General features: G+C 32.1%; 4 protein-coding genes across 7 annotated transcripts in view; 2 read left to right on the top strand and 2 right to left on the bottom strand.

Annotated features, from left to right (window-relative positions):
- LOC126726673 (uncharacterized) overlaps nucleotides 1-2,230 on the bottom strand; it is a 9,462-nt gene extending 7,232 nt beyond the window's left edge. Inside the window, exons 1-2 of the mRNA XM_050432002.1 lie at nucleotides 1,801-2,230; nucleotides 1,551-1,698 (exon numbers count right to left, since the gene is read on the bottom strand). Of these exons, the coding sequence (XP_050287959.1) occupies nucleotides 1,551-1,698; nucleotides 1,801-2,011 (359 nt within the window). The 5' untranslated portion in view covers nucleotides 2,012-2,230. The remainder of the gene's footprint in view (nucleotides 1-1,550; nucleotides 1,699-1,800) is intronic.
- A 40,705-nt stretch (nucleotides 2,231-42,935) lies between these two features.
- Nucleotides 42,936-46,491, top strand: LOC126726672 (probable receptor-like protein kinase At1g30570). The gene has a single exon (XM_050432001.1). It carries the CDS (start codon nucleotides 43,554-43,556, stop codon nucleotides 46,098-46,100), a length of 2,547 nt encoding a protein of 848 aa, XP_050287958.1. The 5' UTR covers nucleotides 42,936-43,553; the 3' UTR covers nucleotides 46,101-46,491.
- A 5,128-nt stretch (nucleotides 46,492-51,619) lies between these two features.
- LOC126726671 (uncharacterized) lies at nucleotides 51,620-52,557 on the top strand. The gene has a single exon (XM_050432000.1). The coding sequence runs from the start codon at nucleotides 51,841-51,843 to the stop codon at nucleotides 52,417-52,419; it is 579 nt and encodes a 192-aa protein (XP_050287957.1). The 5' UTR covers nucleotides 51,620-51,840; the 3' UTR covers nucleotides 52,420-52,557.
- Nucleotides 52,558-54,119: 1,562 nt separating this feature from the next.
- On the bottom strand, nucleotides 54,120-62,406 carry LOC126726670 (probable ADP-ribosylation factor GTPase-activating protein AGD13). 4 transcript variants are annotated; one of them, XM_050431996.1, is made up of 10 exons: nucleotides 62,204-62,406; nucleotides 61,169-61,261; nucleotides 58,975-59,056; nucleotides 58,660-58,735; nucleotides 57,755-57,918; nucleotides 57,308-57,443; nucleotides 56,960-57,076; nucleotides 56,413-56,508; nucleotides 54,832-55,113; nucleotides 54,120-54,394 (listed from the first exon to the last, which is right to left on the bottom strand). In XM_050431996.1, the coding sequence occupies exons 2-9, from the start codon at nucleotides 61,218-61,220 to the stop codon at nucleotides 54,832-54,834; spliced, it is 1,005 nt and encodes a 334-aa protein (XP_050287953.1). In that variant the 5' UTR covers nucleotides 61,221-61,261; nucleotides 62,204-62,406; the 3' UTR covers nucleotides 54,120-54,394. The 4 variants fall into 4 exon arrangements, with proteins under 4 accessions (XP_050287953.1, XP_050287955.1, XP_050287954.1 ...); XM_050431998.1 differs by lacking the exon at nucleotides 54,120-54,394 and adding an exon at nucleotides 54,425-54,440; XM_050431997.1 differs by lacking the exon at nucleotides 54,120-54,394 and adding an exon at nucleotides 54,521-54,636.
- Nucleotides 62,407-67,974: the final 5,568 nt, after the last annotated feature.

Below are 67,974 nucleotides of genomic sequence, written 5' to 3'. Positions count from 1 at the left end.
ATCCTAGACCAATGCTCAATATGTCCAATTTCAAAGAAAAGGGAGAGAAACAGAATGCAAATAGCTATTTAACATTTTCACCATCAAAATAAAGCTATACATGTTTATCTCATCAAACATTCAAGTACAGGAATCAGTCTCTCCAAATTTGGAGTTAAAGCTATCTACCAACCATGTGTCCTAGAGTCTACAAAAGAGGGAGCTTTGCGCACTGGATACAAACTTTTTTGTATTTATCCCTGTTGCAAGAAATAATAATATCTAATGACTAAACTTTATAAATTTCCAAAAATTAGTCAAACTTTCCTAGAAAAATTTTGAGTCCTTTTTCATTTATGATATCTCTCATTGTATGCTGTGCTGGTATTTACCCAACTTTTCATGGTTCCCTAACCCCTTTCCCTCCTCAGATTACAATGCTCTAGAATGGTCCTCCCCCTAGCCCTTCACTCTCTTTTCTCTCAAAAGAAGATAGAAATGAAGGTGAAAGGGAAAGGGAAAATATAATCCTGTAAAAACCTAAGTAGTGAAGGCTTTCTCAAAATGAGTTTAAGAGAAAGTGTGATTAAAAAGGAAAATCATTTCTAAGAACCCAAGAGAAGTAACACTTGCACAACCTTAGGGTCAAGTCAAAATAATAAACATTAGCAAAACTATAAATTTTTATTTCTGAAGTTTGAACCCTATAAGAGGAAGGTCCGAACGCATCTACAGAAAACAAGTTGAGTTGACTAACAATTCAATTAATATTTGAGATTTTTCTGTGAAAGATAATAGTGCTCCACCTTTCAAAATGTCACAACATCTCAAGGAAACCATATGAAAGCAGCAAAGGAATGCCAAATCAACCTTTTTACTTCAAATTTATACTTGCCCCCCACCCCCTTCAGCCAGTTTATCATCTATGTAAAAGGGATTTCTTGTTTTTGGTTTAGTGTGGACAAAAAAGGAATGAAGAAGCTGAGGAAGTAGAAGGCTGAAAAGCATAGGGCATTATACTATTAAAGCACTTGCCAACTCTCTATATATATATATTGGATTGTACTATTATAACCACATCAGCTCAAGCAAAACTTCCTATAAGCATTTAACAACCTACTCTTTTTTCTTTCTTTTTTTTTTTTTTTCTTTTCTATTTTACATATTCAATTTTCAAAATACACCACATCAAATTATCTATTTAACACTACATTTCATTATATAATTTTTTTTCTTAATTTTTTTTTAATTATTTCTCTTTCTTTAAGTACAACAATCATCATCTATTCTCTTCTTTCATCCTCGGGATACATAAAGAAATATAATTAAATAAAAAACTAAATGCAAAATGAATAGTGCCATTACACAGTTTCCATAACAACCATGTATTTTTTTTTTTTTTTTCACAACTTTGCATGACCTGATGTAGGCAAATACAAGCAATAGCTTAAACCATTGTCATTATAAAGTGAAGTTTTGAAGAAATTCTAAACATATGCAACAATAAATAATAGTATAGTAACTAGTAAGTCTGAAATTTACCATAAATTGTGAACAGGACAGCTCCATACCTTAACCAATGTATAATCCTATCCTGATCCGTTGGATGGTTAACACCAGAAACACCTAAACAAACAGCACGAACAGCCGACCAATTCGAGCCCGATTTCGAAAGGGCCTCAGACATAACCTTTTCCAATGTATCCTTCGAAGCACTCTCTGTTGTAATCACAATCACAATCACAATCAGAGAATATAAATATACATACAATAATTAACAAAAAAAATAAAAAAATAAAATAAAATGTTAATTTCGACAACCTCCGACGCTGTTGTGGTTGGAAGAACCGGCGACGGCACGTGCGAGAATGGGGAGAGGGTTTGGGAGGTTTTGGTTAGAAATTAAGGGAAGCAACGGCATGCAGACGCAAACGGTGGAGGTGGTTCCGCCATCGACGCCCAGAACGACGTCGTCGTCGTCGCAGCCACCATTTTCATGTACTTCGTCTCCGTTTAGGTGGCTGTTCTTCATGGGATTCGAATCTAACAAACAAATCGTTATTCTGTAAGAGAGAGAGAGAGAGAGAAATGTTGTTGACTGATTCGTTGGTCGGTAACTCAACAACAACGATCGAGAAATGAGAATTGATTTTTTTTTTTTTTTTTTTTTTTGGGTAGTTATTGCCAAAGAGAATTAATTATCATCTATGATCTATGATCATTTGTGTCTTTGGTTTTTTCTTTTTTCCTAACCCAATTTTGACCGGCATCTCAGCAGAGTTGACACAATCGGTTTTTATTCTATTCATTAAAAATAAATAAATTTTCCATAAAAAATAATAATAAATTTAAAAAAAAAAAAAAAAAAGGTTTTATTCTCATTTTTATTAAGTCTGGTAACTGATGCCTAAAAATAAAATAAAATACACATGATAAGTATTAATTTACTTACATATATAAATTTATTGCGGTTTTGTTTGTGTGCCTTTTCTGCATTTCTGTATTATATTAGTATAATTTGAGTAAAAATTAATAATAAAGCGTTAAATAAATTGCAATCATTGCCATTTAAAGTAAAAGCATTCGTTTAATCGGAATCGAGTTTGGAATCAAACCGTCACTCGAATCTGATTGCTTCTGGGAATAAACTCTTCCACTTGTTGCCGAACAAAAAAAAGGGATGGAATCATCCATAAATTACATCACATTTTTAGGTGAATGGTTAAACCTCATTCTGGTCATAGATTGATCAGCATAATAATTTAAACTTGAGGACAAATTAACCAAAATTTTTATTTTATAAAATCTGTAATTTTTGTTCATTTTATCATTGTGTTCTGCTTCATGCATACAACGGACCTGTGAATAAATCTGAAAAGGAATCAATCACCATGCGTACTAGATTATTGGCAACACCAACCTTTTACAATAAATATATTTATTTATCTATACTAATATTTAAGGAGTTTTTCTTGTTTGGATTGGATTTTTTTAGTCCAAAATACCCCTATTTTCCTAAATTTAAGTAGAAACAAATCTAAATGACAACAAAGTAAAAATACATTTTTCACTCCCACTAAAACATTACCTACAAAATAGAATTACTCTCCCACTAACCCACTTATTCAGAAACAAAATTCACGTTTAAACTTTTCTCTTTCTTTATTTTTTTAATTGGCCGAAAAATTTTCCTTTTTTTTTTTTTTTTTTTTTTGAAAAAGGGGTTATTCATTCTTTTAATCATAATAATAGAACATCCTGAATCAAGGCCTCTATAGCTGGTAGAGGAGAATCCTCCATCCAATACACATCATTATCTAGAGTATTCCTAGCATGTTGAGCAAGAATATGTGCAACCTTACTTCCACCCCTCCTAGTTATGCTAACTGTAGCCCACTCCAAACGATGAACCAAGTGACTAATATCATCCATTATATAGCCTAACAATGAGGAATTGATCTGTGATGAAGTAATGGCTTGCATCACGTTTACATTATCTCCCTCTATGATTAGCTTAGTGAAACCGACATCCACAACAAATTCAATTGATCATCTACATGCCAGTAGTTTTGCTTCCTCACTAGAGTTCACCTTCGGTCCACTTGCTGTCATTGCCACCATAACCTAACCTTGCTCATTACGAACAATTGCTCTAACTCCAGTCCTATCCAACTCTGAAAAAATAGTTGCATCAAAATTTAACTTGTAAGCAGATGGTGGTGGAGGATTCCAAGTTTCAATGCAAGGTTGCTCCGTCCATGTCACAGTCAATTGAGTCTAGGTTGTCTTATATTCTTCAAAATACTCTTCAGCTCTCTTGTTTGGGCTCCTCGGGTCCATCAAATTTCCTCCATTCACCACACGGTTGTGTTGGTTCCAAGTAAGCCAAGCTTGAATCCAGAATAGCTCCAACTCCTCTCTCGTCAACCTGTCAATCAAATGCTTCATAAGCTACATCACGTCCGTATGAGTTAAGCTTCACTTCTACAACTTCCAAATGCTTCCTGCCCATATATCTTGCACTGCAGCACACTCCCAAATTGCATGAATGGTAGACTCCGATTCCCTTATGCATATCGAACATTTCTCATCAGTTATTATTCTTCTCCTTGACAGATTAACTCTTGTAGGCAAAATATCATTACAGGCCCTCCACTCGAAGACTTTAATTTTATTGGAGATTTTGAGATTCCACAATGCAGTCCAAACCTTCTTTCCTGCGCTACCACCTATTGATTCTGCCCTATCTTCCCCTTGAATATTCCTTGCCACCTTGTAAGCCGACTTAACAAAAAAGCTTCCATTTTTATTGTAGCTCCAGATAATAGAATCAGCAACATGTCTTCGGCTAAGCTGAATCCTGCATATTGCTTCAGCATCATCCCGATGAAAGATTGAAGCAATCAGCTCACTCCTCCGAGTTAATCAACTCTGACACAACCATCTCATCCAATAATTCATGATTAGGATGCAAGACCTTATTTGTAAGATGATTAGGGATCCACCTATCTCCTATCACACTAATTGAGCTCCCATTGCCAACCCTTTAACAATACCCAACTTGAAGAATAGGTAAGGCAGCCACCAAGCTTCTCCAAACATAAGAGCATCCAGGTGATTCTTTAGCATCAAGAAAAGATGATTGGGGAACATATCGTGCTTTGAAACACTTATACAATAAAGAATCATTACCTTGAATCATCCTCCAACCTTGTTTAGCCAACATAGCTAAATTAAATGCTCTTAAATCCTAGAATCCCATACCACCCTCCATTTTTGAAGTTAATAATTTATCCCAACTTTTCCAATGAATTTTTCTTTCATTGCCTACTTGTCCCCACCAAAACTTAGCACACAAATTATTCAATTCATCACACAGTTTCAAAGGAAGTTGGAATACACTCTTCGTGTATGTGGGTATAGATTAAGCTACAGCCTTTATAAGAATCTCTTTGCCAGCTTTGGATAAAAGCATGCCTTTCCATCCTTGCAATATCTTCCATACTCTATCTTTCAAATAAGCAAATGTGTGATATTTAACCCTTCCAATCAAAGTTGGTAACCCTAAGTAAGATTCAAACTTCACCACCTCCTTGACCCCTAGAATCTGCAACATCTGTTGTTTCTAAATATCTGTAGTATTGCTACTAAAGTAAACTAAAGACTTCTCCAAATTTATACTTTGACCTAAAGCCCTTTCATAGGTTTGAAGAATTTCTGCTACCACTTCCCCTTCCTTTGGTGTTGCTTGACAGAACAACAAAGAATCATCTACAAACAATAAATTAGTAACTCTGGGTGCTCCTCTACAGATTGACACACCTCTAATCCTCCCTTCCAATTCAACTTTGGTCAACAGAGTAATGAAACCTTTTGCACATAAAAGAAACAGGTACGATGACAATGGATCTCCTTGACACATTCGTCTAGACAGATGTATCATGCCATGAGGTTTTCCGTTCACCAAAATAGAAAAAGATAGAGTAGTGACACAACTCATCACTCTTTCTATCCACCCCTCCGGGAAGCCCATCTTCTCCATAAATTTTTTGCAAGAATTGCCATTCTACCTGGTCATACACCTTGCTAATGTCTAACTTCAAAGCCATAGTCCCTTTCTTGCCCTTTTTCCTCGAATACATGGTATGTATAGTCTCATAAGCCACCAAAACATTATCTGTGATCAATATCTCCGGTACAAAAGCACTTTGGGTAGGAGAAATAATGTATGGGAGTACCTGTTTCAATCTGTTTGCCAACACTTTAGAAATAATTTTATAAATCACATTACATAAACTAATTGGTCTAAACTCAAACATTTTCTGTGGATTTTTCACTTTAGGAATAAGGACTATGTTTGTGTGATTTATCTCAAGTAACATATTACCATTATTTAAAAAAATCCAAAACAGTAGAAACTACATCATCACCCACTATGTGCTAGAATTTTTTATAAAATAGGGCATTCATACCATCAAGTCCTAGAGTCTTTGTAGGTCCCATTTGGAACAGAGCCACCTTGACTTCCTCAGTAGTAAACTCATAAGACAGGACTTCCTACATGTCATCAGTCACCTTGTTAGAAGCTGCATTCAGACATTCCTCCATCTGATCAGCTACACCTGCACTAAAAAGATTGTCAAAATAAGTTGAAGCTACTTCAACCACTTCCTCTAAATCCTCCACCTACTACCCTTGTGAATTTTGTATTGCACTTATATGATTTTTCTTCCTCCTTTGTGTTGCTTTAGAATGAAAAAACTTTGTGCTTCTTTCCCCATGCTTCAACCATGAAATTCTAGGCCTTTGCACCCAATAAATTTCTTTTACTCACATCCAAGTATTCAGCTATATTCTCTTCACTAGCCTCAGTTTCATTCAATCTGTCTAGCTGTTTTTGAAGCTCTTTAATGGCTGCCCCATCAGGTCTTGCCGATCCCCACCTTGATAATTCCAACCCACATGCATGAATTCTGTGTTAAATTGAGAGCAACCCGTATGATCCATCCTCATACTTACCCCATGCCTCCTTTACAGTCTCTTCACACTCATTAGATAGCAACCATGCTTCCTTGAATTTGAAAGCCTTCCCACACCGTTGCTTTTGTTGCTAAAATGATTGACCTTTCAACATAATTGGTAGGTGATCTGAAGCGTGTGTTAATAGATGAGTAATTGTGCTCATTTGAAATTTCACTCTCCAATCTCCACTTGCAACTCCTCTGTCTAGTCTGATTTTTGTATTTTCTTCACCCAATCTCTTATTGTTCCAAGTAAATAGATATCCCCTGTACCCAAGATCTTGAAGTTGACAAGAATCCAATGCTTCCCTAAAAGCTTCAACCTACGCATATCGAGGTGGTCTTGTACTTTTCTTCTCCGATGCATGTAGGAATGCATTAAAATCTCCAATGACCAACCACAAATGTCTTTAGATATTCTAGCAATCACCATGATTTTTCCTTTTGTTGTACCTCTGGCCACCTATATAAACTAGTCAGATACCATTTAAAACCATCTTCCTCCGTTACTAGAGCCAATACATGGTTTGCAGTGTAATTAATGATTTCCAGATTAATAGTTCCACAAGAAAGCTAACCCACCACCTACATTAGGATGTTTAACAATAACCTTGTTCTAAAAAGGTAAATTACTATATAAATTTTCAAAACCCTCCTTGTCCAGTCTAGTCTCCATAAGAAAACAGACCGTGGGATCTTTTTACCTCACAATCTTGCGAAGGCTTCGACCTATCCAAGGGTTCCCAAACCCTTGACAGTTCCAACTAATTAGCCTCATTGCTCCCGACAAGGGTGGCTGTCCACCCCCGCCAATATATCAACAAAATTTCCTTCCTCCTCAACAATTTTACTTCTTTCAATATTCTGTTCTTCATGCTACCTGACTTCACCATCCCTCAATTCACGTTTACCCAATCTTGGTAGTGCAATGCCCCTAGCTAGACCACCAAGCCCAAAATCCATTCTATTGATCCTAGTCCATGTGTTCTTGGGCTTAATAGAAGATGGCCCAGATTCCACCATAGTCTTGGTATTATTAATATGCACGTGTCTTTGAACTTCATCTGTCATGCTATTTGTTCTCCCCTCATCTGTAGAAGAATAGGATATGTCATCACCAAAATTCTTGTGCAAGTCATCAACCTCATTATTTGTTAGCATGATTTTTGGCCTTGCCCTTGCTTCACTAGAATTGTCTTCCTCCACGTTAGCTTGTTGAATAAAATTTACATTATCCATGCGCAAAATTTCCTCACCTAGAATCACAAAATCATCCACATCCACACTCTTAGGGTTTTTTTGGACCTACCTTCGTCACTACCACCGTCTTTAATAGGTCAGCTACCTTCGGATCTAGAGTATTTACTGAATCATTGCCTATACCCTCCTCCAGATTGGATTTGGGACTGGTATGTTGACTTGCAACGACCCTTGCATGACCCCCTACTGCCTTAAGAAAATCTCTATATTGATACTCCATACTTCCACCATTTTTCTCTGTTGCATAATGCGCTGCACAGTGCTTAAGATCATGTCCTAATATCCCACAAAAATGGCAGAACATAGGAAGCCTTTCATATTTAAATGACACCCAATGACGCTCTCCTTCTGAACTAGCAATAAACCCACCTCTTCTTAGGGGCTTTGCTATTGGTAAGGTCACTCTTACTCTCATAAAAATTTGATATCATCAATCCTTTTTTTCCATTCCACCTCCTCAACCTCTCCCAATCTGCTTCAACTTCCTTTGCAACCTGGGAGAAATCATATCAAACGGAGCCCCCCAAATTTGAACCCAAAGCGAGGCTTTGTCCATATGAATCTTTCCTACATTCATTCCTTTCTTCCATTGTTGTAGCATGAGAAATTGGTTATCAAACAACCAAGGACCTCCTCTCAGAACCCTATTCATCTCAAATTCATATTGAAACTTGAATTGGAACAAATTCGGCCCCACTTCTAAAAGCTGCAGAGACTCATCTAGACCCCCCACACCCTCCTTATTGTATTCTTTGTAGCCAATTTGTTAAAAGATTTGCATGTTAAAAATTTCCCTATCAGACTCAGGTGACAACTCTCAATGGCTTCCAATCTTCCTTCATCAAATATTGCTATGATTTCTTCTTCCTCTGATGTTAGCTTCATTTTATCCATACTGTCAGCCACATCGTCTACCATGTTTATTGTAAAAAAAACAACACAATACCCTTCTCTCAAGGCCAAGGGAGGGAGGAACTCATGTGTAAGCACAAGAGAGAGAGCTCCACTTAGGGAGAAGAACTTTTTTAAACCCAAGTTAAAAAATTACTATTTTTTTAGGTAAAATTTAATAATTTGCATCAATTATAATTTGAGATTACTACATTTTCCAATCACAAAAAAAAAAAAAAAAAAAAAACCCTAGAGGTGCGATGAGTACTATGCGTTTGTACCAAATATTAAAATTATAATTGATGCAAATTATTAAACTTTACCCAAAAAATAGAAGAGCCTCTGAGCTCGCACGTGCTTAGAGGCTAGTGTATATATATATATATGTATGTATGTATATGCTTAGAGGCTAGTGTATATATATATATATATATATATGTATGTATGTATGTATGTATGTATGTATGTAAATAATAGAAGGGGACATGGTATTATAGTACTAGAATGTACTCCTCAAATAAAACTATTAGTGGGTTTTAATTACTAAATAAATTTCCATTTTATCTTTATATTAAAAAAAAATACAACTAATGAAGAATGCGGAGAACAACAAACATAAAAAATTCACAAAATGTCCCTCACAACTTCACCTTCTACATCTACATAAGAAATTACACATAGAACTATAAGTGGATTTTAATTACTAAATAAATTTTCACTTAATCTTTCTTTAAAGAAATACCATTCAATGAAGATTGTAGAAACAACAAACATAAAAAATTCACAAAATGTCCCCCACATAACCTCGCCAACTATGGCCTATTTTGGCATTTAGCATTATTTTTTAAAACATTTTAGTTTGTTTTCAAGTTTGAAAATCTATTTGGCAAACTAGTATCTTGAGGCTTTGAAACTTGAGTTTAATGTGGAACTCGAGTCTCTAACACTCAAGTTGCAATTGTTCCTGCGTTCTTCAGATCTTCTCTATTCCAAATCTTCTTCTTCTTCAGTCTTCTTCTCTTCCTGATCTACTTCTTCTCCTTTAAATCTACTCGAGTCTCAAAAGCTTGATTTTGTCACCAAACTCGAGTCTCACAAACATGAGATGTTAGTTTACAAAATAGTTTCAAAGACATGCTTACTAACGAAAATGATTCAAAAATCATGTTAAATGCCAAATTTCCTCCCAAGAAATTACACATAATGTCCCTTATGAAATTTCTCTTCGTTTGTTTCGATAAAAAATGTTGTGTGAAAATAGTTTTCCGTATTTTCCAGTGTTTGGTAACATAAGAAAAAATGATCTAAAGAAAAACTATATTTGGTTAACATAAAGAGTACGAATTATTTTTAGAGATTATTTTCAACTACGCTTTATTTGTTTCAACGATGATATTTTCTAGAAAATTAGTCATTTTCCAAAAAGCATTTTTCATAAAATTATCTCATTTTCCTATGTTTGGTAGTAAGCTTAAATGAGTTTTAAAAAAAAAAAAATCTAACTTTCCTTATTTAACTTGCTGTGAAATAAAGTTGTTTTCCAAAAATATTTAGTAGAAAACAATATGTAAAAATAAGTCATACTTTTCTACTTTGACCAAAGATAGTTTTCCCTTAACTCCTTTTTTTTTTTTTTTTTTAATGTTACCAAACATTGAAAAATACGGAAAACTATATTTACACAAGGTTTACCAAGGATACCTTTTTTTGCCTTTTTTTTTTTTCTTGAAAAATAACTTTATCTCATAACAAGCTAAATAAGAAAAGTTAGGAAATTGTTTTTCAACTTATTTAATTTTATAAAAAATATAGAAAAATGAGATAATTTTATATAAAAAATATTTTTTGAAAAATATATAACTCATTTTCTAAAAAAAAAAATATCATTGTCGAAACAAACAGATGTGCTCCTCAAATAGAACTATTTGTGGGTTTTAATTACTAAATAAATTTCCATTTTATCTTTCTATAAAAAAGAAAATACAACTCAGGAAGAATGCAGAGAACAACAAACATAATAAGTTCACAAAATGTCTCCCGTAACCTCACCAACTACATCTACATAGGAAATTACACCAAATGTCCTTTACGAAGTTTCTCTTTTTTTTTTTTTAACGAAGTTTCTCTTAATTTACTAGAATGTGCTCCTTTAATAGTACTATTAGTGGGTTTTAATTATTAAATAAATTGTCATTTTATCTATCTTTAAGAAAAATAAATACAATGAAAAATGCAGAGAACAACAAACAACAAAAACAACAACAACCCCAAAAAAAAAAAAAAAAAAAAAAAAATCACAAAATGTCCCTCACATCCTCACCAACTACATCCTACATAATAAATTACACAAAATATCCCTCACAAAATTTCTATTAAATTCAACAAAAATTTTTGGAACGTGGCTCTTCAATCTCACATGAAATTCCACAAAATACGTTACATTTTGACCCATGAAAACGAAATCATGTTAGGTTTCTTGATCAAATGTTGAAGAGTCCACAAAATATTTTTATTCAACCATTTGAAAGATTACATAAGATATGCTCAAGTACGTGAGGCATGTTAGAAAACTGGATGTTGTGGTCTTTGAAAATTTTTTGAGCAGAAGTATTAGAAACATGAATAGTTGGATAGGGACAGCATTTGAAATTTTTATCAGAGACTTATGGTAATGATCTTCCAGTCTTTTCACACCTGTCATCCAACTATTGGATTCTAAGCTTGGAATATATACTTTCTCCCTCACACCATGACAAGAAGTCATATGAAATTGAATCACATCCCCATTTTGTACCCGGAATCCAAACCTCCTCAATTTAAATTATGTTTTTACTAAATTTCTAATTTTCAAGAAATTATTTCATACATTTTGTGTCTATAACTCTCTAAGCATTCGCATTAGTTCATGTAAAAAAATTCTATCTATTTTATCATAAGAGCCTACTTTTTCTATTTTACATATTCACTTTTCAAAACACCTTACATTAGATTATTTATTTTACACTATATTTCATTAAAATATCAACTTTTTTTTAAAATATTATTTCTCTTTCTTCACACATAATAATCACAATCCACTCTCTTCTTTCATCATCGAGATATATAAAGAAAGAATAAACAACTAAATACAAAACAAATAGTGTCAGTGTAAATTTACATAGTTATTGTAGCAAACTTGTAAATTTACTCAATTATACACGAACTGATGTAGATCATTTTTAAACAAAATTGTGTAAATTCTACATATTTTTCTATTATACATAGACTAATGTGAATCTCATGTGTATTATTGATATATAAGACATGCTTTTATGTAAGAAATTACATATATAGTATATTGAGTGTATATGAATAATTTTTTGCGAATTATTTCGCTTAATTTGTTTCTATCATTCGTTGTGAATGCCAAAGTACTAGTTTCTAGAATTTTAGTTGGAAATAATTGAGGATTTGATTAAACAAATACAAAAAAGAAAGCGTGTATGGCTGGATCACGAGTCAGGAACTCGGATTAGATTGTTCTAACCAACTTTGTTCTTTAGCTACAAAATGGAAGGCTAAGTAATAATCAACAGCTAGATAAGATGTTAAAGAATTTTTTATGAGCAATGTTAGAGAGGTATAAAATTTTATTTTTCCATTTTACATAATTTTTTGATGCAATAAATTATGATTGATCTCACATCATTTTTAAGCAAAATTGTGTTAATTCTATTTATTTTTCTCTAATGTGAATCTCATGTGCATTACTGATATATAAGACATGCTTTCATGTAAGAAATTACATAGTATATTGAGTGTATAAGAATAATTTTGCAAATTATTTCACGTAGAGTCCATTTAGAAACAGTTTATTTAGCTGAAGCTAAAAACATTTTGCTAAAAATACTGTCGATAAAACTAAAAGATAATTGAAATAGTATAGTGAAACTCATAAATAGTACCAAAAAGTGCAATATGACCCACGAATAGTAACAAAAATAAGCTAAATAGTAAAAAAAAAAAAAAAAAAAAAAAGGCTTTTTCATTTTACATAATTTGTTGATGCAATAAATTATGATTGATCTAACATCAATTTCCATAGACTCATCATTAACAAAATTTTTATTATACACTAATCAAATCATAGAAATTCAATAATCTAATCTAATCTCATCCTTGTAACAATTCTTTTATTAATGTAACAAAACCTTTTGGGATATGATTACGTTAATATATTACTTTAACTTTATAAGGAGAATTAGGGTTCATCCCCCTCCCAAACGTGAAGCAAATAGGCATGCTCATAGGCTAGCTCATTTCGCTATATTTGTAGATGATAAAATAGTGTGGTTAGAGCATTAGCATCAGGTGTGCCAACTGCCAAATGCCAAATATTTGGCATTTGGCACATCAAATACCAAAAGACCTCTCACATAAAATGTTCTAAATGATAAAAAGTTTGGCATGAGTGAACAATACCATTCCAAATTTGGAACAGTATGGACACAAATGCTAAAAAAAAAAATTATTCCTTTTATCTTTCCTCTCACACACTTTTCATCTCAAATTTGTCTCATGCGTCTCTCTCACTCAACCTCTCATTCTCTTCCTCTCTCACTCACACTCTTAGATCTGTCCCGTGCGCCACGCCTCCACCCATCACGCCGGCAATCTCATAGGATCGGCCACCTTGTTGCACCTCCACCTTGCCCCGCCACCCATCTGCCAAGCCTCCATCTTGCCAAGCAACACCCATGATGCTAGATCTCTCTCTGTCTTCTCTAGCTCAAGGTAAGTCTTCTCTATCTCTTTTGTGTTCAAGTTAAATAATAAACAATTTAAATAGAATATTACAATTAATGGTGGTGCTATTTGTAGATGGTACTCATCTTTGGTGGCTTCTCAGAGCACTAGAATTTGCCTATACAAGCACAGGTTGTTGAATTGTCCCTATTGGGCTACTGGGGTGCTTGGAATTGGAGCTAAAAATCTGTTTGATGATAGTTCTTTGAAGGGCAGTGAAAATGTGTGGTGGTTGTGGTAGAGGCTATTGGTTGGTGGCCGCTGGTTGTGGCAGTGGGTGATGACCCTTGCTTGTGTTTTGTATTATATATGTAGTATATATTATTTTAATGTGTAGTATATATTATTTTGATGTATTGAATTGAAGAATTGAACATGTGATGTAGGGTGTACTGTAAAATGGTGTGTTAAATTAATAAAGTAGGTTTTTGATGTGTTAAAATGGCATAGTTTTGCAACAGCTGATGTTGATGCTCTTAGAGGAAGTTTCAAACAAAAATCGTAACAATGTCCACTATCCCGAATCCTCCAAAACCCCAACTCCCAAAACACCTTATCTTACTAGGTGGTTGTGCAAACAAGATGCAAACTTCGTAACTATATAGATACACCAGCTCTTTACAATGAAAATCTTGAAGACAGACGCTTTCAAGAAAAAGTTTTAAGGTGGATAGTGTTTGATTCATTTTATGTTATGTTTTCGAATTAAATTTTTTTTTTTTTTCTAATGGTAAAGCTAGAGGTGGGTTATAGTTGTTTAAGAGCATTCACATCAAACATGTCAAAAAATATAGCATTTAGCATCTCAAAACAATACTTTATCAATTTTAACACTCCATTTTATAATACACCCAACATCAAAGATTTTTTTTTCTTTTTACCACTTCATTAAAATATTATTTATTTATTATAATTCATTTTTATTCTCCATGCGACATATCTTTCTCTCTCTTTCTTTGTGTGTCTCTCTCTTCTCCAAGCAAAAACAACCAACCCACCCCTTATGGCCACCACCAGACACCACCCACTCAATGTCACCACCCTCACCACCCACAACAAACCCACAACCAACCATCGAATCAATCAACCCACACCCACCAAAGAAAGATTTCACTAGAGAGAGATCAAGAAGTGGAAGCGAGTGTAAACGCAATCCATGGCCTCAACACCTAGCAACCCATGGCCTCAACACATGACACAATCCATGGCCTCAACCCACAGCATAACCCACAAAAAACCATTGCAACCAACCACCAAATCAATCAACCCACACACACAACCCAAAGCCACCCCAATCAACTCATACCCAGACTAAGCAAAACTACCCAAGGCTGCCAAAACCCACCCACAACCTAGACCCGATTCTACAACCCAGACCCAATCAAATGGTAAAATGTCAACTTTTGAACCTCGGGTAGGCAACTTAAGATTGGGCCTAACCATAGGTGGGTAATCTATAATTAACCCAAATTCAAAAGTGCATGTGTTCATGCATATTCGAAGTAGATCTTGGTTTTATTTTCCACTCCTACTACAAAAAACTGGTTCTACAACTGTGTTTTTTTCCTAGTAGTTTTGAAAACTGCCACTATAGGAGACCTTAAATAGTGCTTTTAGAAACTGCCACAACAGGTTGACCTATTACGGCAGTTTAAGGCTAGCGCTTTTTAAACCGCTGCTATAGATACCCTACTACGACACTTTAAGAAACTGTCACAATAGGTTGAGCTATTATGATGCTTTAAAACTGTTGCTATAGGTTTGAAATTAGTATTTTAATTTTGTTTTTTGTTTTTTTGTATTTTAAATGACCTATTTTAAATTAGTATTTGCGAGTTGGACTTTTTTTAAAAAAATTATACTTATATCACCTTTAATTATGTTTTCCTCTTATTATAACCTTGTTGTTAGATTTCTTTTTTTTTTAAATGTTGCTAAAATTATGTTTATAACCTAAAAGGTCTCAATTATCTCTTTTATATATATATAATAGTACAAAAAAATGCACACAGTGGATGAATTAAAAAAATATGTTTAAAATAAATGTGTATGTTTACAAATATATTTATGTTAAACAAATTTGACAAATAATTGAATGCAAATTGATACAAAAGATTGTGTCTTAATTTATTGAGAGCCATAGCGTTTTTGTTTACGTTGGCAAATACTAAAGTTATCTTCTCAAATCAATCTCATAGTTTCAGTTTTTTGGCTTAATACTATTACAATTATGTTATAATATATGTACAACATTCTACAAAACTATATTGCATAAAAAACAACATTATTTATGCATCGCACAAGCTACTTACTAGTTTATTTTAAAAAAAGAATTTTCCATCTCCCACCTAATTGGTAATTAATCGATCAACAATATAATAATAATAAAAAAAACAACATGCAATTAAATATAGATTCATATTTAGTGGGAATAGGACTCTGTCTGAGCACACTTTGCTCGCCCCTCCTGATCTACAAGATGTCACCCACTATTATATTTACGACGATTATATCGGCTTCACTTATCAAGCTCGGCAGTGGTATCAACCATTATAAGTTTAGTAATATTGCTTATATACTCTCTTACTCTCTCCTTTCTTTCTTTTTTTCTTTTTTTCTTTTTAATGTAATTTAGTAAAAAAGAATTTAATCCCATGAGTGGTTTCTTTAGACCAAATGGAGGAAGATCATGCTTAGCATTATATGGCCGTTAATACCACGTTTGATGTTGCTGTTGTTCAGCTTCACACGAGAGGTCAGATATGAGCTTTCTTTTTAATTAAATGGTTTATAATGTATAGTTTTTGTTCTAAGTGGTAATAATAAAATTATAAAAGTATAGTAGATTATAAAATGTGTTTATATTGTATCTTTGTATATTAAAATTTTAAACTTGTACATAAACATAAACTTATTTCTTCAAGCATATGAAGGAAATAAATAATTCTTTACATTTATCCCATCTATGTGTATTTCTTGAATTGTGAAAGTTGCTACTTATAGTTACATAGTTATACGTTGAAAAACATTTTATAATATTTGTGTCAATTTTTAAAAAAGGTAGCCAATGATTTCTCTTTTTATTGAGACATTTTTTCTAATAAAGGGATGTATTATGAATTGAGGTATATTTGATGTGATTAGGGATAGTGTATAAATTCTTAGCCTGGTAAGATTTTCCCTTTTTAAATTTAACATTCTATTTTAGTGTTTTTTTTTTTTTTCTTGCGTTTATTTTCCTTTTATCCCCCTTTTTTATTTTTAAATTATGATTACTTTTTATTGAAGTCATAGTGAAGTATGTGTAAAGAAAAAAGTCACAGTGAATTAAAAATTGGGTTTTTACCTCAGGGTACAATCGCATCTTAAAGCAATGCTTACTACTTCCTCGAAAAAAAAAAAAAAAAAAAAAAAAAAGCAATGCTTACTCTACTTTAATCTATACTTAAATAGTTACCTCCCCAAAAACAAAACTCTGATTTATACTTACTTTCTTTCAACAAATATGCTCATATGTGGTGTGGATCTATGGTATGTTTTCCGCTTTCTTCTAATTTGCCATGATTTATGCTATGTTTCCTATAATTAGGTAATCCTCTCTCTCGAATGATTAACATCATTTGAATTTGTTGCATGCTTAAGAAGGAAGCAAGTCTTACCGGGAGACTCCTTGTTAGAAAATGGCTAGGTAGTTCAAGTGGAGGGTAATCAATTAAATTATGTGGATTTTGCCACTGAACACCTTCGTAAGCTCATACCTTAACTCCGAACCTAAAGTATGATTGAATTGGACATTTGCATATGATCCAAAAAGTAATTATTAGACCTAGACCAAATGAAAAATCTCATCTCCACTTTGACCAAAAGTTAGATGTTTCTTTCTTTCTATTTTTCTTAGATCATGGCATTGAATTTTTCATTTCTGAAGCAGTCTGTGTGTTGCTTTCATGAAGCTTTTTATTTATGGTCTTGATGGCAACAAATTTATCTATATCTATATAAATCTAAAAGCTGAAGAATCTACAATTAATTCTGCTTTTCTCTCAAGATGCCACATCAAATTCACACATTTCTTTCTTCTTTAATTTTTCTTTTTCCTTTTTTTTTATCCTTTCCTTTTGCAATCAGTGTTTTACTCTTCTTTCAACCTGTCATTTCCTATCACCTTCCATTAACCAAAAAAAATCCCCATTCACTTCAAACTTTTCCAATTCAATCTCTTCTCCCTCAATTAATTTTTCCATAACCTTTTTTTTACATGTTAAATTTCAAAAAATATTTTGTTGCTGAAATTTTGGTTATAGCAAAAAAAGTCTCATTTTAATACAAGTTTATGTTAAAAGTTGTTTGTTAAATCACTCTTATGAATATATGGCATCACACACTTGTATTTTAATCATAAGAGTAAAATCACTATTGGTTAATCACCGACAAAGGTATTTGATGTGTAACATTAGATCATGTTTATCATTGTGTAATTCACTAAGAAATTATGAACTCAATCCCAAGAAGAAGAGTAATGAGAAAGTTGTTCATATCAGTCATTAAGGTAAGCATTACAAAGGGCTTTTTGTTGAAAAAAAAAAAAAAAAAGGAGTTTTACCCATCTTGAAATTTAGGCTGTGTTTGGCAACATGTAAATTATTTTTCGAGTGTAAAATATTTTTAGGTGAAAATATTTTTAAGAAAGAAAAATATTTTCAACTGTTTTGTTGCTTCTTGAAAATCGTATTGGAAAATATTTTCAGGCGTTTGGTAACATTCTGAAAATGCTATTTTTCTACATTTTTCTCACATTTTCTCAGACATTTTCTCAACTTCCAAACAAATTTTATAATTGAAAAGTTCAATATATAAACTTAAAGAAACAAAAATCAAAATAAAACCAATCCTTAAACTCTCAAACTCGGTGAAATTGAGAGAGGGAGGAAGAAAGAGTGAGAGACTGAGGGAAAGAGAGAGGTAGATCGAGAAAGAAATAAAGATCCAATTAAGGGGGGTCGATCTAGAGGCGGTGGGGACAAGATCGAGAGGTGGAGGAGATGAGCAATAGGGTGGCGGCAAAACGAGCTTCGATCTAGAGCTTCGAATGACGACGAGCTTCAGGCAATATCGATCTAGAGCTTCGAACGACGACAGGCTTTAAGCGGCAACGACGACGAGCTTTAGGCACAATGGCAGGGTAGTGGGTTGGGGGCTGGTTCTGGGCTTCACCAGCGGTACCATCTCCTTCCTTCTCAAAATGGGCTTGGCGTGAGTAGCTCTCTCTCTCTTGGCTTGTGTGAGTCCGAAAATTTTTTGAAGGTAAAATAGATGTGTAATCTATTTTACAGGTCAAAGGGCATATTTTACAATCAAACTTTTTTATTTTTAGTTTGACTTTATTTTATATGTGCACCCAAACACGCATAAGGGTGTTAAATATTTTTCCAATTTCATTTACACCTGAAACAAACGCAGCCTTATTGAAATTGATTAAAGATGATCCCAAAACATTAACATGAAAAAATATAAATAAATTGTTATGTGCAATTTGTTTATACCAGGTGAGAACTTGATTAATGTTAAGGATGATAGAATTTCTTTTAGAAAAAAAAAATTGAATATATCTATTATTAGTAGTATTTTTTATTTTATTTTAAAGGTTGTCTTTAATTGCCAGGTTGGCTTCACTAATACAATTTAGGTAATTAAGTGTCTTAAAGATTTAGGTTAACCACACACCAAACACCATTATTAGAAGAGTCATTCTTATATCAAACTCAAGGCTAATAGACAATATTTAGACTCACTCCTACCTTACACTTATATAATATAAATATATATATATATATATATTTATACTTGTATCACCTTTTATTATGTTTTCCTCTTATTATAACTTTGTTCTTTACATGTTAGATTTCCTTTTTAAAAAATTTTCTAAAATTATGTTTATAACATATAAGTTCTTAATTATCTCTTTTATATGCATAGAATAATAATAAAAATGCACACATGGGATGAATTTAAAAAAATATGTTTAAAATAAAAGTTGATGTTTACAAATATATTCATGTTAAAAAAAGTTTGACAAATAATTCACTGCAAATTGATATTTTTATAGTTTGATGTTACTCATGATATGATTTAGTCTTTCAGTTTTGCTTCTTCTTCTTCTTTTTTGTTGGTTTATTCTCCAAATTAATGAGAAATTTTGTTAATCATATTCATTACCTTTTGTGAAAGCAGAAGAAAACCTTACAATAATTGAAATTGAAATCGTGAACAACATGAGAGGGAATAAGTTCAAAGGGTGATGCTTGTGGTAAAAATTCAATTGCCATATAACTACATATCATAAAACAAACTAAAAACAAAAAGGTATCAATTTCAAGAATATGCATGGCACCAAAAAAAAAAAAAAAAAAAAACGCCCACAAATATTTTACAACCATTGAGTTCTTTAAATAAAAAAAAAAAATTTAAAAGGAAAATATTAGCTTTATTGAAAAAACAATAGAGCTTGTAATTTTTAATATTTTTGAAATTGTCTTGGGAAGAGTGATAGTGGGAATAGGACGTCTCTATGAGCATGCTTTGCTCACTTCTACTGATTAACAATATTTGGCCTCACATGTTGGACAGATTGTACCAACTGTAATGGCTTCTTTACACCCTTAGCACATGCCCAAAAATAGTTAAAATGGAAAAAGATGAAATCGTCTTCAAATGGTTTCTATATTTCATATCCACAGTTGTTCTAAGTATGACCCCCATGACCATTGCAGATCAAATACTTATGGGATTTTCTGACAACTAGTTAACACCTTAATTAAAATATTAGCTTGTTTATGCTGGAGTCTTCCAACAGAACTCATCTTAAAGCAAAACATTTGCATTTGGAGACACGGGAAGGAGTGAAACAATAAAGATTCCATTTTAACTCCATCAATGAACTAGGAAAGATATTCTTTGAAACAATTACTATCAAATCTTATGGGTGTTTTTGCATTTTGGCCATACAATTTTATGTTTTAGTATATGCTTATGTTTACAAAAAGTTAGTTAAACTCATGTAGGGTAACAAATACTTATCTACAAGTTGATACTTTCATATTTAGATGTTACTAGTAATAGAATAAATTCTTGAGAATATAAGTGGATCATTATCTGATGTAATATCTATGTCAATTTTTTAAAAGGCAGCCAATATATTTTTTAATTGAGTCATTTTTCTAATAAATAGATATATTTTATAAAGGTGTTTAATAAATTTGTAGAGCATTGTGTATAAAGAAATGATGATTTGAAAATAAACATGTAAATAAACATAAATCTAAACTTGCTCGAATATTAGCTTAACATTTAATTACTTGTTTTCCTTTACATTTTTTTGAATTGTTTGTTTATAAGTTGGTTTTTTTTTTTTAATTATTAATACTTGTATCACCTTTTATTATGCTACTCTCTTCTTGTAACCTTATTCTTTACATGTTAGATTTCAAACAAAAAAAAAAAATTGTTGCTAAAATTTTGGTTGAAGGTCTCAATTGTCTCTTATATAAATATATATATATATATATATATATATAAAGTATAGTAAAAAAAAAAATCCCGCATGGGAAGAATTTAAAAAATATATTTAAATTAAAAGTTTATGTTTAACAACATATTTATGCTAAAACAATTGTTGTTTAAATTCATTAAAACAATTCTCATCCTTGGCTTTTCCATGGATGTTAGAAACCGCATTATCCTTGACTTTCACTCTCCATTTGTCTTTGTTGGCATGAGTGTTATAGATCACATCGTTCTTGATTCTCATTTATTCTTATGGATGTTGTAAACCTTATTGTCCTTGACATTGGTTTGTTGTTTGTCTTTGTTCTTGGAACTTGAAAATGAAGAAAAGGAATTTGTTTGTATATTAAGCAAATGCTTACTCTACTTTAATCTATTCTTAAATGGTTACCTCTCCAAAAACAATGCTTACTCTACTTTGATCTATAATTAAATGGTTACCTCTCCAAAAACAAAACTCTGGTTTATGCTTTCTTTCTTTCAAGAAATATGCTCATATGTGGTGTGGATCTATGGTATACTTTCCTCTCTCTTCTAATTTGCCATGATCTATGCTATGTTTCCTACAATTAGATAATCCACTCTCTCGGATGATTGACTTCATCTGAATTTATTTGTCTTATTCAAATGTTGAATACTTAAGAAGGAAGCAAATCTTACTGGGAGACTCCTTGTTAGAAGCGGCTAATCAATTAGATTATGTGGATTTTTGCCGCTGAAAACTTTCATAAACCCATACCCTAACTCCGAACTTAAAGTATGACTGTATTGGGCATTTGCATATGGATCAAAAGAGCAATTCTTGGACCTAGACCAAATGAAAATTTCCGTTTTTTTTATTCAACCATTTGAAAGATTGCATAAGATATGCTCAAGTACGTGAGGCGAAAAATGGATGTTGTGGTCTTTCAAATTTTTTTGAGCAAAAGTATTAGAAACATGAATAGTTGGATAGGGGCAGCATTTGAAATTTTCTAGGACAAAATTGTTTTTTGAATGTATTGTCATAGACTTATAGTAATGATCTTCCGGTCTTTTCACCCGTGTCATCTAACTATTGGATTCTAAGTTTGGAATACTATTGAAAACCCACAGATTTTCATCCCATAAGCTTGTGTAATGTCCTATACAAAATTGTGTCTAAAACCATAGCCAATAGACTCAAAAAAATTTTGCCCAAATTGGTGTCGGAGTCACAAAGTGCTTTCATGTCAGATAGACTGATTACAGATAATATTCTTATAGCCTTTGAAACACTACACCATTTAAAAAATAAGAGAAAAGGAAAAGAAGGGCTCATGGCTTTAAAGCTTGATATGAGCAAAGCTTATGATAGGGTGGAGTGGGTTTTCTTAGAAAAACTAATGGAAAAATTGGGGTTTGCAACTAGATGGATATCCCTTATCAGTTCTTGCATCCGCTCAGTCTCCTTTTCTGTCTTGGTGAATGGTGAACCACATGGTCACTTCACACCAAACCGAGGCCTCCGTCAAGGGGACCCCCTTTCACCTTATTTGTTCCTCTTATGTGCTGAAGGATTACACTCACTTATTAAACAAGCTGAACTTGCAGGCACTATCAAAGGAGTCTCTCTTTGTAATGCAGGTCCAAAGGTCTCCCACTTGTTCTTTGCAGACGATAGTGTGCTATTTTGCCGGGCAACCACACAGGAATGCAGTTCCATACTTGATATTTTGAACAAATATGAAGTATCTTCGGGGCAGAAAATTAACCAAGGAAAATCTCAACTATTTTTCAGTCCAAACACCAATCCACATGTGCAGCAAGAAATTAAAAATCTGCTTGGAGTTGGAGCCGCCACAAATTATGAAAAATACCTTGGATTACCGTCCTTGGTGGGTAGAGCAAAGAAGCAAAGTTTTAGTTACATTCGTGAACGGATTTGGCACAAAATGCAAGGATGGAAAGAACGTCTCTTATCACAAGGGGGAAGGGAAGTACTTATTAAAGCCGTGCTCCAAGCGATGCCCACTTACACCATGGCATGTTTCAAACTCCCAAAGAGCTTATGTAAAGATATTGAGTCTCTAATTCGGAAGTTTTGGTGGGGATATAAAGGGGAGGGGCGGAAAACACATTGGGTGGCTTGGAAAAATTTGTGTAAACCGAAGTGCCAAGGGGGGTTAGGTTTTAAGGATATTGAAAATTTCAATCTAGCAATGTTGGGGAAACAAGTATGGCGATTGCTTCATAATAAAGACTCTCTCTTCCATAAGGTCTTTAAATCAAAGTACTTCCCTAATTGCTCTATCCTAGATGAGGGAGTGAAGGTGAAGGGATCCTATGCTTGGCAAAGCATTCTTAAAGCCTGTAGGGTTGTGAGGTTGGGGGCGAGATGGAGAATAGGGGATGGGAGGTCAGTCTTGATTCGTGGTGATAAGTGGCTGCCGGATGTGCACTCAAGCAGGGTGGTTTCACCACACAAAAATATGCCTAATAATGCACAGGTGTGTGCCCTCATTGATGAAGAAAATGGGAGATGGATTGAAGATAGAATTCAGAATGAATTTGTGCCCCATGAAGCAGCTGCAATTCTCGGCCTACCACTGAGTTCCACGCATGCGGAAGACAGACTCATCTGGACAGCAACAAGCAAGGGAGTCTACTCAACCAAGTCAGCATATCAGCTCCTTCAAAATGAAGCAGAAATAAAAGCACCAGGTCCCTCAAATTCAACGGAAAACAAGCAGTTTTGGTTAGATATCTGGGCCCTCAATCTGCCAAACAAAACAAAACATTTCCTCTAGTGTGCAGTAAATGATTCTCTTCCAACTAAACTGAATTTAATGAAGAGAAACATCACAGCAAACTCTCTGTGTGACCGCTGTGGCTGTGAAACAGAGGACACAATCCATGCCCTTTGGGACTGCATAGAGGTGAAGAATGCATGGTGGGAGCTGGTGGAGTGTAGACTTTTTTTGGGTGAAAAACTGGCAAGTTTCCGTGACTTATTTCAAGGCATACTTGCTCGGAAATCATCACATTTGGCAGAGACATTTGCCTACATTGCTTGGGGTATTTGGCATAATAGGAATTCCAAGCGAATGGGCGAGGTCACGATGCCCTTAGAGAAGTTATATGTTGATGCGGTGGATCGCCTACAAGAATACCATGCTGCCCAAGACTCCCCAGTGCAGCAAAGATTGGTGGGGCACCCAGTGCGTTGGTTACCCCCCCCCCCCCCCCCCCACCACCTCAATTCAAAGCCAACAGCGATGGTGCGATTTTCCAGGACACGGGAACAGCAGGCATTGGAGTGGTGATAAGAGATTCTGAAGGTATGGTGATTGCAGTGCTGTCGGAGCGCATCTCACTTCCATCCACAGTCGAAGATGTGGAAGCGCTGGCTTGCAGGAAAGCTATCTCCTTCTCCATTGAGCTTGGTCTACAGGACGTAATTTTTGAGGTCGACTCCGAGATCATTTACAGCCACCTTGTTTCGGACTCAATCTGTTTGACAGCTTTTGGCCACATCATTGAGGATTCACGTTGGCTAATCACAAGTTTGAGGAATGCGTCTTTCTCTCATGTTCGGCGGAATGGAAACAGAGTAGCTGACAAGCTTGCCAAGTTAGCAAAATACTTGTACGAACCACAAGTTTGGATAGAAGACATCCATAGGGATGTAACAGATTATGTAACTCTTGACAGAAGTTTTCTTCTTTCGTAATAAAATGTTCCTCGAATTGATTCTCAAAAAAAAAAAAAAGTTTGGAATACAAACTTCCTCCCTCACACCATGACAAGAAATCATATGAAATTGAATCACCACCATTCCCATCTTGTACTTGGAATCCAAACCTCCTCAATTTAAATTATGTTTTCACCAAATTTCTAATTTTCAAGAAATTATTTCATACATTTTGTGTACTATAACTCTCTAAGCATTTGCATAAATTCATGTAAATTTTTTTTTATCTATTTTAGTATAAGAACCTTTTCTCAAAAAAAAAATATATATATATATATATATATATATAAGAACCTATTTTTTCTATTTTACATACTCACTTTTTAAAACACCCCACATCAAATTATCTATTTTACACTACCTTTCATTAAAATATCAATTTTTTAAAATTATTTCTCTTTCTTCACACACAACAATCATAATCCACTCTTTTCTTTCATTCTTGAGATACATAAAGAAAGATTAAACAATTAAATACAAAATGAATAGTGTCAATGTAAATTAACACGGTTACTATAGAAAACTTGTAAATTTACACAATTATATACGAACTGATGTAGATCATTTTTAAGTAAAATTATATAAATTCTACATATTTTTCTATTATACCCAAAATCACATATTGATGTGAATCTCATGTGCATTACTGATACATAAGACATGCTTTTATGTAAGAAATTACAAAGTATATTGCTTGTATATGAATAAGGACAAAAATGAGAAAATATAAATAAACAATTATATGCAATTTATTCATATATAGTGAGAACTTGATTTATTGTTTTAAGGGTGATAGAATTTTATTTTAAAATTATTTTAATAAATATATTATTAGTAGTATTTTCATTTTATTTTAAATGATGCCTTTAATTGCCAGGTTGACTCCACTAATACAATTTAGGTAGTTAAGAGTTTTAAGACTTAAATTTGGAAGACTAGACATATTTTTTTTTTTTTTTTTTTTTTTTTTTTTTTAGTTTGGGGCTGCACAAATTTTGACAACACTACTGAGCCACAAAGCCTTTATGAACTGCACCCAATGGCTTCCAAATTAAATTTTGGATTTAAATGTATATTTTTGGTTTTTTTTTTTTTTAAAGGCCAACCTTTAGTTTTGGTTTGGCACACACTTGAAACAAATGTCATAAATATTTGGTTTTGTGGCTTTTGTATTCTTAATGTTTGAATAAAACCATGTAGTACCATTTAAACATGTTTCACATAAGCTTTTAAGTTCTTAGGTCATGTTGTATTTATATATGGTAAAAGATAGTACCATTTTCCACCTTAGCATAGTTAGTATTGGTATTTCATATATAACTTGGATATATTGAATTTTTGTGTGTATAATTGCTCTTGTTATTTACTTATGGATTTCATGATGAAGACCAATAGAATACTTATTTTTCATGAAGATTATTAATATATTGGATTTTGTTATAATTCAATAGTTTAGGTGGGATTATTATAAAATTTATTGATATTAAGAGTGTTTGGTTTTACGTTATAAATCTTGAATTAATTGGTATAGTTTGATGTTACACTTGATACAAATTTGGTGAATAATTAAATAGCTTGAAGAAGTTGAGAAAAGAGAAGTGGGTTCCAGTTAGCTTAACTGGTAAAGTCTCTAATGGTTATATAAGAGATTTAGGGTTCAATCCCCGCCTACACCAAAAACTAATTAGTGTCTTAGTCTGATGATAAAGAGTTATCATCAGGAGCGGATGCCATAGGTTGAAACTCTCTAAAAAGAAAATGTTGAGAAAAGAGAAGAGCCTAAGAAAGGGAGGAAATAGATTCTTCAAAAGTATTGGATAAAGTTTGTAGACGTAAGCACAATTTTATATTTATTCTATTTACTAGTTTTTTGTAAGACTTATTAAACCAAATGTAATAACATATTATGAATATTGTAATATATTACTTCATAGTATTTGTATCTATCTCATTTTTAATGATCTTATGTATAATATTTTGATAGTTTCATCATAAGAAATGTTCAAATTACATTTTTCATCTTATAGTAGAGCTAATTTAGCTTTCAACAGTTGAATTTAGAGAAATGTTTAAACCTAAATATGTTAAGAGATTTGAGGTTCAATCTCCGCCTACGCCAAAAAACCAATTGATGTCTCGGTCTGATAATAAAGAACTATCATCAGGAGCAGACGTCATAGGTTAAAACTTTCAACCAGAAAAAAAAAAAAAAAAAAAAAAAAAAAAAAAAAAAAAAAAAAAAAAAAAAAGGGTTGAACACACACGAAACACCATTGTTAGAGGGTCATTCTTATATCAAACTCAAGGCTAGTAGACACTTAGACTCACTCCTATCTCACAACATAAAACGTCGTAATTTTCCCTTTTATATGTAAAGCATAGTACTAAAAAACAAATGCAAATATGGGATGAATTTGAAAAATATGTTCAAAATAAAATTTTATGTTTAAAGACATGTTTATTTTGAAAATGTTTGTTAAATTCACTAAGAATAACAATAATTAAATGAAAATTTATATTTTATAGTTGAAAGTTACTCATAATATGATTTTGTCTTTAAGTTATGTTTTGCTTTTTTGTTTTTTTTTAATTCTCCAAATTGATAAAAATGTCCACGTTTTATGTTTCACTCAGATTTGTTAAATGAAGGATCGCCAAATGAACCCAATTAGCTAAACAAAGATAATCAAGTGATAATTGATTATGCAATGGACCATTCAAGTACAAATTGTACCCACTTTTACTACTAGGATTCATCTATGCTACTATTAGGAGAAGCAATTTAATTTATTCTATATGAATAATTTTCTATCTCCCACCTAATTGCGAAGTCCTAAATAATAATAATAAACAATGTACAATTAATTAAATAAAGATTTATATTTAAGTGGACTTTGTGGTGTGCCATTGTATTAGAGCTGCATTCCCTCTCTTTTGTGTGTGAGTGTTTGTTTCTCATAAAAAAATCATGCCAATATATTAAAAAAAAAATTAAAAAGGAAAATTTTGTTAATTGTATTCAATACCTTTTATGAAGACACAATAAAGTCCAATGGCAAATGAAATTGAAATCGTGAACAACATAGGAGGAATAAGTTCAAAGGGTGGTGGTTGTGGTAAAAGTACATTAGATGTGTAAAAGTAAAGGTGGTCAGTGAAATAGCAAAGTATAGAAACACTAAGGCAAGAATAACAATTCAGTTCAACTCAATCTATGATCTAGGAAAGAAATTCCTTGAAACCCTTACTATCAAACCTTGAGAAATCAGCCATTTAGCCCCATTTTTTGAAAATTATAGACAAAAAAAACCCTCTTTTAAATATTTAGGGCAATATTCTTGTTTTGGAACTCAATTTAATTATCATCAAGTTTTTATTAAAAATTACACAAAACTCAATTTTAATAATATTGAATTTAACTTAATTACAACTCGATTTTACAAACATCAAGTTAAAAAAAATTAAAATAAAAAAAAAAAAAAAAAAAAAAAAAAAAACAAACAAACAAACAAAACTCGTTTTCTAAAAAATCAAAATGCAAGGACAGGGCTACTGCCATAAATATTTCAAAAGAGGGCTAAATAGCCAATCTTCCTGTCAAACCTTAGGGGATGTATATGCATTTTGGCCATCCAATTTTATGTTTAAGTACATGTTTATGTTTAAAAAAAAAAATTATTAAATTTTTTTGGGTTAACAAATACTTAAGTGCAAGTTGATAATTTCATAGTTTGATGTTACTTATAAAAGTATAAATTATTGAGAGTATAAGTTGAACATCATCTGTTGTAATATTTGAGTCAATTTTTAAAATAGTGGTCAATATATTTTTTAATTGAGTCATTCTTTCTAATAAAGGAACATGTTTTATAAATTTTTAATAATTTTTTAGAGTATTGTGTATAAAGAAATGATGATTTGAAAAATATAGAATATTTTAAAATATATATATATAAACAAGTACAAAAGCATAAATGTTTTTCTTCACATATGAAAGAATTAAATAGTTATGTACTTTTATCCCATTTACGTTTATTTCTGGTATTAGGAAAGTTGCTACTTATATAGTTTGATGCTACATGTAAAAGTCAAATTCTTTGCAGTGTAAGTTCAACAAAATCTGTTATAATATTTTTGTCAATTTTTTAAAAAAGATATCCAATTATTTTTCTTTGGGTTTGGTTTATCTTCAATACTTTTTTAACTGGACATGTCCTTTTATTTTAAATATACAATGGCAAGTGATAATGGGTTTTTTAATTTCCATCTTTTATTTAGTTAGTGAATGATGTGACAGTTTCTTATTAAAATAAAATAAGATTTCTGTTAAAAAAATACTGGAGATAAGACAAATCCTTTTTCTTTTAATTGATATTTTTGGATGTATGATGAATTAAGGTAAGTTTGATATGATTAAGGATAGTGTATGAATTCTTAACAAGGTAAGTTTTTCTCTTTTTAAATTCCACATTCTATTTTAGTTCTTTTTCTTTTTTAGGTTTATTTTCCTTTTGTCCCCCCTTTTTTATTTTAAATTAGGATTACATGTTATTTAAGTCATAGTGAAGTATGTGTTAGAAAAAGAGAAAAGTCATAGTAAATTAAAAATTGGGTTGTTGCCTCAGGGTAAAATCGCATCTTAAAGCAATGCTTACTCTACTTTAATATATACTTACATATTTGCCTTTCCAAAAACAAAATTTTGGTTTTTCCTTGCTTTCTTTCAATAAATATGATCTATGCTATATTTCCTATAATTAAGTAATACATTCTCTTGAATGACTGGCCTCATCTGAATTTATTTGTCTTATTCAAATGTTGCATACTTAAGAAGGAAGCAACTTAGTGGGAGACTCTTTGTTAGAAAATGACTAGGTAGTACAGGTGGAGGCTAATCCATTAGATTATGCGGGCTTTGTTGCCTAACACATTCGTAAATTCATATCCTAACTCCAAACCTGAAGTAGGATTGAATTGGACCTTTGCATATGGGTCAAAAGAGCGATTCTTGGACCTTGACCAAATGACAACCCCCGTCTCCATTTTAACCAAAAGTTAGCTGCATGCTCTCAAATCCGTGTCTAGCAGGAAAGATATACACCAGCACCAAGAATTGACATCTCTCTCTCTCTCTCTCTCTCACGGCATTGGATTTTTAATTTATCTGCCAGCATAGGAACTCGTAACTTCTGAAGCAGTCTACGTGTGTTGCTTTCATGAAGCTTATTATCATGGTCTTGGTGGCAACTAATATATAATACAGGGTATATTGTAAAACAATTTAGCTAATAGGAATAATACAAATGGGAATGCTTTAATATAATTATTTAAATATTCCCTTTCTTTATTAAAAAAAAAAAAAACCATATCTGGCACTCATATATGTACAATAAATCCAAAGTTGTTTGTAGACAACAAAATAATAATGCATATAAAGAATACCAACTACTGTTACAACAGTTTCATAAAAAATTATAATAAAAACTACAAATTTTCTCTGGGTTTCAATCTCACTGGTGACTTCTTGTGATCTTTCCATTAGTTACACATTCCATTGCTACCTTTTGCTACAAAGTTTTGTACTTCTTCTTTGTTCAAATCTGCATTTTGTCTAGCCTAGGTGTGTTGGATTGAGATGGTTTGTCGTTCATTCTTGGTTCTGATTCTGATGAAACCTGAGTAAGCTCATGTTATTCTTTTTTTTGATAAGTCATCTACATATCTATGTTGTTGTACTTGTATGAGTTTTCTCATGAAGCTCAATGAACTGAACAGCATGGTTAAAAATATTGGAGACGAAGTAGTTACTGTGATTTAAGAGTCGGGTGTTTATGTCATTTTGTCTAGATTGTGTGTTCTTGAACATTGGGTTATTGTTTTATTCCATCAGGCTTTCCCTTCTAACTTGAAATAATAGAAATAATTACTTAGGAAGAAGTGCAATGGAGAAGGTCCAACCGTCCAAGGTTGGGAAGTCTTTGCTCTAATGTCTTTGGTGATAATCTCAGATTTTATCATGTTTTCCTCTTAGCCTCGTTCTTTATATATTAGATTTCAAAAAAAAAAAAAAAGTTTACTAAACTTTTGGTTACGACATCAAAGGACTCGATTGTCTCTTTGAGGTGTATAGCATAGTACCAAAAAAAAATGCACATATGAGACGAATATTTAAAATAAAAGTTAATGATAAAGACACGTTTATGTTAAAAAATATTTGTTAAATTCATTAAGATTAACAAATAATTATGTGCAAATTAATATTTTATAGTTTCATAATATGATTTAGTCTTTCAATTTTGCTTCTTCTTCTTTTCTTTTCTTTTTTTCTTCTTTTTTTTTTTTTTTTTTTGGCATTTTCTTCAGTTGATGAAAAATGCAAAAATTTTATGTTTCACCTAGATCGGGGCTGACTTATATGTTACATAAAGGATGAATAAATGAACCCAATTATCTAAACAAAGGGAATCAAGTGATAATTGATTATTCCTTGGACCATTCAGGTGCACATTGCTCTCACTTTTACTACTAGAATTCATCTATGCTACTATTAGAGAAAGCAACTTCTCCTAACTAATTGGTAGGTAAGTGCTCAATAATTATTAAAAAAAACAACGTACAATTAAATAAAGATTCATATTTGTAAAGAGTTTATGGTATGCCTTTGTGTCAGAATTACATTCCTTCTCCTTTGTGTGTTATAAAAAAAATCAAATGAATGTATACAAATAATAATAATAAATGTTAATTACATTCAATACATTTTGGAGACTACAAGAAAGTCTCACAGCAAATGAAATTGGAACCATGAGCAACATGAGAAAGAACAAGTTCAAAGGGTGACAGTTGAGTTAAAAGTAAAAGGGAAATATAACTACATATCACAAAACAACACCAAAAACAAAACAAAAAACAAAAATAAAAAGTATCAATTTCAAGAATATGCACGCACCAAAAAAAAACCATAAAGAATTTCTAGAACACCAAAGTGAAAAAAGGTTAGAACAATTAATATGATAAAAACTTTTACGCATGAGATGAAGTATGTGATGAGAATATGTACGAAATTCCTAGATTTATGAGATACAAAAAATATAGAAAAATATACACCAAAGAAATAAATATTCACACACAAGATGGTATTTACGTGGTTCGGCAATTTGCCTATGTCCACAGAATTGCAGGGATTTCACTATTCTCAGGAAAAAATACATAGTGTAGCAATACAGTTTTCTCTCTAAAAAGCAATATCAAACCCTAATCTCCAAAACAACAGTTTTTATATCCTGTGCTCAAGCCTATTGGCCCAAGCCTCCGCTCCATGAACTAAGCCTCAGAAAATCTCCCATCAAAAAACTATAACAATATTATCTTGGGTTGGGTCAAAATCCAGATCAAACACAACTAGGCTCCACAAAACCGAACAAATCTCCTACTTGGAGACTAGTATAATCACCAACATCAACCGCAATCCTCCAAAGACAATCTCTCATCACTGTAACTTATCAACCTGTCCTCAAGCTAGAAGACCAACTGAAGTTGCACACAGCTTCAGCTTCTCAATAGTGACACCCTTAGTCAACATGTCTGCTAGGTTCTTAAATCCACAAATCTTCTCAAATATTACCAGTTTATCTTCAACAAGGTAACAAATAAAATGGTATCTCATCTGTGCATGCTTCAATTTTGAATGAAAAGCCGAATTTTTTGCAAGAAAAATTGCACTCTGACTATCACTGTGTAAAATGCCCAACTCCTGCTTCATACCCAATTCATCCAAGAAGCTATATAGCCAAATCATCTCCTTTCTAGCTTCAATCGCTGCAACATACTCAGCCTCTATAGTAGATAAAGTAACAATCTTTTGTAGATTTGAAGCCCAAGATATAAATGTACCACCCAGAGTAAATACCAACCTAGTGGTACTCTTTCTACTATCAATATCACTTGCTAAATTAGCATCTACATAACCTTGCAGTTTCAAACTTACACCTGTGAAACAAAGACAAGTATCTGTTAAGCCTCTCAGATACCTAAGAATCCACTTGACTGCCTCCCAAAGCTGCTTTCCTGGCCTACTCATGTATCCACTCACAACTCCCACTGCATGTACAATGTCTGGCTTTGTACACACCATAGCATACATCAAGCTGCCAACAGCTGAGGCATAAGGCACCTTGCTCATATGGTCCCTTTCTTCTTTTGTCTTCGGTGACTGTTCTTTACTTAGTCTGAAATGACTACCCAAAGATGTGCTCACTAGTTTAGCTTCATTCATGTTGAACCTACTGAGAATCTTCTTCACATATTCTGTCTATGAAAGTTTCAATGTACCTTTAACCTTGTTTCTAATGATTTTCATACCAAGGATTTGTTTTGCAGCTCCCAAATCCTTCATTGCAAACTGTTTTGACAATTGCTTCTTCAAATTATTAATCTCCTCAGTGCTAGACCCTACAATGAGCATATCATCCACATACAACAGTAAAATGATATAAGAATTGTCAAAGAACTTAACATAATAATAGTGATCAGCTTCAAATCTCTTAAACCCAGTTCTATTCATAAAAGTATCAAATTTCTTGTACCACTATTTTGGAGCTAGCTTTAGGCCGTATAGGCTCTTTCTTAGTTTGCAAACTAGAGATACAAAATTCCCAAATCTATGAGAAGCAAAAAATAGAGAAAAATATACGCCAAAGAAAAAACTAATCACACATAAGACAATATTTATTTGGTTCAGCAATTTGCCAACATCCACAAAGTTGTAGGGATTTCACTATTCTTAGGGAAAAATACAAAGTGGGGCAATACAATTTTCTCTCTCAAAAACAACATCAAACCATAATCTCCAAAATAACATTTTTTATATCCTGTGCACAAGTCTATCGGCCCAAGCCTCCACTCCATGGACAAAGTTTCAGAAAATCTTCCATTAAAAAACTGTAACAATATTATCTCGGGTCCAGCCATAACCTAGATCAAACACAACTAGGCTTTTACAAAGCCCAATAGTTTGCAATAGATAGAATAGACTTTGTGAAGAAATGCCCAACCTTAGAATTGGTTTAATGGTTGGCTACACCCTTAGCACAAACCCATTATACTGAAACTTGGAAAAAAATAATGATCCTTATGATCATTGCAAATCAAGTACTTATGAGACTCATCAGGAAAACTAACATCTTAGTTGGAATTTCAGCTTGTTTATGTTAGACTCTTCCAATGGAGTTCGTCCTCAAGCAAAACATATTATATTACAAACATGCAAGGGGGAGAAGCAATGAAGATTTTAGACATCAAGTTCTTTGAAATCTTTAATGTCAAACTTGTGAAAATCGGCCATTTAGCCATCTTTTTTTTAAAATTGTAGACAAAAAGCCATGTTTTTGAAATATTTTAGGCGATAATCTTGTTTTGGAACTCAATTTCATTATCATCTAGTTCTTTTCAAAAATTACACAACTTGATTTTAGTAATATTAAGTTCTACTTAAATATAGTTTTACAAACATCAAATTCTTTTTATAAAATAAAAAAAATAACTTGAAACTTGTTTTTCTAAAAATTAACACACAAGAAGAACTTAATTTTACTGGAATCAAGTTTCAAAACAGGGCTACTACCCTAAATATTTCTTCTTCTTTTTTGGAAAAAATACTATCCTAAGTATTTCAAAAGAGGGGGATAAAGGGGAAATAAACACAAGAAAGAAAAAAACACTAAAATAGAATGTGAAATTTAAAAACGGAAAAAACTTACCAATTTAAGAATTTATACACTACCCCTAATCACATCAAACATGGCTTAATTCATAATACATCCCTTTATTAGAAAAAAATGACCCAATAAAAAAAAATGGCCACCTTTCTTAAGAAATTGACACAAATATTATTATAAGCATTTCTCAGCTTATACTACAAAGAATTTAAACTTTTACAAACAACATCAAACTATATAACTATAAGTAGCAAATTTCATAATACTAGAAATATACATAGATGGGATAAATGTAAAGAATTAATTAATTCTTTCATATGTCTGAAGAAATAAGTTTATGTTTATGTATAAGTTTAAATATTTTATTTTCAAATCATCTTTTCTTTTAACACAGTACTCTACAAATTTATTAAATGCCTTTATAAAATATGTCTCTTTATTATCATCCGTTTTTAGCAATTCTATTAATATTATTATCAATGTTTCAATGATTGGAAGATGATGTTATAATTCAGTATTAACCTTTATGGGAAAAAAATGCATAATGAAATTATATCTATAAACTATTGAAAAATTGCATGCAAAAATATTTACAGATGCTATTATGAAGAATTTGATGGATCAAATACAAGGTGATACTTTCATAGGGTACTCTTAGTCTAAAAATTGTGAATTTATTCACCTAGTTGAAGATTTATAGTTCAAGCTAGCAAGAAAGCTATGAAAATCAATGAAACAAGTTTACGAGTCACAAGAATTGGAAAGGTGTGTTATGCTATTTTTTTTAAAAGGATAATAATCGATTGATAATCTTCATACACTAACAAATTCTTTTTCTTCATTTTCAAGTTCCAAAAACAAAGACAAACAACAAATCGATGTAACGAACAATGGATTTCCAACATCCATAAGATAAAAGACATAATAAAAACGAGGTTGAAGGACAATGTAATCTCTAATACTCCTACCAACAAAGATAATGAGGTTGAAGATCAATGTAATCTGTAATACTCCTACCAACAAAGACAAATAGAGAATGAAAATCAAAGGAAAATGCAGTTGTTAACTTCCCTAAGAAAAAAGACAAATGAAGAATAAAAGCCAAGGACGATGCAATTTTCAACAACCAAAAGGGTAAAGACAAATAGAAAATGAGAGTCAAGAACGATACGATAATAAAGAAGGTACAAATCACTCCTACATCTACTTTTGAAAGGAAAAAAAAAAACTTAATTAGATAGTTTAATTTTAAAATTTTCAAAAAGATTGGTAATTTAATGATAGTTCTTCAAGTCCCAAGCCAAAACAAACCATTTCACATACATAGAGTTATGTAATATCATCACAGGTTAAGTTCAAATATATCCTTCCACAAGTATACACTTGATTTGTACTGTACTTATTTTTCTATTTTATGTGTATAACATATATAAAAAAAATGTAAATATGGGATGAAATTAAAAAATATGTTTAAAATACAGGTTTATGTTTAAAGCCAAGTTTATGTTAAAAGTTGTTTCCTAAATCACTGTTATGAATATATGGCATTGCATACTTGTATTCTAAACATATTTTTAATGATCATTGTTATGAATAAAACCAAGTTTATGTTAAAAGTTGTTTGCTAAATCACTGTTATGAATATATGGCATTGCATTGCATACTTGTATTCTAAACATACTTGTATTCTAAACATATTGCATAAGAGTAAAATTATTGTTGATTGATAACTGACAAGGGAAGTGATTTGTAGCATTAAATCATGTTTATCTTTGTGTTATTCACTAATAACTTCTGAACTCAATCCCAAAAGAAGAGTAATGAGAAGCCACTGGTATCAATAGTTAAGGTAAGCATTACAAAGTTTTTTTTGTTGAAAAAAGAAAAGAAAAGAGTTCTATCCATCTTGAAATTTATTAAAATTGATTATGTTCATTATGAACCTAAGCCTAAAGATGATCCAAAAAAATTAAACCTAGACTTGATTTGGGTGGCCGTGACAAACACGTTATACCAGTAAAGGGTTAAAGGATGCATGCAAAATTTTTTAATAATCTGAAATTCTTAATGGTGTTAGTTTCCTGCTCAATACAAGTGTGTTTAATGCTCAACTTACACCCTTAGTGCATGCCCAAAGGGATTTTCTTTTGTGTCAAAGGGAGGCAATTTTGACTACTCTAAGGTCACATTTGGCTACTGCACAGGAAAGGATGAAGTTCCAAGCAGACAAAAACAAACAAGACATGTCCTTTAAGATGGGTGATTGGGTCTATTTGAGGCTGCAACCCTATAGACAGAAGACTTTGGCTTATAAAGGGAAGTGGAAGTTGTCCCCAAGGTTCTTTGGGCCTTTTCAGATTCTGCAGAAGGTAGGAGCTGTGTCTTATTAATTGGCTCTGCCTCTTGAGTCTAGATTGCACCCCATGTTTCTTGTTTAAAGATGAAGCTTGGGCCAAATAAGCACTCTATGCCCACTTTACCTCCAATGGATGAGGATGGTCAGGTGTCTAGTGAGCCTATTGTTGTATTGCAATCTCGAACCAAGTCACTAAGATCTAGAGTGATTACTAAAGTTTTGGTACAATGGCTGAACTACCCTCCTGAGGATGCCACTTGGGAGTCTCTACATCAGTTTCAAAATACATCTCCTCGCCTTGTGGGCAAGGTGCTCTAAATGGGGGAAGTAATGTTAGACATCTATAATAGTTAGTGTACAAGGCATGTTAGTATAACAACAAGTAATGTACTCATTGAATACACTACACTCTATTGTAACAATAATAAAGCAGTTAGTTAGTTAGAGCAGGGCAGTTAATTAGGGTGAGGTTGGTTACAGATGTATATAGACATCTCACAGATTGTATTGGCAATTGAACTAGATTGTTGATTATGTTTCACTAGCTTTCTCTATCCCTCTCTCTCTCTCTCTCCCTCTCTCACTTTTGCTATGGAGGCCTAGGTTCCCTCAAAGCAACCTACTAAAATTCCTAAAATCATCTAAGTCCTAACATTCATCCTAACATTCATATCCAAAATTGTTCTAAGTACAACCCTCATGACCATTGTAGAAGAACTTATGGGATTCTCCAGGACAACTAAAATCTTAATTAAAATTTTAGCTTGTTTATGTTTAAGTCTTCCAATAGGACTTGCCTTTAAGCAAAACATTTGCGTTTGGAGATATGCAAGGGAGAGAAGCAATGAAGATTCCAATTCAACTCCATCAATGAACTAGAAAAGACACTCTTTGAGACTGTTACTATCAAATCTTAGGGGGTGTTTATGCATTTTGGCCATAAAATTTTATGTTTTAATATAAGTTTATGTTAAAAAAAAGTTTATTAAATTCATTTAGGTCAACAAATACTTATTGGCAAGTTGATACTTTCATAGTTGGATGTTACTTGTAATAGACTTAATTCTTGAGAATATGAGTGGAATATCATCCGTTGTAATATATGCGTCAATTTTAAAATGGTAGTCAATATATTTTTTAATTGACTCATTTTTTCTAACAAAGAAATATTTTATAAAGTTCTTTAATAAATTTGTAGAGTATTGTGTATAAGGAAAAGATGATTTGAAAATAAAATATTTTAAAATAAATAAACCTGTACATAAACATAAACATAAACATAAATCTAAATTTGTTTCTTTAAACATATAAAAGAATTAAATAATTCTTTAAATTTATCCCATCTATGTATATTTCTAGTATTTTAAAAGCTGCTACTTATATATTTTGATGCTGCTTGTAAAATTCTTTGCAGTATAATTTGAACAACACTTGTTATAATATTTATGTCAAATTTAAAAAATGGTAGCCAATTATTTTTCTTTGGGGTAAATATACTTCCCTCCCTAGAGGTTTGGAGGAATGACACTTCACCCCAAACTTGAAAGAAAAAAAATATTTTCCCCCCTTGACATCCATTTAACCAAAATACACTTTAATTATAAATGCAATGTTTAGAAATGTTGTGTATTAACCTGCATTTTGTTCCAGGGGAGGTTTACAAAATTACCTTCCATTTTAGAATTAAAATCCATTGTTTTAAATATTTAATTAAAGTGTATTTTAAAATATTAAGTATGACTCTTGCTGCTTTTTTCCCCCTTTTTTCAATGGGTTGTGGAGAAATTATTTGTTGCAAGTCTTTTAGTGGAGAAACTAGATAATTTCTCGTGCAATGGAAACTTTGCAAATTCAATTGAATTCTTTTTTATGTTTTTTAAGACCTATTTATAATTCTCATTTTGTTGTATAATAGTTATGTTTTACTACAATATTTTTAAACGCTTTCAAACTCAATTTTCTTAATTCATATTTTATATATATATAAATTCATAGAATTGGTTTTCGAATATTGAGTGAAATTGTTCTACTAATCTAAAATTTTGAGATTGAAACGGTTAAATTTATCGACATTTGTAGGAGACTAAAATATTATATTATTTGTAGAATTTATTTCTTAAATTGATTAAATGATTTTGAAATTTGAAATTTATAAATTTAAATTTAATGCATAAAATACTTTCATAAATTCAAGCAACCTCCCAAACACTTCCTTAACTACTCCATCTTCACAACCAAATACCGAGCCCCAATCTCAAACACTCATTTTTATAATCTCAACAAAAGGAAATCATTTGTACGTACCGGCATATAGAGAATGTGATAAAATAAAGAAAATATGGTTAAAACATTTCCATTTATCAAGATTAATTGTTTTTAGCAATGCTTCCACATTTTAAAAAAAAATGAAAAATGAAAAACACTCTACAAAATCATCATTAATGTTTACTTTTATCACTGTGGCTCATATTGATATTGTACAAAATAGCAGTAAAAAACTACAATGAAACCTATAAATTATAAGTTCTAAAATGTAATATATATATATATATATAAATATATAATTTAATTAAAAAAAAAAAAAAAAAAAAAAAACAACAACAACAACAACAACTAATCTCATCAATAATCAATTAGAAGGTTTTTTTCTATTTTTCTATAGTTCTAAAACAAAATACATTTATGAGTTTCCCACACCAAACGCCCAAAGATCCAAAACCAATTAAAGCCTTTACAGAATCCACAACATTTTACCTCAACATCAAAACCATAATTCTTCAACACTCAATAAAAGAAGCAAGCCCTCTTCTTTGTTTATAGCCAATACATACAAGTTAAGATTAGATAAGACGACAAAGTTGGAGCTAAGTAAGTGTCATTCAAATGTTGAAGATAAATGACATCATTCATGGTCGGTATGTATTTGAGATGAGATTTCATGAAGGATTGTGGGCTATATATAAAAGAGTAGAGGTGCAAGAGGTTTGTCTTGAAACATTGAAACAAAGAAAACAAAGAGTCTTACAAAGAATCTTTTTTCTTTAATAGGAAAAGTCTTGAAACATTAAACCGAAGAAGCAAAAAGTCCCTTTTTTTTTCTTATCTTGTGGCTTAAGAGTATTTCAATTCACTTTCCAAAAAGTGCGCCGCATGGCAAAACCTCATACTCTTCTGCACGAGGTCTCTACTTTTATATTATAGAAATCAAAAATATTTCGTTACTAATATAAACAATTTGGGGGAATGTTACTTTCTTCAAGCTTGAAGCGAGGGAGGTATTTTTTTCTCTTCAGGTTTAGGGTGGAGTGTAATTTCTCCATACCTCAAGGAAGGGAAGTATACTTTCATCTATATTTACATAATTAACTCCCCAAAAAAAAATAAATAAATAAAATTGGCATATCGTGTCCTTCTTTCAATAAATATGTACATATGTGTTGTGGATCTATGGTATGTTTCCCTCTAATTTGGCTTGAACTATGCTATGTTTCCTACAATTAGGTAATCCACTTTCTTGAATTATTGACTTTATCTGAATTTATTTGTTTTATGAGCAATACTATAATCACAAACTATTTTACAACATTTTTACAAAATGTTGATGTGGCCAACCTCTTATTAACTTTCATTTAAGCCCACAATTAATATCACTTTTTCATTTACCAATAATCATTTACTACATCAGTAGTTTATAAAAAAATTTGTAAAATAATTTGTATCTCTAACATTATTCTTGTTTTATTCAAATGTTGCATGCTTAGGAAGGAAGCAAGTCTTATTGGGAGGCTCCTTGTTAGAAAATGGCTAGGTAGCATAAGTGGAGGCTAATCAACTAGATTATGTGGGCTCTGCTACTTAACACATTCATAAGCCCATACCTTTACTTCGATCATAGAGTATGATTGAATTGGACATTTGCATACAAGTCAAAATAGCAATTCTTGGACCTAGACCAAACGATAACTTCCATGTCCATTCTAACCAAAAGTTAGATGCGTACTCCCAAATCCTTGTCTAAGACAAATTTACAAGAGCACCAAGAATTGACATCTTTCTATCTTTTTCCTTTTCTTAGATCATGGCATTGAATTTTTCATTTCTCTGTCAACATAAGGAACTCGTAACTTCTGAAGTAGTCTGTGTGTGTTGCTTTCATAAAGGTATCATGGTCTTGGTGGCAACTAATCTATATATATCTAAAAGCTGAAACGTAACATTTATTATTCTCACGCTCCTATTAAGTTGCATCAATAGACACATCATCCACCTATTTCCAACTCTCTCTCTCTCTCTCTCTCTCTCTCTCTCATATTTTTAACTATTTTTCTTCTTATTAATCCCCCAAAATATTGTTACACTATTTCCAACCTTTCACCTCCATTTTACATTTTCATCCCTCCACTACTATTTACCTTAATGTTACTCTTCCTCTATCCCTTTATTCTCCTTTATTTTTTCCTCTTCTTGTTCTTACCATTTTATTATAAATTTTCAATTCTCTTACATTCTATGCATAGTTTTCCCAATTCCCACACAAAAAGGTTCTCTCTCTTCTCTCTCTCATTTTTTTTTTCATTTTTTGGTGAATTTTATTTATTTATTTATTTTTATTTTTATATCTTGCATCTCTATTTTAAGTTGATTAACTTTTGTATTCTTTAAAACTCTACTTTGGGTTGATGTGATTTAATTTTGTGTTTTAAAGTTGTTATCTTTTTTTCTTTTATTTGATTTCATAAATGTTGTCCTATTGCATTATAAAGATAACATATTCAAATATAGTGTTTTTCTATTACATAGCATGACTATGATAATTTGATGTTTATTACTATAACTTTTTACTCTTTTTCATCTCATCTAATTCTCTATAAATTTGTTATTATCTCTCACATTCTCTCTCGAAAAAATGATCTCTCTCTCTCTCTCTCTCTCTCTCTCTCTCTCTCTCTCTCATTATTTCTTGCAATTCTACTTTGGGTTGATAAAACATTTTTTTATAACTTTATTTTAAGTTAATACGTTTTGATATTGTATTTTTGAGTTCCCCGACACAATTAATCTATCTCCCTCTTATAACATTGGTTTGATTTTTGTTTAAGTTAATACTTAGCTATTTTGGAAGTATGAATTTGAATTTATATCAAAACACAATATTAACTATGCATTTGAAATAATAAAAGGTAATTTTGTCATAAGTTTTGATTATCATGATAATCTCCTTTTTAAGAAAATGAATAATTTGAATAATTTATTTGAAAATTAAAAAGTTTAGTTATAGAGAAAAAAATTGGAAAAACATAACACGCTATAACATAATTTCAAAGAATCTGGACCAACTCATAAAAGAATAATATCAATCCAAAACTACACAAAAAATAACAGAATGATACATTGGTAGAGATAAAAAGATAAAAAATAATTTCAGAAATTGTTTAATTTTTAGAGAAAAAAATTTATTTTCAACAAATTTTAAAAAAAAATTATACATTATATCATAATTATAAAATAATTATTCATTCCCATGCATCGTGAGGATTTGCTGCTAGTATGTATAATATATGGTATACCGTAAAAATATTTGGTCTAAAAAGAATAATACAAATGGGAATGCTTTCCATATGATAATTTAAATATTCCCTTTCTTTAAATAAATAAAAAATAATAATAATGATGCCATGATGGTAAGATCAATTTTTTACCATGGTTTTACAGTGTTCCCAAAGGACCCCCATAAAGTGTACTCTAGGTACGGCAAGAAGAAGAGACGAAGGACAGCTTTTATAATTGGAAAACAAGGGGTAGTTTTGGAATGCTGCGAGAATATTAGAATAATTGCACTGTTGATCGTCTTCAAGACATGAGCATGTGACCCACATCACAAAATATGGAAACCCATATCTGGCACTCATATATATACAATAAAAAACCCGTTGGGAGGAGTTTAAAACCTTAACCCCAGGACCCGCTCCGAAACCGGATTAGTCGGCCCAGTGGGTTCGGATACCGGTTGGGAAACCAAAAAAAAAAAAAAAAGTCTAAAGTTATATACAGACAACAAAATAATTATAATAATAATGCATATAAAGAATACCAACTGTTTCAGCAGTTTCATAAAAAATTATAATAAAAACTACAAATTTTCTTGTGTCAGATTGTTGGCTCTTTTTGAAAAGATTCAGGACAGGACAAAAACAGAGATGAAATTAACTTTTCCAATCTGTTTTTCTAACAACAACCCATGTTCATGTTTCTCTTTTTCTTGTTATTTCTTTATCAAGGGGAACCACATTTCACAAGCTTACTCATTTGCTAGTCACATTTTTTCTGGGTTTGAATCTCACTGGTGAGTTTTAGTATTCTTTCCATTAGTTACACATTCCATTGCTACCTTTTGTTTTTCCCTTTTGCTCCAAAGTTTTGTACTTCTTCTTGGTTCAGATCTGCATTATGTCTAGCCTAGGTGTGTTGGATTGAGATGATTTGTCATTCATTCATGGTTCTGCTGAAACCTGAGTTAGTGCATGTTATTCAAGTTGTTGAGATATCTACATATCTATGTTGTTGTATTGAGTTTTCTTATGAAGTTTAATGAACTGATCATCATGGTTAAAAATCTTGGAGATGGAAGTAGTAACTGTGATTTAAGAGCTGGGTGTTTATGTTTTTTTGTCTAGATTGTGTGTTCTTGAACATTGGGTTATTGTTGTATTCCATCAGGCTTTCCCTTCTAGCTTGAAAATAATATAAAGAATTCTTTAGGAAGAAGGGTAATGGAGAGGGTCCAATGTTGGGAAGTCTTTGCTCTAATGTCTTTGGTGATAATCTCTGCTTTTGTTAAAACTGGAGAAGCTCAGTCAAAGTCTTTTCTGATAAATTGTGGTACAAATTTTAGTGTTAATGTGGATGGTAGGAGATGGGTTGGTGACTTGGTCCCTGATGGCAATCTCAACCTCAGTTCTCCCAGCATTGCTGCATCCATTGCTGCGCTAAGCGATAGTTCAAATTTTGGACCTCTCTACAGAACTGCTCGGTTTTTTACAGATAGTTTGAATTACACTTTTGAAGGAATTCAAGGGAACTATTTCGTTAGGCTCCATTTCTGTCCATTCTCATTTGGGAATTACAATGTAAATGAGTCTGCATTTGATGTTGTTGCAAATGGTCTAAAATTGGTCTCAAAATTCAATGTTCCCAGTGAGATATCACATAAGAATTCAAACTCGCAGAGTTCAGGAAGCAATTCAAGTTCATTCTTTTTGATTAAGGAGTACATTTTACCCATCAATATGGATGTGCTTGTGGTAGAGTTCTTGCCAGTAAAAGGATCATTAGGGTTCATAAATGCCATTGAGATTGTCCCCATTGTAGATAAGCTTTTTGCAGATTCAATTAGTAGAGTGGGTGACAATAGTGTGAATTTGAGTGGAAGGAGCATCCAGACCATGTATAGGTTGAATGTAGGAGGTTCTGAAGTTAAATCCAATCAAGATTCAAATCTTTGGAGAACATGGGAAATGGATTTCAGCTACATGATCACAGCAAATGCTGGCTCAGAGATCAGTAACAGTTCGAATATTACCCATGCTTCCACGAATGATTCCTCTGTGGCTCCTCTTCTTGTTTATGAAACAGCAAGAACAATGTCCAACACTGGAGTCCTAGAGAAAAGGTTCAACATGTCGTGGAAATTTGAGGTTGATCCTGATTTTGATTATTTGATCCGATTACACTTCTGTGAGCTGGTTTTTAATGTACCAAAGCAAAGGATTTTCAGAATCTATATAAATAACAAGACTGCAGCAGACAATTTTGATGTTTTTGAGCGATCAGGAGGGATGAATAAAGCATATCACCAGGACTACATTGATGCTGTGTCATCCAAAACTAAGACACTTTGGATTCAACTAGGTCCTGAGACAGCAGCTGGTGCTGCAGGAACTGATGCCCTCTTGAACGCGTTGGAGATTTTCAAGCTGAGCCAAGGTGGGAGCCTTGCCTATGTAGAGCCTTATGATTCTACTGGGAATTCAGTAGGCAATTCAAAAACTAAAATTCTTTGGGTGGGTATAGGAGCCGGTGTAACTTCTGTTGTTATGCTCGGAGTTATAATCAGCTTCATCTATTGTTTCTGCAGACGCCAAAGAGAAAAATTGAGTGATACCAAAAACAACTCTCCTGGTTGGAGGCCATTATTCCTTAATGGGTCTATTTTAAATAACTCAGCCAATGGCAAGAGAGCAACTGGAAGCCAATATCCATATGGATCTGTGGCCTCTACTAGGGTTGGCAAACAGTTTACACTGCCAGAGATTTGTGCAGCTACAAACAATTTTGATGACAGTTTAGTGATTGGAGTAGGAGGTTTTGGCAAGGTGTACAAAGGAGAGATTGAAGATGGCACCCTTGTTGCAATAAAGCGGTCAAACCCACAATCTGAGCAAGGTCTGGCTGAATTTGAAACAGAGATTGAGATGCTTTCAAAGCTCAGACACAGGCATTTGGTGTCCATGATTGGGTTCTGTGATGAACAAAATGAGATGATTTTGGTTTACGAGTATATGGCAAATGGGACTCTTAGAAGTCACCTCTTTGGAAGTGATCTCTCACCATTGACTTGGAAGCAGCGATTAGAAGCATGTATCGGTGCTGCACGAGGACTTTATTACCTTCATACAGGAGCAGACCGGGGAATAATCCACAGGGATGTTAAGACGACTAACATACTATTAGATGAAAAGTTTGTAGCAAAAATGTCTGACTTTGGGCTGTCAAAAACTGGTCCTGCTTTGGATCACACCCATGTTAGTACTGCAGTAAAAGGAAGCTTCGGATATCTAGACCCTGAGTACTACAGACGACAGCATTTGACTGAGAAATCTGATGTTTACTCTTTTGGAGTAGTGTTGTTTGAAGTTGTTTGTGCTCGAGCTGTTATAAATCCAAGCTTGCCTAAAGATCAGATCAATCTTGCAGAGTGGGCAATGGGATGGCAACGGCAGAGATCACTAGAAACTATAATTGACTCTCGTCTAAAAGGAAATTATTCTCCAGAGTCCTTGAAGAAGTTTGGAGAGATAGCAGAAAAATGTCTTGCTGATGAGGGGAAGAACCGGCCTACAATGGGGGAAGTTTTGTGGTACTTGGAGTATGTCTTGCAACTCCAGGAAGCTTGGATGTGCACCAATAATGCAGAAAATTGCTTTTCAAGTAGTCCAGCTTTGGGGGTTTTAGAAGAAGCAGCAGTAGAAAAGAAGCAAGAACCTCACAGCTTAGATGAAGAGACCAATTCAGGTGGCAAAATGGTATGCCAAGAATAACTTGACACCCGGGTAATTATTCAATCAGATACCGTGAATGGAGCTGATGAGCTCTCACAGTAAACTTGCCTACATGACCAGTGAGGAAAAGATATTGCATTCAATTCTATTGCATTATAAATTCTTTCATATTTGTTTCATTAATTTCAATATGGACTTGATTTTTTATTTTTTATTTTTTTTCTGTTGTACCGTTCATATTAGCCTACTAGTGAAGGAGTAAATCATGAGGAGATCATCATAGTGTTTTAAACAATATTCTTTGTCATATATGTTGCTATGTTCAATTGAGTTTTTAGTCATATTTTAAGCCCTTGCTTCTGAAAAGGCTCGCTAATATTCGTAATTATTTTTGTGTCTTTTGAGAGCAATTGCTTTAATAAGGTTCTTTCTTTTTGATAATCTTTGTTGGTGAGTTGGTTGGTTTCATTGTTTAGCTCAGGTTATGTTTTATCAATTTTTCATTTTAGGACTACTTCACACTTCACAGCTCCAACTGTCGAGAACTCTGTTGGGTTAAACCATTAATGTATTGACTGGATTTCTCATGGCAAATTTTTAGCCGAAATGGCAGCTCTCATGTGGCACCAATCCCCTCCAAAACCTGCAAACATTGGTATTGTTTTGGATTGGTAAGTTCCACAAGCACCTAGTAGGTTTTGAACTCACGACCTCACCCTCCACCCAGTGCTTATAAGGGAAGAGGTTAATTGAGCCAGAGCTCATTGATTGCAAACTACGGTATTGTTGGAAAGTGGAAGCAATGAAATATATAGGGGGAAAAAAATATTATTTTTTACCTATACCTTTCCTTAATCAATATTACGAAAAAGATATTTGTAAGTGTTCGAAATTGTTTTGTAGTGAACACAAAACACACAATATCCATAACTTATATGTACAAGCAAAAATTGATGGACCTTAAAAATTAAAAAATAATTAAACAAAATGATCAAAAAGAGCTATTTTATTGTGTATTGATCTTTAGTTCTTTACAACACCACTCTAAATTGATTATCTAACAACATGTAGTGTCTTGTTTATGGATACATTCACCCTTCATAAGACAACCCTTGTAATGGTGGCAACCTTTGCCAAAGGTTGTAACCTGTCATCAAGAATCACACTTACCCACCAAGAGTCACAACTCTTGCTAATTGGCTCTTCCTTATGGGTATACCCATTGGGTTTAGCTCAACCCAACATTTCTGACAAGTATAATATCCATTGAAACACCAAAATGAGGCCTTTATAAAAATACCCTCGAATGGACCCTTTTGGTCCATTCACCTTTGGGTCCATTCACCCAAAAAACAAAAAACAAAAACGAAAACTAGGTAGCCTTAGCTCTTAGCGTGAGTCCAGAGCCCATATTTTGAATTCTAGGCCCGCTATTGATACTTTAGAAAACAAAAACGAAAAGTTGTAATAATAACTAATAAGTACATATGGAAAAGGCATTCTCACTGCTATGATAATTTTCTCGAAAATGCTTTATAAACTCCTAGCTCAAGTGGAATTCGTAGCATGATTTTCAAAGGCTTTGTCCCTTATTATCTTCATAGTCTATTTAGTTGTATCTTCTACCAAGGTTAGCTCAATATAGTCTTTTTAAAATAACTAACCAATACTTCTTTACATTAGACATTTCAAGTTCAAACTTCAAATTCACTCTCCCCAACTATTAATAATAATAATATGATTAATTCACTTAATGGTAAATTGGGTTGGATTTTTTTTTTTTTTTTTTTGGAAAAATGCTAAAGCTAGTACAAATTATAATAGAAAAAACTTATAAATTGTGTGGTAATATATGAGATTGGTGGAACTTCAACATGGTAATAAAAGAATATTTGAATTATTTATTATAATTAGTTACACATCAATTTATAAAATATATGTAGTAAAATTTGTAATATCTTTAAAATAACTTTAAAAAAAATGCATTTTCAAAATGGAGGAAAAAGTGAGCTCAATTTCTTTTATAAATAAATTTAAAAAAAAAAGACATGTTGCCCCCACATTTGGAGAAAGTATTTCTTGAGATGGTCTCGTGAGACCTGTTTCTCACAACATGTGGCATTTGGATAATGTATATCATAAGTCATAAGGCCTCTCTCTCACATGTAAGACCCACATGTATGAAATTCACACATGTTATGAAAGAAATGTTTTATGAGACTGTCTACACTTGGGAGCCATTCTCTAGTATGAATTGTAGGTCATGGCCTAAGTGGCCTAACCCTAGGGCTCACCCTATTTACTTCTATATCTAAACAAATGTAACTTAATACATATAATAATAATATATACATGCAATAGAATTTTAATCAATAAAATAAACAATATAGATTTTATATATTAAATAGTAAAAAAATACGGGAACTGCGGAACTAAATAAATATACTTATTCATCTTTTTACACGAAATCTTGTGGCAAATAAAGAGACTACTTTATTCTTCCCATTCATTCTTTTTGGATGATCTTTCTTCTTCTAAATGAGAGTGGGGAATAAAAACCACAATCAACTTCTTACTTTTTTATGTCCCACAATTATGCTAATTTAGAAACTTAAGGAGAATATGGTGGTAGGTTAGAAAAAGTGATAACTAAAAAATCTCTCTAAATAGGATTTGAAGTTTGAACCTACAAGCATTGCGGAACCTCTAAGCTATATGTTTAGTTTTACTTTTTTATCACCTTGTTTTGTCTTGGAACCCCACAACCTCAGTATGAGCACATTGTTCCTTTAACCACTGTGCTATTCCAGTTATGAATTTATGATAAAACTGTACTCCTACGTGTTGAAGAAAATTGTGCAGGAAATCGGAAGAAGAAAATTAATGGGACTTCCAGAAGTGTCAGAAATATAGAAAATTATTAAATACTCTAAAGTACTATAAATGCATACCCTCACTTCTCACATAAATTGTAGGTCTCACTATAAATTTAATTAGCAAAACCCACAATTATGTGAGAGAGAGGAGTATTCTGTAATTACCATAGAAATATTATCCTTAAAAGCAATACTTGTCCTCATTCGAAAGAGTTTGTTTTCGAGTTACAAGAAATTTATCTCCAAAGTGTAATAAAATTACAGACAACTATTATGAAGTTTTTTCTTAGAGTTTTCATATAAAATTGTGTATTTTAGTGAAATGGTGAGTGAAAATGAAATTTGAACTGCTTCTATTTCAAGCTCTTAATTTATAGACAATGAATAGTTGCAATTGAGAGATATTAACACTTCATTAAATTGGAACCCCACAACCTCAGTATGAGCACAATGTTCCTTTAACCACCGTGCTATCCCAGTTATGAATTTATGATAAAACTGTACTCCTACGTGTTGAAGAAAATTGTGCAGGAAATCGGAAGAAGAAAATTAATGGGACTTCCAGAAGTGTCAGAAATATGGAAAATTATTAAATACTCTGGAGTACTATAAATGCGTACTCTCCCCTCTCACGTAAATTATAGGTCTCATTATGAATTTAATTAACGGGACCCACAATTATGTGAGAAAGAGGAGTATCCTATAATGGGAAATGCTAACGAGTGCCCTTAGGGCACTTGTTAATAATCTATTTAAAGAAAGTTTTTATGGGAAATGAAAAAAAAGTAATTAATATTTTGATAGTTTTTTCATTTCCTATAAAAGTGGTATCAAAACTTTCCTAAAATGGATTATTAAAGAGTGCCCTAAGGGCACTCGTTAGCCTGACCCATAATAATTACCATAGAAATATTATCCTTAAAAGCAATACTTGTTCTCATTCAAAAGAGTTTGTTTTCAAGTTACAAGAAATTTATCTCCAAAGTGTAATAAAATTACAGACATCCATTATGAAGTTTTTTCTTAGAGTTTTCATATAAAACTGTGTATTTTAGTAAAATGGTGAATGAAAATGAAATTTGAATTGCTTCTATTTCAAGCTCTTAATTTATAGACAATGAATAGTTGCAATTGAAAGATATTAACACTTAATTTAAATTGGTAACTGTTTTTTTTAAATGAATTTTCATAATGCACATTGTTAATTCATAATTTTAAAAAATAGTTTTATCTTATTAAGTAATTTTTTATTTATGTATGTGAAAAAATTTCATTAATTATGATCCAATGGATCTCATCTTATTTTAGTAAAATTAAAAATCATGTGTGTGTCATAAGACACATACATGTTCTAGAGTCACATGTCCATAAATTCATACAGTTTGTTTATTTATTAGTATTTGCGTTATTTTACAAATTTTTATAATCTTTCCATGTGAACTTATTTATTTATCTACTTCATTTCTCTATCATAATTTAGAACAGATTTATAGTAGTTTGCAATTTACTCTTTTAAAAATCAATGCATACATTTACTTATGAATTTTTCTTTAAAAAAAAAAAAAAAAAAAAAAAAAAAAAAACTACTGTCTTCTATGTACTATCATTTTTCTTTTTCCTTTTCAAAGCTAAAACAAAATAACTCTTATCTTCTTTTTTTCTTTTCTTTTCTTTTCTTTTTTTTAAAGCAAAAACAAAATAACTCTTATCTTCTTTTTTCTTTTCTTTTCTTTTTTTAAAGCAAAAACAAAATAACTCTTATCTTCTTTGTCTTTTTTTTTTTTTTTTTTTTTTTTTTTTTATTTTTTTTTTGTATATTGATTTTAAAAGCAAAGACAATTTTGCTAAATCCTTGTTGCTGATTACATTCAACTCTCTCTCACACATGGCATATATATGTTCTATGCCACCATGTTGTGTACATGTGTATCAGTTAATGTGATTACATTCAATTATCTTTCACATGTCACATGTGACACTATTCCATGCCACCATGCCTTGTACATGTATATCAATTAATGATTTAATAAATTAACTTTGTACATGTGATTCAATAAATCAAAGTAGATGTACATGTGTATGTAATTATAATCCAAAGAGTTGATTTAGTGATTCTCAATGTTTCATAAAATTCATGAAATTTTGAATTTCAAAATTTAAGAACACCCTCCTTAAATTGACAAAAAAAAATAAATGTCAATGTATCCACCATAAGTCCTATTTGATAAAAAAAAATGTAAATAAAGTGTAAATTCCCCGACCAAAAGAAAAAGAAAAATGTGAATTAAGCTTTGACATTTTTTTTTTTTTTTGCTTTAATTTAACAAAGAGAAACGTCCTATACCTACAAATCAGCAATCAAATTTGGCATCGATTCGATACATAACTTCCATGTGAAGAGTGAACCCACCACCCATTAAACAGGACAGTCTATAGTGCAAGTTGTAGTTGTAAAAACTAAAAAAGTGTAATAAAAAACAACCCGACCAAAAAGAAAAATGTGAAAACAGTATATCGTGGGTCTTTTTATCAATGTTGATTTTATTCATCAAAAAAATCAACGTTGATTTTAGCAGTAAAAGACAAATAACGAAGCGGCGATAGATTGAACAGTAGTAGACCTTCTTTTTTTTAAAAAGAACACACTACTAATCTCCGACAACAACTCACACTATTTCCGTATTCGGACAAAACAGACATTTCACTCTCTCTCTCTCTCTCTAGTAAGTAACTAACAGCAGTTAACAACCTTTTTTAGTCTTCTCAAACGACATCGTTTGTTTCACCTTTTTATATATATAGTACTAAACTAAATAATCACTCTCCAATTCCTTAATTTTCTCTAGAGACTGGAGTGGAGAGCAGAAAGCTAAGCTGAAAAAAAAAAAAAAAAAAAAAAAAACATGATGTGTTTTAGAGGAGGAGTGTCTACGGTGATGATCGCTATCTACGGGCCGTTGATCTTGATGACCTTGACCATGATGAACGCTGACCATTCAGAATCCCACGAATTGCGACCGTCGGATCACGGCCTGGAGTTCCAGACCAACACTCCCAGCTCATCAGACTCAGAGAAGTCACCGCCGCCGGAGATGATGTCGTTTTTCGGCAACTCTTCTTCTACCTCGTCCGACGTGGCAATGCCCAAAGCCCTGAATTCCAATTCCTCCTCCTCCTCCGCCGCCGGCGACGACGACGACACGTCGTGGTGGGGCAACAACGCTGGTCGCGGTAAGAGTAAAGACCACGTGAGGGACGTGTTGTTGGTGGGCAGTGTAGCTTGTGGTTTAACCGGTGTCGTTTTGTTAGTGATTTCTGCTTTGCTTTATATCTTCAAGTTTCGAAAACAAAGATCGCCGTCGCCACTGCCACAACAACAACCACCACCGCCAACACTAGCACTGCCATCGTCAGCAGCATTATCTTGTCATGATAATGATAGTGGTAATAAACTACAAATAGTAGTCCGTGATTCTTATTAAATTCTGCTTTCTTTTTACTTTCAATTTTTTTTAATGTTTACTGTTTTGGTAGTGTGCTAATTCTATGTGCCACGTTCTGTAAAGTGAAAAAAAGAATATAATACTATAATAATAAGCTACATATATATCTTTTTGGTACTTATGCTTAAGGAATGTTCATATTTTAGTTTGCTTAGTTTGTTGGACTTGGACATCAATTTGTTGAGATCAGGACACTGGTTTTTGGATAAAATGACATTGTCATAAGTTGTTTTTGTTTAGAATACCTAATTGAGTCCAAATGAGCTCTTTTCTTTTTATTTTTCTTTTTCTTTTTTTATAATTTGAATTTATAATATATGCATTAGAATAATTACTCATTATTATTAAATCAAGATGTTAATTGGTTTCTTTTCTATGTAATCGAGATTTGATTTTAAATATCTTATTCTATAACAAAAGAATTTACTTGTTGAACTAATCGAACCCACAGTTTAATTGTCTACTTAAATTACTAGTAAAGGTAAATTGATTTTTCAACAATGATGACGAAACATGGGTGTCACTTCATTATCCTGTATTTTTGTCATGGTTTGTAAATTTTTTTGGTGACCTTGAATTTTTCTAGGTGGAGAAGAACTTTATAATGAGAAACAAACTTGTAAAATTTAAGCTCAAGGGTCGTGTTCTACTACCCTTTGAGTAAGAAAATAAAATTATTGAAAGCATCTAATAATAGTAAGATCTAGTCGAAATCATGGGAGATCCATGAAATTCAAAACTTAGTTGGTAGGACTTGATGAGAGTGTTTTGTCATTTGGTCAAAAGTAAAAGATGAGTGTACCTTTTTTATAATTTTACCAGATATATAATGGTGCTAGTGTTGTATGTATCTACCGTCCTTAACATTCGGTCAGACTCTTATCTACCACATAGAAATGTTCCAGCTAACGCCGAACAGTTAGATATTGTCGGTTGCTAAGGTTTGATCCAGCTCAACTTATTGAATTGGATAATGCCTTTTTTAATACACTGCCTAAACTGATTTACAATTAAGGTTTCATTTTTCTATTTTGCTCAGCACATAAAAAATAAATAAATAAATAAATCTCGTTTCCAAAAGAAAAAACAGATATATATTCCCCTGTTCAAATTTTTAGATTATTTCTAATAGATGGGGTGAGAATGCTAATAGACTTAAAAGAGTGATATAACATTTTTTAATTTTTTTTGGGAAACTTTGATAGAGATGCAACATTCTAATATCTATAAAAAAATAATAAATAAATAAAAGAGAAAATGGGTTTGTAGCAAGGACAAAGCTTAGCTCTAGTGCTCTAGTGCTAATACAATACAAACACATGTCCAATTTTTGTCACGTGTCCATATCATGTTGGCTCCAATGCACTAGAGACTAGAGCACTGGAGTTAAGCCTTGCCCTTGCAACAAAATACACATGTTTGGGTGACTAATAAAGCTTAGCTATAGTGCTCCAATGCACTAGAGCCAACATGATACAAACAAGTGTTCAATTTTCGTCACGTGTCCGTATTGTGTCAGCTCCAATGCACTAGAACACTGGAGCTAAGCTTTACCCTTACAGCAAAATACACACATTTGGGGGGCTAATAAAGATGAAACCTAGTATTATCTTTATCCACAACGAGTCTCTGAAACAAATGAGAACATTGCCAAGGTTCTAGATCAAATAGAGAAGATAATGAAATGTTCAATTTTCGTTTTTCCCCAAATGACGTCTAAAGTATGGATGAAATTGATAGTGTAACCAGTTTCATTATGTTTACCTATGTTTTACACCATTCTTTTGTTGCCATCTTTTAAAGAATTTGACTTTGAGATCGTACCTTACCTACTTGTGTCACATCTGGTAATACCATAAGTTATATAATAGTAGTACTCACTTAATGGTCGTCTTCACTTGTCCAATATTCAAAAGATTGAATGCACGTTGAAGGAGCCAAAGCTCTCGAACAGCTGGCAATGGCAACAGTTCATGTTGGAACCATTTAAACCAATGTACCTTTCAGGAGAAGCAGATAACACATGGTGCAACACATCATGATATAATGAGATAATGTAATATAATCATTTTCAAGCAACTAAACTCACACTGCTTTACATTTTGTTGTATTAATATTAAGTTCCAAGCGGATGATATATATTCACAATGTTTTCGTGACCGCTACACCTGTGAGGCTTACAAAGTTCGGACAAACCTATACAAAGTCGTGTGTACTGATTTGTGTCACTCATACAAATTTGATAGCAAAAAGAAGAAAAAAAAAAATCAAATGAACAAATACAAGTGAAAGAAGACAGAGTACTGTATCATTCCATATTGAGTAACACAAATCAATATTACAAAAATTTTTATTAAAAGCAATGGGGAAGAAAAAAGAATAAATATGTACCTATTGATCAAGTGGCATCCACTCTAGTTCTAGATCTAGTTCTCCGCATTCCACATTCTGAAGCTTAAGAGACACCGCCTGTTTCACCTTGCCATCAATAATGTTGACGGTGCTATCATCCTTAAGGGCATTGTCATGTGATTTCAGCCATTTTCCAATCTGCATGTTTCCAAACATCCCTGCGTCTCCAAATGCTATTGCAGATGTTATCAGGGGCTGGAGATCGACCTCTGCTTCTCCCATGATATCATCAGATGAAAATGTGTCGTGATCAAACACCCGCTGCAACATGGAAAGTCAAAAGGTCAGATAAACTGTCATATAAGATATAACATTGTCACTTCAAGTTATTAAATTATTTGCTTATTCTAACACTAGCCCTCCACAAAGCACTAGCACATGGTACATGGCTTGCTTCCTTTCAATCTGTTATTTATAAATAAGATGGTCAGTGCCTATTTGACATTTTGACTACTCAAGGAAGAAAATTGGGGAGAAAATGAGCAAGCAAAAGAAAAAGACCAACTATTTAGGCAGAAAATAGCTTGGGTATGAAACAAAGCGAAAGTGCTTAACAGTAATTCTATGAATTAGTATAGAATTATAGATACGAAAACTAGCCCTCATACTTCTAAACAAAGTAACAAACCCTAATTTGAATGCTTAAGAGTAGTACATACTATCAGCACCAGCATAAATTTGATTTTTTAAGGGTAATATAGTAATATAAGTGGGATTGACATCCTTACACATCCAACCTCTATTTTATAACTACAACATCCACTATCAACCAGATTCTCTGCAAAGTAAAAACTGTCTGACTAAAATTTATGGTGTGCAAGCATAAGAATGAGCTGACTGATTGAAAAGGTAAGGTAGAAAGCATGTACCACTGCTTCTAGTTTTACATTGTTAGAGAGATAATATTGTATTAGTATCATTGCATTCTGATCTTATAGAAGTCTATAATATCCTAGTGGTGAGTTGTCTCCCATATATGTGGAATATAGAGTCAGAGGGCTGTACCATATTTTCAGATCCTCTTTTTGAATATTCATTCTTGAATTCTCTTCTTACTACTCCTCACTAACATGGTATCAGAGCAGGACTGAACATATCTGGTTCATCCTTTTCTGCTCACTAACATTCAAAAATGATAATTCTACACACAAGAGATGGCATATGAATTACATATACAAACTACAAAGAACTACCACAATGTCTGAAACTGAAAAAGAACAGTGGTTGGCACATTTCTATAGGGTCTTAAGGGGTAGATTGATTGGTTACATATTAACTGGAGACAACGCTAATGCAATTGGCATACATTGAACTGATTGGTTACATATCAATTCCTTTAGAATGTAACATTTGCATAGAGAATTGAACCCCACCTCCCCCCTACCCCACTATCTACTGACTAAAAAAAACCGTTGCATAGAGGAATTAAACTTTATAGCTGAAAATTAATGGATCAAAAAGCATGGGAAGAGCTCAACTTTGGGAAAATTAAATCCACAATGGAATAGAAAGAAAATTTACTTGAAATGGTCATGAAGAGCAAGGAATAGACAAGCTTACCAGCTTCAAGGGTCCAAAATGCTGAGGAACAGACAGCATGAGTTCCTCATTCCAGACTGGATTCAAGTTGCTCTTTATTATAGTTGTCTGAACAGTCTAATAGCATCAACACCACTTATTATCATTAGGGGAAAAAAAATCATCAACCTGTGAGCTATGTGTTTTGAATAATGAATACATCAAAATGAAGATATATGATCTGTCGTTTTAGCAGGAATTTTAACCATTATCGACCTAATATGACTTCTAATATCAGAAAGTTCTCAACAACACCGCCAAACACAGACAACTCAACTAAGCCTTAATCCCAACTAAATGGGGTCGGCTACATGAGTCCATGGATGCACTCAACTCCATCTAGGGCCACACCAGCAATTAACTGTCTAAAAATCATGTACACACATGCAAATACATTTGTGTGTGTGTTGTATTTATGTTCAAAAACTAATCAACAAAACCTGAGTAGACTTTACAATTTTATGTTCCAAGGGTTGGGTTGTTCGCCCAATACCCCAAAGATAAAAGTGAAAAAGGAACAGTGACTAACCTGCTGCCCAAGAGACAATATAACGTATGGATCACTTGTCATCATATCCCTGATAGCTAAATTTGTGCCTTTTATCACTTTGACCTTCAATAGTCCAATAAATTCTACCATTCCTTCCTGGTACAATTTTTAGGATCAGATAAACTAAAGTTACTCACACAATTTAAAAATTGTCACATTAGACACCTGCCCACTAGAAATTTCATATAATTTGGATACTGACTAAGCCTGGAATTATGGTCCCTATACAAGTTTATCTGACTAATCCTTCTCTTCCTAATGATTTGAATTTACACCTTTGAATTTAAGTCAACAACTGCAGGAAGAAGAAAAGGTTAAGAAAGTTACCGAATTATGAGAAGAATTTGACCGAAAACTATCCATAAGCTTTCTAGAAAAACTTGACTTGAGAGAGCCTTTCTCAGAAGGAAGTGACACAATCCGCAGGCTAGGTTTCAAAAATTCTTGAAGCTCATACTTAGCCCTACAAGGAAGAAAGTAATTAAGTGAATAACACCCTAAGAGCCTGTGATATGCCCAAAAATTGAATATGCTCATCCAACCTGCCATATTAGTAATTAACTGTAGAATCACGAAAGTCTAATGGTTAAAAAATAAAAAAATAAAAGAAGAGTATGAACAGGACAAGGCAGACAATGGTAGGACAAGTAGGATGGTTATGGTAAATCCATCCGAGTACCTTGCCCACCTGGTACAGGGCAACCAAACACACAGAGATGTCTCAGAAAAGTGTCACACAGATGTATGCTTAAAAAATTATAAATCATGTCTAACCGGATGAATTTTGCACGCAGCTCATGACTGGCATCTGGCCCAGGCTTTTCATATCCTCCAGGGACAAAGGCCTCATAAATTGCATTAGCAGAAGAATTTCCTCCGACTTCAACCATCGATTCAATTTCATCATCAGACCACTCATCCAATGTCACAGACAAAACCTAAAATACCAAATTAATTTTGTTCAGATAAAAGAATGTTTATGTGCATGTGTGGGACTAAGGAGAGAAAATAAAAAAACTTGAGCACCAAAAAAAGAACATGTTACCCATTATTGAATAAAGACTAAACTTGCCTATAAGAATTGACAAAGTGGCTAAATATATACATCAAATTGGAAATTATCAACATAAAAATAAAAATTAAGCAATCATAAGCAAGCAGATTCCACCACATAGAATAATCATAACTATCAACCATTTAGTCAGAAATAACTGAAATGTTTTTCTGAACTGGTAGAAATGCTACATTAATGGAAAAAAAATTAAAGGTGATTAATCCCTCCTAAATTAACAAAATATAAGAAAATGTAAAGCAAGGTAGATTCGTTTGGTAGGAGAAACAAAAATAACCATCCTACAAAACTTGTATTTCCTTGATCTCTATTTGTTTTCACATGCATGGACAATTTAAGCTTAGTAAAGAAGAAAAAAAATAACCATGACCATTCAATGAACCCTAAAAAAGTGTTCAGGGTGTGGGTCAATGTTTAGACTCTGGGTTGACCAATGGCATTAGCATGATGCCAAAAATCTCTCCTTAGTTAATTGAACTACAATGTGCAATAAGTTCATACGTCCAGTAGATATCATATCACATGTGGCTATAGGCAACTAGTTGCCTTTTATGTTTTATAATTATTGTGAGAACAATATAGTAAAAGGTGATTTGGGAGCAATTACCTTTGATATATGGGTACCAAGGCTCCTGTGCACACCACAACATTTCAAGCATATAAAAACTCCAATATTTGCTGACCTGAAAATGAATTTATAACCAATTCCTCAACAAAAGAAGATGATAAAGCAAAAAAAATGTGTTTCATGACTTTGAATCATTTTTTGACTTGCACAGTTCATGCACACGATGTCGATTAAAAGATCACACACAAAATCCTCACCTTTTAATGCTTATTCTCAAGCATGAAATATCAGTTGTGACAATACACACATGACATGTATAGTTAACAAACAAAAGTGTCAAGGTGGAGAACTTACGCCCATTTAGGATCTGGGGCACCACAATCAGCACAATAACGATTATCTTTTTGAAGCAATAAATCTTTTAATCTTTTTTTACCTGTACAAGAAAAGATAAATAATAAGTAAGTTGTACAAAACGATATTTGATGCAGTCATGGAAGACTAGTTTATTCCTACATTGGAATTTTTTTCCATTTCAGATTTACTTTATTTGGTCAATATGTGAAGTACAATTGAAGCAAAGGCCACATAGTTTAAATGGTCTAGTTATATGTATTGTAGGGTTAAAACAATTTTTAAGTTACTTTTATTTTATAAGTAATAGTTAGTTTTGCATGTAGGGATGAAACTGTAAATTTGTAAATCCTGCAAATTTGGGTATTTGGGTAATTTATTGAGTACAGAATTATCTAGGAGATTCTAAGTATTTTAGGTCTATTACATTGAATAAAAGTTATTTTTTATTAACTTATTGACTAGTAGGACTAGGAGATCTAATTCTATTTGGAAAACTTAAGCTCTAGGGTCTATATTAGAGTGTCATTGTACTCAAATCAGAGATGGAGTCGATTAATAAGAATTGATGATTTAGTTATGAAAGACACGCATATCCTAGTGTGATTTTTCTCTTTATTTCCTTTCTTCTCTTTCTCCTTCTCATTTTCATGATATTGTTCACAGTTACCATTCAAATAGCCCCAAACATAATAAATTTCTCTCCATTTCTTTTTTTTTTTTTTTTTGATAGGTAAGAAAAAGTAAATTGAAAATACTACAATTTGGATAGCACAAAGTAGTCAAAAAGTACAAAAAGAGAAAAGAAATACAGAAAACATAAAGTTAATTACAAAAAAGCAGAGAACTAACGAATAAAGGGATGCCTTACAACCACAAAGCAAGCCCTTCCTCTTACCTAATAAAACCCTAAAACTCCATATACTTTCTCTATCAAATAGCCATCAAATAACTCATCAAATTTTCCTTTAAATCCCAAACACAACCACTACCTAGAATTTCAAGCAACTTAGTTGCATCAAAAAATAGCATTCTTGCCTTTTTCCGCATCATCAAGCTCTAGTCAACGAGCACTAGATTTTTCTTCTACAACTCTTAACCCTAGATCAACTAATTCTCCTAATACTAAATCCACCACAAGCACACATAGATAGATTCCCTAATTTGTCCTCATCTTTTCCACATATTTTCAAGTTTTATTCTAAAAAGGCTTATGAGCTAATATCATACCAAAAACAAAATAAGGAGGGGTAGTTGTGTACAAAGCCTTAAAAACTTAATTGAAAAAATGTATAATGAAACAAGACATTAGCCACAGATTAGCCATCAGAATAGACTAGGAAGTATAAAATCTTTAAATTTGTCAGAATTTTAATTTTCAACAGAAGAACAGAAGATTTACTAATGTGCACTAGTCTAGTGGCTGGTTCTTAAATAAAAGCTTTCTTATCAAAACACAGATGTACTAAAAACTTGCTTTGTATCAAAGCTGATTTCCATGGAAATGGTACAAAAGAGGTGGCAAAAAAGAAAAGAAATTATAGGAGGAAAGCAAAATATTAAGTCACTCCTTCCTCTACAAGAGTACAACACCCTCATTCAACAGCATTTAATTTAGAATTGTCAACTAGCAGCATAAAAATCCACCCCATGCTACACTAAGAGGCCCCTACACAGGTTTAATTATTTTTTATTTTTCAGGTGCTTGTCACTCTTGCTCGTTTCCCTTTTTTCTCCCCCCTTTTTGCATTTTATGGATGAGTGACTGAAACTTGGTCATTGAGGAACTTCTTCAAATCATCAGAAACTGCAATTGTGTGAGCTACCACTCTACTATTATACAATTGACGTGCATATACTGATGCAAAGATGCAATCATTACCATTGTAACGAGATATGAAAGTGCCACATACTCAAGCATATCTATGCTCAACAAGTCAAAATAATTAAAAATTTAAAACTTTAGCGAATGGTACACCCTGTGTTGGGTGGGGGGCAATAAAAAGAAAAAACAAAACACACACTGACATAATCCCAACAATTTCTGAAATAGATGTTGCAGTACTCACTAATTCCCTACAGTTACTGAAATAGATGTTACAGTTTAAAGGGTGCATTACTTAGTATCAGTAAGGCTATCCAATCACTTAGAGCCCACTGATGATAGTAGAACACTTGAAAGAATTACAGATACCTGAAGCAGGCTTCCCAAAATCCAGTGATTTGTTACTCATTGCTCTGCTCATAGCTCACAATCATCCAACTTAACCTAGCTCTTCCAAATAGCCTGGACAGCATGACCCAAAAAAGGAAAAGGAAAAGAACCCATATCAGAAAAAAAGTTATGCTAAAAAACCAAGAACTCACACCCGCATGTTAATTCTCAAAATTATAACTTTTTCAACAATCAATCAATAATTAGTATGGATAAAACAGGATTAGCAGATTAGAATAACACAAACCTCCAAATAAACTTATTTCTAGATCATAGATATCAAATTGACATATTGACATACATTTATCAAAAAATATATATCAAATTGACCTATGAGAACAAAAAACTCAAACATTGTAACAGAAAGTAGCTAAAGAGAATACCCAAACTAAGCAGTAACTCTCAAAACTGTGTCTGGGGTAGTGGAGATCAACAGCATGCAATCCAATTATTGAAACATTCACATCTATATCTTATTGAATCAATTAGTCAAACATATATCTCTTGTCTTGCTGCTGAGAAAACGGAGCTAGAATCTTATTAATTTCGACAGCTTTGGCAACCCAAAACTGACCAAAAAAAGAAAAACCAAGGCAACCCAGACCGGGTCAAAAGACTCAAAACGTAATCCTCACACTAGTGGAAGAATATATTTGATTTTGCTAAAGTCCCAAAAGATGGGAAATCCAATAGGACTCGATATTCAAGTATCATTCACAATCCTACGTTTTCTCAGCAGCCAAACCCAACAGAAAACGAAAAAAAAAAAAAAAAAAACCAAAACTAAGATAAAGGATCATACAATGATGAAGGATAAATGGTCAAAGGTTCAGAAAAAAATGGTTTTTGACAAATAAAAAAGCGTTCCCATCACAGGTTTTAAATGATTGCCACCATTAACACCCACCAGGAAGAAAAAAACACAAACACACACACAAAAGTCAGAAATGAATCAATGATGAAATATATAGAATGAAAGATCTGAATATATATAGAGACAGAAAGAAAATTCACCAGCGAGGAGTATAAGGAAATGAAATGCCTGGAGTTGAAATCCAAAGAGCCCTTTTGAGAAAAATAGAGAGGTGTGGAGGTGGTGGTAATGGTAATGGTATTGGAATGGAATGTTCAGACCCTTGGGAGATGGAAACTCAGTTTTCGTTGGATATATAAAATATAATATGTGTTTTTTGTTTTTTGTTTTTGTTTTTCTATTTATTTACTCTTAATTAATTTCGAAGAGTCAGAGGTGGGAAAATATAAAAGGACACGCACTGCACACACATATATTTTAAATGAAATGAAATACTAGAAATCAATGGAGCTTGGAATTGTTTTGTCCGCCTTGCTTTGAATCCCTTCCCCACACGAAAATGAAAATCCAATCACCATTTTCGTCGTCTTCTATGTTTGAAAAATGCCACATGTTGATGGTTGAATGGCCTTGTAAATAAAGATGAGGACACCTCAAAATCATATATACACTTTCAGTTTTCTTTTGTTTTTTTAAGTACTTTCCCACTTGCAACAGCTTGGATATCTCCTAGGTTGTCGTTGTAAATTCTAATACTTCAAAGATAAAGCTATGAATTTTCATTTTCATTTTTTTAATAATTTTTTTTTTTTTTCTAGAGTTTGACTTTTTTTTCTTCTTTTTAGATATTAAAAATTTGGAGTATAAAATAAAACACAAATTGACCAAAGCTTTAATTACAAAATATAACAAGTTAATAATAACAAATTGACACAGCTACGATTTTTATGATCCATATTTTATTCCATGACATATAGAATACCAATAGATTAAGTGAATCGAACTTGATAGTCAAATCAACTAATAATTTTGTCATTCTCAAAAAAAAAACTAATAATTTCGTGGGCACAATTTGATTAAAAAAAAAAAAGTCAAACTTGAGAACAAAAATATAAAAAAAGAAAAAGAAAATTGTAGTGAATCGGAGCTGTGTCAATTTGATTTTTTATAAAAAAAGAAAATCAAAATTGATTTTCTAAAATAAATTGATTTTCAAACTCGTAATAAAATCAAAGAAAATCAAAATTGATTTTCAAAATCGTAGGTGGGTGACTTTTTTTATAAAATAAAAAAAAAATCAAATTGATAGTCAAATAAATATTTGACTATTTTTTATATAATTTTAATATTTTTGTTCTCAAGTTAATAATAACAAATTGACACAGCTATGACTTTCTTTCTTTTTTACTCAAAAAAAAAAATTAAATCGATTTCGATAAAAAAAGGAAAGCAATTTAAATAATAAGAAAAAATTTATCTACAAAAGAAATTTTTTAGAAGAATCCATTAATGTTTTTTAAGAGGCATGTAGAAGAATCCATTGTTGACAAATGAATTGATATAAACTTTCCTTAAAAAAAAAAAATTCACGTAAACCAAATTAAAAGTTATTTATAGAAGTTTTGAAATGAATTGGATAAGAGTGATGGATTTATAAATACTGTTGTTAATTATTAGATTTCAAACTCTAATTAAAGTTATAAAACAGCGTATATATACAGTCCAATTATCTATTTCTAGCGATTAAACATAATCCCAAAATAATCCAATGTTATGTATTAATTAGGGTTGTTTTTTCATTTTTAGGAAAATTAATTAGGACTAGTTAGAACTAATTTAGTACAAATCTACATGCATTTTCTAAATTTAAGAAAGAAATGTTGTGATAGTAGATAACTCCTTGGTATATGTAGGGGTGTTGGGCCTTGGAGCTCATTATCTATATATATATTGGGTTGGGGGTCTAATCCGAGGACGAAAGGTCGTTCAAGGAGGAGTGAGTATTGTCAAGGGAATCCGTGTTAGTAAATAAGAAAGTTGGTTTTGGTCATAAGGGCCTAGGAGGGTGGGCCGAGAATGAATGTCTCCTCGACTAACCAAAGCCGAGGTTCGGAGAGATGGTCTGCCATCCTGGGGAACATTCCAGGAAATTCTGTTGGTACAAATAAGCATTACAGAAACATAGGACAAGGAGAAGTCCTAAAATATTTAAGAAGAAAGCTGCTACTACCGCATTAAATACTCTGTAGCTAACCCTTTAGCCGCATTAATGTGGAGGTGATACATGAACAGTGATTTTCAGCTTTACAACTACGACATAAATATTTCAGGAAGGTACTGATGGAACAAGTATCAACATCAACCATCTGGCCTGCACGTGGAGGGTAAAGATATAAGGGGAAGAGAGTATAAAAGGAGAAAGAGGCAATGAGTGAGGGAGATCGAGAAAGGAAGAAAAAAAACACTGTAACAATCAAGAATTGTATTTGTAATCAAACTTGAGAGAAATATATAAGAACTGATCTCCTCGGACTGTACCGAGGACGATTTTCTTTAGTTTAAATTTGTCTATCTTCATTTTTTTGTCATTTGAATCCACTTTAGTGGTTATCTAATTCATGAAAGTTTAGTTTTCCAACTCACTCTCTACAAATTCATTGTTTTGAGCTTTTTGGGCCTAAGTCCATCCACCTTATGGATAGGAACTCAAATCTGATCCTTACAGTATATAAACAAAAGACTTTATAAGGTGTCTTTATCAATTAAAAAAAAAAAAGAAAGATGTCTTTATAAAATTGAAATACTAATCTTTAATATGATAAGTGCAAATTATAACTAATTAAATGGATTTTCAATAAGCATTTTGACATTTTATTTTCAATTATTTACCCTTTTTTTTTTTGAGAGTTAGCGTGTGACAAAAAGTTTGTATTCAATAATAAATTCTTAACATGTTTCAATTCCTTGCAAATCTAGTGGCACTACCTATTTTTAACATAACTATTTATGATTTGTTAGCATAATTCGTGGGTGTCTACTGTCTATATCTAAAATAATTCATGAGTGTTTATAGTCAAATCAACTTTTGCAACACTATAGGGTTGAAATAAATTTTCACTCTAATTTAAAATTCAAGGAGCTCTTAGATTTTTACTCAACTTAAACAATAGAACATAAAATTAATTTTTCTCTAAATTGAGATAAAATAAAATAAAATACAAAACATGATCTCCATAATTAATAGTAAAACTATTATTAAAAAAAGTAGTGCATGTAGGCTTTAGCAAAAGTTATCCATTTTACACAGCTACAAACTTATCAACGAGTGTTCTTAGAGCAATAATTAATAAACTATTTTAAAAAAAGTTTGGCACCACTTTAATGAAAAACATATATCAGAAAAATATCAAAAAATTATTTTTTTTCTTTTTTCATAAAAAATATCTAAAAATATTTTTTAAACCTATGCCCTTAAGGCATCTACTAACTTTTCCCATAATATAATATCTCCTCCATTATATTTGACATTGTATTCTCTACTTTTCTTAAATTTTCATTTTGCATAAAATTTGTTTCGTTATTTCTTAATTATATGTCTCCATCATATTTTTTTTCCTTGGAAGTTTTTAAAAAAAAAAATTTCTCAGCGCATGACCAATTTTTTTCTCTCCCCATAGAATTATTTTCACCTTTTCACGTTTTGACAAATTTTATTTTTTATATGTTTTTTGAACCGCACATTTTGACATTTGAACCAATTTAATGATAGTTCTAAATTGAAAAGTCGAGTGTGAACATCGCATATTCGCATTTTATTTTTAATAAATTATTTTAGAATGGAGGGACCGTTGTGGCCGTTTAACAAAAGTGTTCAGTTTTGTATTCATTGGTGAGAGTTGACAGTTGAAACTTGAAAGTTGAAACCCTTAAATTCAAACAGGTTTTGTCGTTAAGTTTTGCATAAATTGACTTTTTCGGTTTCCCCTGTAGCTGTAAAAATTGAACGCTCGACCAATCCTTGAAAGACAAAAATTATATTTCGTCGGCAAACTAAGCATCAACTATTTATATGTCCAATTGTGAGTGATAGAAAAAAAAATTAAAAAAAAAAAAAGTTATAAATCTGACATAAAAATGATAAGAAAATTATCATAATCTAAAATAATTGTAGTAAAAGACTAAAAGTTGTATTTTAGTTTGTAATATTAAAATTACTCTAGATAAAGAAAGATGCGTTGCAATTTAAACCCATTAAATTATTTTTGCCAGGTGGAGATATGGGCTATGTGGATTATCCCCACCCAAAAATTATAAGAAAAGAAAAATGTGTGTGTTAACAAGGATTTTGTTAATAAACAATTTTAAAAACTTTTGATATCACTTTTATAAAAAATATAAAAAATTGTCGAAAAAATTTGATGTTTTTCCCTTTCTCATATGAAGTTTATAAAAGTATTTTCCAAATGAATGCCTTTAAGAAATCCATTAACTTCTATCTTTATTCTCAAAAAAAATAAATAAATAAATAAATAAAGAAGAGACATCCATTAACAAAATCATATATATACATACCCATAAAAAATAAAAGGATAAAATATGTTTTTTTTTTCCCGGTAAAATGCTATTTGGTATGTTGATGTTGTTAATTTGTTATTGTTACTTCCCCTTAAATTTTTGGGTTTATTATTATTTTTTTTAAATTTATGGCATCAATATACTAAATGGGAATTATTCATGTGATCATATTTAGGTACATAAAACCCCTTCCTCGTTTTAAAGGGAGTATGTCCTTTAAAAATGCTAACTCAACAATTAGAATACCAATTCAGCATTTTAAAGTCCAACTCAACAAATTTGCCAAACTTACCACTTTGGTACCCAGTGAACAACCAATCTAGTGGGCGCAACCCTTCCTTAATGGCAAACGGCAAGCGAGTTCATCGAGTCCAGATCAAACGATTCAAAAGGGTTGCACCCATGATTCGAAAACACCATTTTATCATTATAGTTTGCCAAATGCTTTCATTGTTATTGTATTAGGTCTACCCAAACTTAGATGCAAACATGTATATAATTGATCGACATGAACATCACAAGCTCTTGCGAAAAAATGAGTTATTTCTAATACTTTTTTCTTGATTCCTTCTTCTATAACTTGAGCTTGGAGAAGGAAGTGATAAGATGGCCCCAAAAGTTAAATCTCTTTTAAAATAAAACTCTTCATCTCCAAAGCTCTACTCCTAAAGCTTTACATCTAAAACTCTACTTCCTAGTTCCTACAACTAGACATGGCAAAACGAGCGGGTCAGGTCAGGTCAGGTCAGGTCAGGTCAATCGAGTTGCGGGTCAAAATGTATCATTTTAAATGGGCTAGAAACGGGTTCGGATCAATCGAGTTGTGGGTCAGGTCGGGTTGACCAGTATTTTTCACATGATTTTTTTTTTTTTTTTTTTTATATAAAGAAACAACATGTATTTGTCATTTGAAAAGCCATACAACAAATTATTTGATGTAAAATGTATTCCTTTGAATTCACCACTTATATCAAGAATGAACTCAGTTAAATTTATTAATACTTATTCAATAATTTTAAAATTATACAAATCCTAACATTACTATCTAAAACAAAATAACATAAAAATAAGTAAAACAAATACACAAGTTTTATTTTTACACAATATCAACATCGCAAAATATAAAACAAAATTACAAATGACTTATTGGATAACTCATTTAACAAAGTATAAAAACATATAAGAAATTTACAATCTTAAAAATTAATTTTATAATCTATTATCAATTGTGATTGGCACTCTATTTCAATTTGAGAGATACATTAAAGTTTGATTGTTTACTTATTTATACATGGTCTCTTTTATGAACATTATATCATTGTTAAGCAACACACACTCTAAGAAATATCATAATTTATTTTGAAAACCGTTTATTTTGAACATAAATTGTTAAAAA

This window comes from Quercus robur, chromosome 5 (assembly GCF_932294415.1).
Source record: "Quercus robur chromosome 5, dhQueRobu3.1, whole genome shotgun sequence".
Classification (NCBI taxonomy): domain Eukaryota; kingdom Viridiplantae; phylum Streptophyta; class Magnoliopsida; order Fagales; family Fagaceae; genus Quercus; species Quercus robur.
Note: the sequence above shows the minus strand (reverse complement) of the source record. Positions and strands in the feature narration are given on the sequence as shown.

Bases quoted from the DNA above. Each gene is read 5' to 3' on its own strand.
- LOC126726672 (XM_050432001.1), top strand. From the start codon at position 43,554: ATGGAGAGGGTCCAATGTTGGGAAGTCTTTGCTCTAATGTCTTTGGTG.
- LOC126726671 (XM_050432000.1), top strand. From the start codon at position 51,841: ATGATGTGTTTTAGAGGAGGAGTGTCTACGGTGATGATCGCTATCTAC.
- LOC126726670 (XM_050431996.1), bottom strand. From the start codon at position 61,220: ATGAGCAGAGCAATGAGTAACAAATCACTGGATTTTGGGAAGCCTGCT. The intron at 57,919-58,659 runs GTAATTGCTCCC...TTGGTATTTTAG, and splicing joins TTGGTACCCATATATCAAAG to GTTTTGTCTGTGACATTGGA. The intron at 57,077-57,307 runs GTAACTTTCTTA...AAATTGTACCAG, and splicing joins CAAATTCTTCTCATAATTCG to GAAGGAATGGTAGAATTTAT.